Here is a 67,446-nt window from a genome sequence, read left to right on the forward strand (position 1 = left end):
AACTAGTTGTTGGCAATGTTTTCACCGCAAGTAGAGTTGTAGGACTCGGATTGAAGTGCTTTAAAAGCACACTTGTAGAGGATGGTAAGGGGCTGGTTTGAAGCCTCTTGCATCATTGAATGAGTGCAAGGATGATGAGTAAGGGCTTCTGCAAAAAACGCAAGCAAAAATTCTGCATGCAGGCAGTCTGCGAAGAATAACTCAAAAACGGTGAAGAATTTGCGAAAACTTTCTTCTGCAAAGTTGTAGACCACGATGATTCCAATAGGGCTCAAGAGCACAATCCTAAAAAACGCAACCCTTTAGCAGATAATCAAGAATGAAAAAATGCAATTGAAAGCGGGTTGTTGAAGAGGACTAGAGGTAGAGAGGAAGAAGGATAAGGAGGCTCTATGTGCACCACCACCTTGCTCTGATACCATGTGAGAAAGAAGAGATGAGAGAAGAGACAATGTACTTAAGAACTCATCAATGAACCACTAGACAACTTGATTAGAAATGAGCTACAATGCCTCATATATATAGGAAAGTTCCTCCACCCTTTCCTCCACCCAAAAATGTGTGTAAATAGGAAAAAATAAAAATGAATGCTATAAATCCCAAAAATGCTTAGAGGCTAAAGAGTGTGCCACTAGCGTGACACCATCTGGAGATGACACCTATCCAACACCAAGTTCCTATTCCTATATTTCTTTAACCATGTAAGCATAATGATGGGTTGTATATCCATCATATCTCAACCTGTATACGGTATCTAACCCTCATAGACCTGTATATACTTGGATCACTACTAAGTGTCCTTAAAACATTCTTGGTTCTCCTTACAGTAGGAGTAACCCCACTGATAGAATTCTAAGCTCCTCATTAAGGCTCTGCTCGGAGCCACTAGAGTCACCATCCACATATGAGCAACCTTGTGGCAGATCAAGAACAAAAGTTTAATCTACCTTTTCCTTCTTTTTACATCCTTTGCATGATACATGTGTACCTAAGTCTATCTCAACTTACTTGACCATAGAGTAGCATTCGATCTAATACTACTCTCTAGGTCCACCAAGAACCTCTAATACTTTATATGTGGCACAACATCATTACTTCTTACATTCACATCTTCCGTTTCCTTCTCTAGTGCATACCAGGTGCTCATCTCATTAAAGATAGTATCTCTACTTACTCACATCTCATGAGTGGTAGGGTTTTAACATATATAACTTTTGTACTCTAAATCATAACAAATAAAGATGTATTTATATGCCTTTGGATCCAACTTTGTTCTCACTTCATTGGGAATATGCACATATGTGCAATATATCCAAACACTTTCAAGTGAGACATCTAGTTTCATTCCTATAAATTTTTGTTCAAGAATCATACCATGAATAGCTGTAGTGGGGGTCAAGTTCATAATGTAGCAAGCTTGCTACTCCTTTTTCCTAAAAATAATTTGGTATATTATTTTTAGACATCAAGGCACGTGTCACTTCTACAATGTGCCTATTTTACCTTTCTACAACACCATTATATTACAGAGTGTATTTGCATGTAAACTATCTGTTAATTCCCTACTTTCTCAAGAAATCACTAACTCATTAGAAAAATACTCTCTCCCACCATTTGATCTAAGGCATTTTATTTGTATCACCTTTTTCCTTCTTGACCAAGATTAAATCTCTGAAAGTGAGCAAACGCCTTACTTTTCTCCTTTATAAAATAATTCCACACTTTCTTAGTGTGATCATTAATGAATGTAACATAATATTGATAACTTATAATTATTGCAATCTTGGTCGATTCCCATATATCCAAATGTATAACATCCAGTGTCCTTGCACTTACATGCTTTTTATGTAGAAAAGCATATTTGGCCTACTTACCAAGGTTGCATGCTTCACATACTTTATACATACCATTAATCTTAAACTTAGGCAACCTATAATAATATTTTGGGCCTGCATAGACTTCAACCACCGTCGCTATATATTCACATGACCAATGCACTTGTGCTATATGTTAATATTTGCTATGACACTTATTCCATGCACATAAATATGGCTGCCTTCACCTCAGGCATGTTAACATTTAAAGTAAACATCCTACCATTTTTTGTTACCCTTTATAACCGAGACACTCATTTTTAAAGTCTCACTTTGTAGACTCTGCTCAACCATCTGTCTAACAAAAACCAGGTTCTTTGTAATATTTAAAACATGAAGTAAATCTGCTAAGTACTTTATTTTACCATCCTACATAGATAATGACACTTTACCAACATGCACAAATGGATGTGGAGCATCATTACCTCTTTCCATATATCTTGGTTTAAAAAAAAGACATATCTCTAAATAACTCACCATCATCGGTCATGTGGTTAGAGGTGCTAGACTACACATACCAAATATCTCTTGATCCTTACATGTTTCTTATCATGGAAGTGAGCATGTGCTATATCGCAAATAACTGCTCACTTATATCATCACCTTGTTTACTTTGATGGATGTGCATAGTTGCCTTACTGCAACTTTTCACTTTTGATATCATTTTGCCTTACTGTAACTTTTCACTTTTGATATCATTTTGCTTTTTATAGTAGTCCTTTGCCATGTGCCTTGGTTTGCCATAATAATACCACTCTTCTATGCTATTTGTGTTTTGATTTCTTTTCCAACCACCTCTGCCACTTTGCTCCCTACCTCTAGAGAGTGGCAACTTCTACTTGTTTGTACATTAGATTCCGTTGTTATTTTGCTAACTATGATGTATGTTTCCAAAACAGCCTCCACCTTGGCCTCTACATAATGATCGACCTCTAACTCTATCCATATTTGTGTAGAAGGCCTGCTCATGTGAATTTCTAGAGGATGAACCTCTTCTAATATTCATCTTCTCATTCACATCATCTCTCTCTCTCTCTCTCTCTCTCTCTCTCTCTCTCTCTCTCACACACACACACACACACACACACACACACACACACAATCACCTATCTCTCTATTACTCCTCTCTGTCACTCTCTTCGAACCATCTACACTCGTGGGTGAGAATTTGGTGATGGTCGACTGGAGAAGAAAGCACGGTGGTGGGTGGTAGATAGAGAGGAAAACTCCACAGTGAGGATGGAAGGGGTGGTAGATGGAAGGGGTGGTAGATGGCAGCAAGGATAGAAAGCAAGGATGGAAGGGGTGGTCAGTGGCAAGTATAGCACCTATGTAGTGAAGATGGAAGGGGTGGTCCATATGTTAGAATAAGAGAAGAGAAGCTAGCTATAGCGGCTCATGGCTATGGTGTTGGAGCGGAGAGTGATAGACAAAGAAAGAGAGAGAGGTAGAGAGAGAGTGAGAAGTATACAACTCAAGAATGATGTAATAGTTGCTTGACTAATTTTTCATGAAGTACATTCACCTTTTATAAGTACAAAGGTTCTCATCTAGATATCACAATTAGGGGATCTCAAGGGTAGATTACACATAGGATCAGATCATAGACTCACAAAAAACAACACATAGTGTTACACATAAATTGGACTTTAAAAAGCCCTTGAACAGACACACAAAAATTTGTCATACACATGATAACACACATTGATGCTCTGTGGCACCACATTTATTATTACCAACCCTTGATACCAAATTGGCCTACTCATTTGGTGGCTCATAGGTTGAATCATTACATAAAATAGAACTTTCATCTTATGCTATGAAAGAATTAGGATTTTTTTGTAAATTAAGGCTTTTTTAAAAATAGGTTTTGAAAAAAATCTAATGCTATTAGAGATTGTAGCAACTCTTCTCAACACTTGATATACACCCTCAGTTTTGAAAAATGCTAGGGGATTTGAGATTAATGCTTTGATTAAGTAGGATTTTCATAAAAAGACAAAAGGCCCAAATTGATATTTATGTACCTTTCTTGAGTGATTCTCTACATAAGCACTTTGTTTTATTGATTTTTATACTTTCAAAGATGATTTTATTCAAGATATGCACTACTGTAGATGATGTGGTCACTTGCACTAGTCGAGCTATGGATGTGTGCAGTTTGGTGACTATCATCATTGCTATGTGTTGTTGCTTGAGTGTAGCATTGGGCAAGCAACAAATATGTTAGAACTTGAGGATCCAAGCTATGTTTGCTATGGATGTGTGCAGTTTGGTGACTATCATCGTTGCTATGTGTTGTTGCTTGAGTGTAGCACTGGGCAAGCAACAAATATGTTAGAACTTGAGGATCCAAGCTATGTTTGCTATGGATGTGTGCAGTTTGGTGACTATCATCGTTGCTATGTGTTGTTGTGCGAGTGTAGCACTGGGCAAGCAACAAATATGTTAGAACTTGAGGATCCAAGCTCCCATGGAGATGTGATGGTGAGAGTGAATTAATCCTATACAAATTACATATGGTTAGTGCTAAGTTAAGCTAGGGTGGATGATACCTAAGAATAATCATGATGAATAGACTAGACTAATTAAGCTTTAGACTCAAGAATAATTAAGTGTCAAGATTAAGATGTACTTATAAAGAGGCTTGAGAGCTTGCTTGTTTCCATTGATTTAAAGTAACCACTTTTATATAAGGGAGTACAAAAAGGCTTTGATAGCTCATGTGGGGGATGACTTTGACTAGGTGACTTGGTACTCTAGCATCACTCATTTCAACACCCTCGTTTGATGCTAGATTGGGTATAATTTTTAGGCTTTCACTGTTCCTCTCTTTCCCCTTGTGCTAGGCTACTTTTTTCCTTGTGGTACTTTGGCTAAAAAATTGAACTTGAGTGCATCATATGGCCATAGAGGCTGATTACATCACACTTTTTGTAGAGGCAAGAGAGGTGAAGAGTACAATGGTTCTTTCTCTAGAAGAGTGTATCTTTTGCTGGAGCATCTTTAACCTCGATGTAGTTTTGCTACTTCTTTTTGTTAGCAATCTTCATCTAGGTGACCAATTTTTCCACAGTAGTCACAAACAAGCTTTGGTTATCTTTAATGCGACATTCACTCTTTGTGTGGCCAAGTTTTCCATAGTGATAACATCTTGAAAGTTGAGGTGTTGATTGACTTTCCCTTTAAAATATCCCGCCCTTTGTATAGAGTACTTGCTCACATAAATGTGTTTTGAATGGTTCTTTATACTTGAATTTTGATTCATGTTCAAGTAAAGATGATTCTATATCTTGAATTTTAGTGCTGGGCACATTTTTAAGTGTAGTAACAAGTGACTTATATGGTTCTTTGTTAACACTCTTTAACAACACAGTAATAGATTCATCTTCTTGAATAAGTTTCTTCAAAGCACTAAGTTGTTTCTTGATACCTTTTAACTTGTTGATGTGTTATGCCATGGTCTCGGTGTTCTTTTTATCAAGCTTGTAAAACTACATGAGAAGGTTGATCTTTGAGCTCTTTGAGTCGGTGCCGACAATCTTGTTAAGCTCTTGCCATACAAAATTTGGCATCCTTGATGCCAGCAATGTGACTGATCTCATTTTATCACCAAGGTTTTGAGAAATAAGGCACAGTGCTTTGTTGTTTTGAAGTGGCTCAACCTTCACTTGTTCATTCTCAATTAGGTGCCAAAGCCCCTCATACATAAGCAAGTATATGGTCTTGCTTTGCCGTGTGTAAAATCCATCACCATTAAATCTTGAGACAACTTTTACATGCTTCATGGATGAGAAGGGGGTCTTACCGTGAGCCTTGATTGTAATGATCAGGCAGTGTCTATCCCTTTTACAAATGCAATGATGAATTTAATCTTAGTTCAAATAAACCATTAATTTTTTCACTAATCTTTCTCTCTTTTTTAGACTAATCAAGGGACTCCAATTAACCACTAATCACTAATTAATTCATACCATTGAGCACATCATTGGATAGAGCATGAAATTGTTAAGATATTGTTGAAATATACAAGTGAATAGGGTGTGTGCGGGAACAAGTCCTTGGTTAGAGGCTATGAAAGAGAATGAGTAAATGTGAAAGAACCTGTGAAAAGGTGAGAAGAATTTACTAAGAGAGAATAAAGGGTAGCATGAGAAGATTTAGGAAGTGTGGAGATATTCTGGGAAAAGTGAGGAGGTGGAGAGAATCAGGGAAAAGAGGTGGAGTGAATCATGGAGAAATCAGTGGGATTTGATGCTTGGATGTAAACTCTATAAATTGAGACATTGCCCTAATGAGAATTTGTTGGTTTTTGATTATCCATGCCTACATTAAGTTATTTGCTAATTACTTACTAATTACATCTTAATTATTTGCTAATCACTTTGTTAATGATGTTGATTCTAGTGTTTGATCCACCATAGCTCATCACATTGCTTTAATTTCAACATGGTATCAGAGCCATGCCTAGAATCCATCAGGTTTATGAGCCCATTATCTAGTTAATCAAGATTAGTAGATAATTAGAAAATAATCAAATTTTTAGTTATTTTTCAACTAGCCTCTATACCCCCAGCCAGTGGGGAGGAGCTCCCTCTCCTTGCACACATAAAATTAGCCCAAACCCTTCTAGCCATAGATAACCAACTCATTGCTCCTCAAGCCAGTCAAATCAGAAGCGCAAACTGCCAACCGAATGAAGAGAAATCACGTTTTTATCAAGCTTCGTTTTTCAGCAAATCAGTAATTTCCACTTCATCAAATCAAATTGCTCTAATTCCTCTTAGCCCCGGGGGTTTTCAAGCATGCTCTACAAGCTGGTGAAGAAAGAATTCAATTTCATCAAGTCTACAGTGAGCTCCCTCTCCTTGCACACATAAAATTAGCCCAAACCCTTCTAGCCATAGATAGCCAACTCATTGCTCCTCCAGCCAGGCAAATCAGAAGCGCAAACCGCCAACCGGATGAAGAGAAATCACGTTTTTATCAAGCTTCGTTTTTCAGCAAATCAGTAATTTCCACTTCATCAAATCAAATTGCTCTAATTCCTCTTAGCCCCGGGGGTTTTCAAGCATGCTCTACAAGCTGGTGAAGAAAGAATTCAATTTCATCAAGTCTACAGTGAGATCCAAGCTCTTCATCAAATTTGCAAGTGACTTTGGTAAAACAGAGATTAAGCTTTCAATATTTGGTCAAATCTTGTGTTTCTTGGCTTAATCCTCTACTAGACTCATTTCTATTGATGGCTTTGAAAGCATTTGAGCTCATTTGAAGTCTAAGGCACCAGATCTGGACTCCCCGCATACTCTATTTTTTGCACACAAAACAGTGGATTAATTTGCTAATCAATGATTAATCAGTGCTAATCACTATATTTTGGTGCAATTGAGGGTTCAAATTATAGGTATTTGATACAGATCCCTATAACTTTAGATTGCAATTCGGAGTTGGTTTGATACTCCAACCATTCCGTACAAATTGGTTACCCTTGATTTAATGTAATTTTTGATAAAATTGTGCTGATAAAATTGTGATAATCATCATTTTGCATTTAACCCTTGGTTAATGCCTATAAATCTCACTCAAATTCAAGATTATTCACAACCAAAGTTGCATTTGGGAATGTGCATAAGAATGAGTGCTATACGCATTATGTATTGGGCATATTGCATCAGTGTAAATATGGGATCAGACACTGCCCTTGTCTAGAATAAGGCAAGAGGTAAGACCTCCCACATAAATTTGGGTTCACATTGCATAATGACACAAGATAAACATCAAAAACCCAAAGGAACTGTCAGCAAAACATTTAAACATGCTGCTCACATGGAGCAAAAAGACCTGACGGACAAGCTCATGGCCCCAGCCATGGAAGAAGAAGAATATCTCTTTCCAAGAAGAGGATCCACACCGCGAAGAAGATCTAAAGGAAGAATTGAAGGAAGACATGGACACAAGAAGAGAAGCTGCCACAAGAAGAGAAGCTGCCCCAAGAAGACTGAAAGAAGAGAAGCTGTCCCAAGAAGACTGAAAGAAGAGAAAGACATGGACGTGTGGAGAGAAGCTGCCACGACAAGAAGACTGAAGAAAAGAGAAGATGTGAGGCTCCAAAGAGTGAGGAGCCATGTGAAAATCTTTGAGAGAGAGAGAGAGAGAGAGAGAGACCCCACAACCCAATGTAACCTGCCCCAACAAAGTAAAACTACCTCTGAGCCACCGATGATGTAGGCCACGTGGTAGATGTATGTAGGCCACGTGGTAGATGATGTAGGACACATGGTAGATGTATGTGTGAGCACTTTAGTCAAGGTCGCGGGCACTTATAGTAGCCTTGGACACATAGAAAGAGAGAGTGTCAAGGACTATGGAGTTTAGGGACTTGAGGCACTGGTCGCAGGCTATCAAGTAAGAGAGAAACTTGGTATAGGGTCCAGGTGTGCTAAGATAACTTGAGGGAAGGTGTGCTAGACACTAGTCGTCGGAGACTATCAAGTAAGGAGGGAAACTTGGTATAGGGTCTAGGTGTTCTAGGAGTATTCACTTGAGGGGAGGTGTTGAAATATACAAGTGAATAGGGTGTGTGCGGGAACAAGCCCTTGGTTAGAGGCTGTAAAAGAGAATGAGTAAATGTGAAAGAACCTGTGAAAAGGTGAGAAGAATCTACTGGGAGAGAATAAAGAGTAGCATGAGAAGATTTAGGAAGTGTGGAGATATTCTGGGAAAAGTGAGGAGGTGGAGAGAATCAGGGAAAAGAGGTGGAGTGAATCATGGAGAAATTAGTGGGATTTGATGCTTGGATGTAAACTCTATAAATTGAGGCATTGCCCTAATGAGAATTTGCTGGTTTTTTATTATCCATGCCTATATTAAGCTATTTGCTAATTACTCACTAATTACTCACTAATTACATCTTAATTATTTATTGGTTTTTGATTATCCATGCCTATATTAAGCTATTTGCTAATTACTCACTAATTACTCACTAATTATTTACTAATCACTTTGTTAATGATGTTGATTCTAGTGTTTGATCCACCATAGCTTATCACATTGCTCTAATTTTAACAGATATGTGCATCAACTAATGTGTAAATTAATGGATATTAATTAAACTCTTAATTTTAGTCTCTTCTCTTTATGCAAAATTAAGTAAAAGTGAGGGAAACTCATCCAATTGATGAAGAAATTGATGTAATTAGGTGTTTTGATGCTATTAGATGCTCTCAAAACACTCAAAAACACTAATTTTGACCTCTTACATGATCAATTTCAATCCCAAAAAAACACATTTTCTAATCTTTTTGCCTCTTGAACTAGATTAATCACCCCTTAATGACAAAAACCAATCAATTAAGAAAGATTAGTCAATTTCAAGAGTTTTTTAATGATTTTAAGAAATTTTTTAAAGGATTAAGCTACTCCTAATGATTACTAACACTCTAATGCATAAATTCAAACAAAAAACACACAAATGAAGCAAAAATTAATAATTCTAGTTCTATGTTTAACTCTAAAGAGAGCTAAAAATCACAAAAAATTGTATTCCATTGCATTGTTTGATGCAATGGATACAAACTAAACCTAACACACACTATGTGTACACTTAACAAACACTAAAAACTAAATTTAAACTAATAAAACAACACATTTAAGCTAAAAAATCATTATTTCAAAAAACAAAAAAGAGAGTTATTTCTCACTAAATCACACACAAATCTCCATCAAAACCACATCTTTTTCATGGAAAACCACTAATCAAGATAATGGGCAATGGGTAACACACACTATGTGTACACTTATAACAAACACTAAAAACTAAATTTAAACTAACAAAACAACACATTTAAGCTCAAAAAAATCATTCTTCCAAAAAACAAAAAAGAGAGCTATTTCTCACCAAATCACACACAAATCTCCATCAAAACCACATCTTTTCCATGGGAAACCACTAATCAAGACAATGGGAAATGGTTAACACACTAAAAACTAAATTTAAACTAACAAAACAACACATTTAAGCTAAATCTTTCAAAAAACAAAAAAGAGAGCTATTTCTCACCAAATCACACACAAATCCCCATCAAAACCACATCTTTTTCATGGGAAACCACTAATCAAGACAAGGGACAGAGGGTAATGTATAGATTAGAGAAAAATAATGGAAAAAGTCAAGGAATGATTCCTCGGTAGCGGTGCTAAAAATGTTATGGCTCACCCTAACCCCCCTTGAAACACATTTAACAAGAGATTACCTGATGAACCACAACTCTCGTGAGGATCTTTCCAATGACCAAGCTTGTAACCCTTGAGGTCTCCAAGCTCTACAACTCCTTGAGAAGCAATTTCATCGCGTCTCCTACTATGAGCGTATTCACACCACCGTTGCACTATGTATACTTGTCCCTCCTCTCACCTCACTTCACTCACACACACTCCACTAGAATGCATTAGAGAGAGAGATTAGCAAAAGGATTAGCAAGACTCTATTGCATGATGGGAGAGTCCTTTGTATTAGGAGAGATATTCACTTATATACATAGCCATAAGTGTTCACACTCCCTTAAACTGTGGCCGGTCGGGTACTTTAGGCTCATAAGAGACCTAATGCTATTATACAATGACTTATCACATAATATATCCATGACTTACGTCACTTGGGACTTCATCCTAACTTACTACCACATGCTCTTAAAGTGGAAATCACCATAAGTATTCTATAGGACCATTATGGGTGCTCGTCCAAGTTGTAGATTTGGACACCATTGCTTCATATCTTGAATGTATGACCTTTTGGTGTATCTACCTTGACTCCTGGATATAAGATAATGGTAGTAGCTCTTGTTAACCCAAGGAATGGGTTAATGAAAGCTTCTTCAATGGCAAGAAGGTAACACCAAACAGCTTACAAGAGGCAAAAGTCACTATGTTGAAATGAAGAAGAAAGCTCCAATGATAGCCTATGGATAAAGAGAGAAAGAAGGCGCTCATAGAAGTATTTTTATGACTTGAGCTTGGAGGACAGGCAACAGAAAATCTTGAGGAGAAGAAAGCCCCAACAGGTGGCCAACCTCAATAAATAGAAGCTCAAATCGACAAGACCACCAAGGGGGAACCAAGCACAGTTGTAATTCCATTCGCAAACTGCCTTCAGCAAAGTTGTAGCATGATGCAGTAAGCTAGGTAGACAGACAGAGCAACAGATAGTGAAGCAAGAAGCAAAAATTTTCTTGAGTTGGGCCGAGGAAATCTCGACTCTTACAGACATACAATAAGATTGTGAGAGTAGCCCATGAAAGAGTGCTCATAGGAGGCCACACTTTAGTCCAACAATAATAATGTGAGCGACAACTTGTGTGCAACAAGCAAAGGGAGCATAGAGGTCATGATGGTAGCCCAGGAAGGCAAAGTCAGTGGGGGGTATCTTGCTCACAAAAAAAAGGCACAAGAGAACGACTCGGCGTTCACACCATGAAGGAGACATCAGGCAAAGTAGGTGCAGGGGCTTGAACACCAACTTCTGCCCCCACCCCGATGCACAAGAGAGAGACAGATAGCTAGAGAGAAGAAACAAGTGGGTGGATAAGGGCCACCCACCATGGCCCATTATTGGCAGCCATAGTAGCTGCAAGAGCAGCTTATGCTCGTCGATGCACGTCTCATTTTTTTGTGGCTCAAAGTAACCCTAAGGGTTATCCTTAGAGGTGGTGTAAAGCGTCCTTCACAAGGGGTACTCACATGCAAGCTAACGATAGTGATAGATGAGTAAATGGTATTGTGTTTTCGGTTGGTAGATAGGGCTTGCAATTTGGGCAAACATGTTTATACACATGTTCTTTTATTAATTTTGTTTTGGAAAATCTCTCCTATGTAACCTTGAAAAATCAAGCAAATATCAGCTTAAGGAAAATAAGCCGATGTGAAGATGGGTCCCTGCCCTTGTGCTGGCATAAAACGGTTGTGTTTTCTCTCACCCAAATTTTTTGAGGGTCCCCTACCCAAGCCCACGGGTGCTCGAAATGGTTTATAATGTGGTGTGCATTGAGTTGTGCATGTATAGGCGTTGCACTTCATGGGTTGGTTCCCACCTAAAAATTTATGTTCAAATTGGACTCAGTGGTTCCACTATGAGAAATTTATGTTCAAATTGGACTCAGTGGTTCCACTATGAGAAAGTGGGCTCAAAAAGGACTTCGTGTCTAGGTTGGCTAGATACATGCACACACACTTGTTGAACACTCCAGTTTTCATTGAGTGGGAGTGTTGAGATTGGCAATGCCAAATTGTTGGGGGTGAGAGATGAGTTGATCAAATTGATTAGAGACATTGTATGCATGCACCCAAGTTTACATTGAGGAGGGGTGTTGAAATGTGCAATGTAAAATGTGTGAGAGTGAATCTTGGGCTTGAGTATGTTAATGCACCCTAGAGGTGTAAGATATTGTGGTAAGATAAGAATGCAACATATTGTATTGTATGGTGTGTGAGTGTTGAGACCATGGAAAAGGGTGTACCACATGGATGCACACCTGTAAAGTAAGATGAGGGCTATCTATATTAGTAGCCTCATTGTATAGTTCATTAAGATATGAAATAGAGAGCTATTATTGAGTATGAAATCTCTCTCTCTCTCTCTCTCTCTCTCTAGTCATGGAGTTTCTTGTGTGGTTTAATCTACCTTAATATTATGCTTAATCTTATGTCCACCACCATGATCAATCCCATATTAGGATTCTTAACAAAGAAGATGCTGACTCAGATGATGATGAAGGTAACGCGCAATCCGATGCACCGAGTCGAATGCCCACCCCACTCCGCTTCGTCGCTCAAAGTGCCCTGACCGTTCCGACCCATCCGCCGCCCCCAAAAGCATCAACCTCCATCGCCCATGATGACTCCCTCACCAAGATGGACGATCTGGAACAAGAGCTCGCCCGATGTAAAGCGCAGAACACCAAACTCTTGGGCAAGAAGCCGATCTAGGACCTAGCAGAGCCAAACCCAGAGGCACCAATCAACATGGAGAACTTGCGAATGGCCATGGTGCCCTACTTTGGGGGAGCCACATCCAAAGAAGATTCAGCCATGGCCCTCCTAAAGGATCATGCCATGGCCCCTTGAGAAGAACTACGACAAGCTGCATGATTGGATGGTCGCCATGATGTCCTACAAAGATCAGCACCAGTGACACAAGAGTGACAAGGATGAGATGCTCGCTCACATCAAGGAACTCAAAGGCAAGGTCACAAGCTGCATGATTGGATGGTCGCCATGATGTCCTACAAAGATCAGCACCAGTGACACACGAGTGACAAGGATGAGATGCTCGCTCACATCAAGGAACTCAAAGGCAAGGTCACTGAGAAGAGGTCGGTCACTCGGAGGCGGAAGAACCAGGCATGCACGAAGACCTTTGGCTCTTGCCACATAAACCACACTTTACCTCTTAATGTGCTTGATTCTTTAGTCAATGGGAGAGACCCCAAACCAATCAATTGGTTTGGTATGTTGATGAAGACTCCAAGGAAGGTTGAAGAGAGAGAGAAGCTCCAATCTCTTCAATTTGTAGAGGATTCTTAGAGGATAATAGAAAATATCATTATTTCAGTATAATATTGGCATGGTATAAGTCTCATATTTTTTTGCAAAGGGCTAAGGGTCTATTTATAGGTGAGGGAGGCCTCTAACCAAGTCCAACTAGTTTCTAGAATTTTCCACGTTCAGTTTTGACAAGATTTGGACTAGTTTGGCTCCCTTTTTGATTTGGTTTGATCTAGGAGAGAGGAGAGATAAAAATATCTTATTATTTTTGAGTTTAAAACTCCTCCACACATGTGAAGTAGGTGCCTCCTTGAAGAGCCCCCTTCTCCTTACCAAGGTGTCAAAAATGTATCATTATACCCAAAATATCTCTTTTTTTTTTAGTAATATTCATAGTTTTTTACTAATAAACCTTGTACTCAGTCAACTCTTCATCTTATGTGGGCATTTACTCATTTTTGGATATTTTTCTTTTATAAATTGGATTTATCTCCTCCCCACACTTGGATTGATCCTATTGGTCCATAGGAACCTTAATTGGACCATAATCCAAAAATTTCTAAAAATCTAGACCCTTAGGCTAAGGTCCTTTATACTTATTTTCAATTAATTCCAATTGCACATTGGAAAGTTCTTTTTGAATTTCTGTTTCAGGGAAAACTATTTTAAATACTAGGAGGATTTCTATATCCAAAAATATCTCAATTTTGGATTACCTTCCTCTAGACATTTTCTCTCTCTAGATCAAAACAGGGTAAAACAGGATCTTTTTTTTATTTCAGAGAGGGGAATAATTATAAGATTAGAAGGGGAGGTTCTTACACCTTCACACCTCAAAAGCTGGAGGGAGAAATATTACATCCTACCCCTCTTAAAAAACACAAGATGTCCTCATCTCGTAAACTAGAGGACAACTCTTTCCCTTAAGATCCAACTAATTCTGGGGTTCCTTATAGTCTAGTCAACCCAATAGAATCCTGGCATAAAGATCCCTTATATAGAACTCATCATGAGATAACAATTTATTCAGATCATATCATTCATATCTTTAACACAATAATGGTCCATTAGACCGAAATTTCTATCTGATGGGAATTTCAATTATACAGATTTTTAATTTGTCATCCCTTAACTTGATCCACTGGGTCAAGTGTTAACAGTAGCAATCTTCTGTCAGCACAATCCACTAATCTCATAGTGATTTGCTGAAGTCATTATCATCATTCCAGTTACGAACATCATCACAGGGACTCGTCCCATTCATCCTCATTGTGGTTTTGCTCAGCTTATCGCTTTTCAACCAAAATTCAAGAATCATCATTTTTCAATCAGAATCCAAATCAACTCATCAGTTCTCAACCAGAATTTTAAAATCATATCAACCACATTTGAATTCATCATCTGAATAGCATTTTTGCTTATAATTTCAAGGTCTTAGATTTACTCGTATATACTGCCAGTAAAGAGCTACAGTTATACCCTCGGTATATACGGGTAGTCACGGTCCTTGGAATTATAAGGTAAATACCATTATGTCTAGGCCTCAAGCAAGTCAGGGATTCCATATAATTACGGTATTTCCATGTGAAGACCCAATTACCAATTTATGAATTTCAGTATGAATATCAATTTGTATGAATTTCATCACACAATTCCAACCTTTTTACTAATGCTTCATAAAATTTTGACATTTTTGGCTTCTCAGTTAATCCACTTTAGTCCATTCGCTCTGATACCAGCTGAAAGATCCTTGCCCCCTCCGCGCAACGGATTCGAGGCTGCTAGCAGTGGAAGTAGCACTCCTTGCACGGTGTAGGTTCCTCTCACTTGGGGCCTCACCCCACGGATATCCAGACAAGAGACTAATCCCTCGGTTCTTCCAAAATCAAACCCGAAAAAAACTTCCCTTGCCCCAGAAAGCACGGGCAATTCCTCCAGGATATTTTTACTCTAACACAGTCAAGGATATCACTAACGAAAGTGATTCGACCAAACTTGTAAAGACACTCGGTTAGATCAAGGAAGAAACTTGCACTTGGATCATAGAGACCAACGCTTTTTTCCTCATTGAGAGGCACAGTCGTTGATTCTTTTCCATAGAACAATTACTATCCGGGATTTACTTCATCTATCGTACTATAACAGAAGTTTCATTTTATGGATCCATCACTCTAGCCAGTCCCATGGGTTAGCCAACCGCCCAACTGCCCAAACACTGTAGTGATGGGATCCAATTAGGAATTTGGTTAGGTTTTGTCTCGGGTACCAGGGAAAAGAGTTCCCAAGCCCCCTAGTTGGCGGATATTCATGCAACTTAAAGCTAGTCACACCACTTACACACCCAATATAAAATTGCCTTTTTCACAGATTCAGCTGTCTTTAAAATAATCATTTAATGAAATCATAGTGTCACTAATCATAATCCTCCAAAATATCTGGTTGAATCCTAATTTCCACTCATTCCTTCATCGGTGTACCTATGGCATCATTGGTAACCAGAACGCTCACCACCTGTCCACTTAGGGGCCTTTTCGATAGTTCCTAGCTCATAGTACCCAGCAACATATTCACTTATAAAAATTAAGATGGAATCTCCGTTAAAGATTAGCAAGATCAATCAACAGATCCATATAAAAGAGCCATGGACTCATCCGTTGAGGACTAGCAAGGTCAATCAACTAGCTCCATGCCCGGTTTCAGAAAACAACTCTTACTCCTTGCTCCAATATCTTCCCCGATGCACGTGTGGGTATCTTCGGCGACCCAGAGCCCGAGCACCATATGGTCAGCACCCTCTAGGATCCTTCGCAGGTCACCTAGCGCTTCACTCATAGGCCGCTTCCTTAGTCCCTCATCCACCATACCAAAAGCTCACCATTTAAATCGAGTCGGCGAGGGGAGGCTGGTTAAGATCTCGGTCGACCTTGCTATGTGAGACATCCTCCGTTGACTCTCCATCAATTGTTGCAACTTTATCAGTTACGTCTCCACAACCTCGTTTCACAAGACGGTCAAAATGCTTCCCCAGTATTTTTGACATAAAACAGTCATTTAAAAATAGGTCATAAATACAGTTTCTATAACGAACTCTCGTATTTCCACATTGTTCCACATCAATCCACATTATTTAATCCACATCCATTTCATATGTATTTCCATACTCATCCAATCACATCATTTTCCATGTCATCACATCTTTCCTCATTTAACCTCATCAGATCTCATCCACTCGCATCTACCCATATCCACATCTCATCACCTCACATTCATTCACATCTCATCCATTCACATCACATCTCATTCATTCACATCACATCTCATTCATTCACATCTATCCCGTTTCACATCACATCACATCACATTCATTCATATCACATATCATCCATTCACATCTGTCACATCTCATCACATCCATTTCACATCACATCTCATTCATTCACATCCCGATTCACATCACATCACATCTCATTCATTCACACCTGATTCACAGCACATCGCATTCACTCACATCTATCTATTTCACATCACATCATCTCCATCCATTCACATCCATCACATCACATTCATTCATATCCATCACATTCATTCTCATCACCATCCCATCACATACATTCTATCCACATTACATCACATCTATCCACATCATATCTCATTCATCCACATCCATCCAATTGTTCACATGTACGACTACCCACATCTATCCATACATTCATATCTATTACTTCATATCCACATATATTCATGTCACATCACATCTCTTTACATCACATCACATTCTTTCACATACACATCCACATCCATTCTTTCACATACATCCACACCCATTCTTTCACATGCACATCCACATCCATTCTTTCACATACATCCACATCCATTATTCACATACACATTCACATCCATTGTTCACATATACATCCACATCCATTCTTTCACATACACATCCACATCCATTCTTCACATACACATCCACATCCATTCTTTGACATACTTCCACATCAATTCTTTCACATACACATCCGCATCCATTCTTCACATACATATCCACATTCATTCTTTCACATCCACATCCACATACATTCTTCACATACACATCTACATCCATTCTTTCACATACATCCACATCCATTCTTCACATACACATCTACATCCATTCTTTCACATACATCCACATCCATTCTTTCACATACACATCCACATCCATTCTTCACATACACATTCACATCCATTTTCATCACATACACATCCACATCCATTTACTTCCCATCTCACCCTTTCACATATCCTCTCTTCTCATTCTCATCTCATCATTCACATCCACATCCATTTACTTCACATCTCATCCACATTCATTTTCATTACACCACATCCTATCACATCCCATTTACATCTTATCACCTCTCATTTACATCTTATCATATCCATTCACATCCTATCGCTTATATCTTATCACATCCATTCCACATCCTATTCCCATTTAGTAGCTTTTTCTACTTTGATACTAATAATGGGACTTTTTCTAAATTTCTGTCAATTGCTTGGCTTAGATAAAGATTCTTTTTCTCGACGACTATTTTCATATTCCTTCTCAATACCTCAATTGAATTATATTCAATATTCCTCTTTTGAATAAAAGAATTCATGGGATTTATAGATATCAATTCTACCCATATTTTCACTTTTGATAAATAATCATAAATTGAATTATACTAAAATTTCCTCTTCTTCCCATTTAATTTTAACGATATCAAAATGTGGGTGAAGAAGCAGCTACTTGTAGCCCAAGGCTACTACAAAGGAACCAATCCAATTTGGGTGCCTTGATCTCATCAAAGCCACTTCCTTAACGCAACACTCAAAGGCCAAGGAAGAATAAAAGTACTCCACAACACCGTCCACAAAAGCCTATGTGAGTTCATCAAAGAATGCCGACAACTCAACAAGCATGGATACCAAAAAAATTACTGCAAACATAAGGGTACTACCAAGGTAAGACCAAAGCTTGGCTTCCCAAGCGCAGCAAGAAGTCACCCATGCCTACACAAAAAAAGAAACCGAAGCATCAAAGGCATCAACCATTAACTCCTAATGTTCATCTAAGATGGGTGCCCGTGAACGTGCTTTAACAACAAGGGTAATATGATGGTAATACCTCCATATGCCAAAATCAAACAAAGTGAAGATAGCCTCACCACCGACTTCAACCCTAACAGATTCACCTAAAGTTCGACAAGAGTGGAGACCCATGCAAAACCAAGTAAGCCACTCAACCCCTCTTGTGCATATAATATATACACAAGAGCTTGTGTGTTTAGTTAACCCCAATAGTGGTAACAAACCAAAAGTTGTACCTATCGCCTAGACAACAATGGAGCCCCAAATTCAAGAATCAATTCCCATGTTTGCAAATAGAGACTTATGAGTGTATCAAGGATAAACTAACAATGCTCTTTTGACCCCTCTAGATGAGAAGCATGAGTGCAAAAGCTACACGGTAGATATAAGAACCTATTCTCTCAAAAAGGAGAGTAGACATAAGAACTTGTTGCTCGCAAGGTGGTAACAAAAAAGAAAAAAGAAAAAAAGTGAAAAAAGGGAGTCATAGTATTGCCTACCTTAAAATGGTAAAATATCACAAGAAAATCTCTTCACTAGCCAATACATTTTTGTTAAGCTTATAGCTTACTATTCTTTTGGCTAAGTTAATGTAGCAGCTTCTCCATGAGTGCATATCCATACTCACGCACTAGAGGACATATGCACCAGAGTCTCATCATCGGCAACCTTCCAAGTACATCTCTGGATAGGGGGGCCATGGTGGGCGAAAGCCTGGTCAATGGTACAACCTATCGCCTAAAACTTTCCTTCAAATTACAAACCTCTCCAAACACAAGTCTTCACAACACATGGATCTCTAATCTTTAGTGAAGATATCTATATTAGCTTTGCAAGTCGACGTAATTCTTTCAAGCCTTGCCAACAAGTGGCTACTTCAACAAGAGCAGCTCAATAAGAGTCTATGTGACTCAATTATTGTACTTCATGTATATTCGCTTCATAAGAGCCCTTAAATAATAATAAAAAGCACATGGAAAGAAGCATGCAGGAATAGGTCATACTCAACAAGATCTTATAAGAATCCTGTCATCACAAAAAAGGACTTCATTGAAGGCCAAATTCTTCAAATGATGAATGTCGCTTCAATGAATCAAATGAGGAACTGAGAATCACAATCTCGTTCTGATGACTTTGTTTACGTTTCTCCGGATCCTTCCTTCTCTCCTCCCCCATTATTAACATCTCTTAGTTTCCCCACTAACACAAATCACATGTAACTCTGCTTATGATTGCCAAAAAACAAAGTGAGCAAAAAATATTAACAGAAAAAGGCTCACAAAAATATAAAAATGCAATCTTTCGCAAATACCCCCACCCCCATGGTGCTGGAGGCTACCATGGAGTGTGCCGGGGCAACTCGGACAGGTGGAGGTTTCTTCTTGGGTGGTAGAGTAGAGGGCAGCTCTAGTAGGACACGCTACTTCTTTTCTTTGGAGGTGTTTATGGCGTACACACACACACCCATATTCATGAATAAATACACAGAGAGAAAGGGAGAGGGATAGACATGGCGAGAGAGAGAAATGTAACCGTTTTTTCATTCCTATTGCTCTCTTCCAAGATGAATACAAAGGTTTGTTTTTAAAGCTCTTGGGGTATGTTCACATGAACAACTAACACCCCTAGACATCTCAAGAACTCGTGCACATTTGTGACTCTTCTCATCTCCTAGACCTTAGGGGAATGCACCATTTGATAAAGCATTAAATGTTTATAAGGTTCAAGCTATGCCTAGGGAAGTGTGCATACTAGGGATAATGTGACCTCTGGGTACACCGTCAACACCTGGCACAGCTCGGTGGTTGGATTTTGAAAAAATCCAACTTGAAATCCACAATCCCTTGATTTAGAAGTCAAGTGCCTTATCCATTAGGCAAAGATTTGGGTTAGTAGCTACCTCACTAGTTGCAAACTGAACTGCCTAGAACTCAATCCAAGGTTCAGAACATACAACTAGCTTGATAATTACTTTTCCCCCTGATTCTTCAAAAAGATGTAACTTAAAGGCATTACAAGTGCATACCCATTGTGCATCCCTCATGAGTATGTGAATACATGTGAACCACTTTAAGGCAACATGCCAAGGTTGGGAACCTTTCATATCGATCAACATCCAATGTACATCATACAAAATGAATTTATGAAACCAAAATTCAATGAGTATGTCCCTTCCCCAAGATAATGGAGTAGACATGAGTAGAATCAATCTTTGGAACCTCTGCAAAATCAAAGTCTGGTTCTGAAAATCAGATTTCTGCAATTCAGGCATCAAGACCTGAAAATCTGATTTTGGAATATCCACCTCCATGTGAAAATCAACTTGATTCCATAAAATATCTGCATATTCAGTCTCAAAACACCTTTGCAAATGAGAATAATGCTCCCAACGAATAAAGAAAACTTGCTTCAAATGAACAACAATCATCTCCTCTTCAAAATCAAGCATTTTGGGCATTGGTGACCCAAAACAACACCTTCCTTGAGATTGAATCATCCCACTCATCAAACTCTGCAATTTAAGTAAGAACAACATCCAAAACATAACATCTCTATCAAATCCACAAGGTTTTTGCAAAATCATGCATAAAACCCTCTTTGCATGATCATCAATCTGTAAAATCTTATTCAAACCATATAAAACATGGACAAATGAATCATCAAACTCATCAACTTGCATCTGCAAAAACTGATCAACTTTTGAAATCAAAAATTCAGAAATTTGCTCTTCAGGCATAGAAATTTGATCCTTAAACCTTCCAAAATTGGAAATATTTGCAACTTTTGCAATTTTAGGCTTAGCAAACATGCTCATACAGCCCAAAAACATCTCCAAAGTGATCTTCAACCACTAATTAGTAGCAAATAACACTTCAGACAAATCAGATTTCACTTCAAAGTGACATAAGAAAGGTTCAATGTTGAAAAACACTTTTGCAACCATCAAAGTTTGCTTCTTCAACATCTGCAACATCTGTAAATGTGAATCCATCACTTCAGAACCTGATTTAGGCTCCAAAAGCCTCTGTTCTTGATTTTTTCTATTCATGAAATTGCCAATCCGATCTATTTCAGACCCAATCTGATTTGATTCAGGGCTATAAATCGGTGTATTAGCCTCTTCTTCACACACTTTTGGCAAAACAAAATCAGTTTGCTCATGTTTCACCTCATAATCATCATAAAAATCTGAATTTGAGACAAAATCAAGTAGATTAGTGAGTTCTTCTTCAATGTAAGCATTTTTTTAACCACTTTCAGCCTTCTCTAACTGAATTTGAACTCTAGACAATTCTGAATTAACACCTACCACATCAGGTTGCTCTATTTTACATTCAGGCAAAGATGCTCGATCTTCAATTTGAGAGAAATTGGCTTCAAAATCAGCAAATTCAGCTTCATCTAACTTCTTCCTATCACCTTGCATTGCAATGTGAAGAAAACTTCCAAAAAGAATTGTTTTTGGATGTGAAAGTGCTCATTTTCAGCTTCCTGATTTTCAAAGTAGTCATTTTGACCCTCCTGAACTTGATTCTAAATTGACTTACTTGTAGAAAAATCAGATATTTGGTTTTCCAATGTTAAAATGCAACTTTCCCATGCATTCCCCTCATCATCCATGTTATTGAGGTCATGGAGTTGAAGACATTCCCCTTTTTGGTTAGTGCCTGATGTTGTTTTAGGGTTTCCTAGGGGTTGTTGTTGGCTACTTTGGCCCACACCTGAATGCATTCCCTTCACTCCAATCACCGGCACTCCCATTGGGTAACTCCACTCCTCTTCCTCATCACTACTCTCATCACTCTCAAACTTCTCTTTCAAATTCTCACATGCTTTATGCAACATTCTCACACCCTTCTTGCTAGAACAAGATCTGATTCGTCTACCCTCATGGTCATCAAGATAAACCCATGCATCTTCAAGTTCCCTCTCAAATGCATCTAACTTCTCTACCACTCTCTCCATTTTGCTAAATGATGATGTATAATGAAACTTTTTGATAATGCTATGAAGTTTCTCACACAATTCAACCATGCAAAAGTACTTGCAATCATCTCCCTTTGAACATGGTACACAAAGATATGGGCACTCATGTGTTTGATGCTTATGTTTCATGCAAACCTCACATTTCTTCTTCTTGTTTTTGCCCATTTCCAACTTGGGAAGTTAAATGATCATGCTTAAGCCCCCGCAAATGATGCACCACACCAAAGCGAGACCAAGAGTGCATAAGAAACAAAGAGCTCAGTGCTGTACCGAGATTCGAGCCTTACACAACCCAAGGCTGCTTAAATAAGTCATAAATGCTTCCATTTTTAGGATACTTATTTGATTTATGGGTATTTTAGCAAGAAAAATCCACCTTAATGTGGTTTTGAAATGAACATTGTCTTACCTGTCCAAAAAAAAAAACCAGGCTTTGATTGAAATTCTTCGCCTAATGATGGATTTTCCACTGAGTGCTTCTTCACCGTCATTCAAATTACACCCTTTCTTAAAAATAGACAAACTGATTCTTCTTCAATCTTCTGCATAGCATGATTATGTCTGAATCACATTTTGCCTCCTAAATCTGATTTCGAAATAGCACCTGAATCTGCAGAGCAGCAGCGCCGCATGAATCTGCAGCAGCAGTGCCTAAATCTTCTCACTTGCTTTGCATGCTCCTATTGTAGGCTCCATCCTAATCAACCATTGTGGTTGAAACCTGGCCCATGTTCATGTGCGTGTTTCTCTTCTGAAGGTGGTTGGCTTCTTTTTGCAGTTTGGTGAGGGAGAGGGTTTCCCAATTGATGTCTTCTCCCTTCTCCATTTTGTAGATCTAGCCCATGGCTGCTGTTTGAGATATGCTGCATCTTGTTCTGCAACCAGATGGTTGCCAAGAACATTGTGTAACACAGAATAGAGGTGGGGTTCTTGTGATTGCCGACACCGCTCACGTGGTCGCGCCCGAAGTGTCTCACCATGTAATCATTCTTGGCTAGCGACTTCTATGAGGCCAATGAGGGGAAGCTTTAGGCGTGTAGCCACTATTAAAACTGTGGACCTAAGGTAGCTCATAGCAAGTGGCCTTCATGGTTGAGTTATTAAGTTAATGAAGAGATTAATTACACTACACACAAATCTCATCACATTAGCTTGATCCAAATACATCTTTTTATAGCTCTCATGGAGCTCCCAAATCACAAGATGTGTGCACCCTAGTGCTAACCATGTGTCCATAAATGCTCACATGTTATTGGCCCCCTTGTGCTTGCCATGTCCTACCTTTTTGACCTTTGACTTCACCTTTTACAAATCACTATACAATTCAACCTTTGACATTAGACCCTTAGTCTATTCCTTTTTCTAATGTGCATGCTTCTTCTCTTGAACATGTGACCCACTCCTCCCTACCTTCCTTGTGCTCTATGGCACCACATCTCTCAATACCCCCCTTGGTGCCATATTTTTAGGCTACTGCAAGGTGGTCAGATGTGAGGTTTACAACATATCACCACCCCCCTCACTTCTAACTTGGATGGGCAACTCTTGGTTACTCTCTAGCTCAGAGGTTACTTTTAGAGATGGTTGGGTTGATTTTCACTCCCCTAGGGTGCTACTTTAGCTACTCTTTAGTGGTTGAGTGTTACAACATTTCAAATGATTTTTAGCCTATTTATTTGGTGGCATTTACAATGTTGGCTTGGGTGGTGAGGTTTGTTGATGTAGCTTTGCTTGGTCTTGTTCTTTGCCTTGGACTCAGAGGCTTTATCAGTGGGTGACTCAGTGGCCTTTGCCCACCAAAGCTTTCTACTTAAGAGCATTATTTTGACTCATACACATTTGGCTACATACATCCATTTTTTACTCATGATCAAGGCAGGGTACCCACACACTTGGAGAGACATACTCCTCATTGGTCATAGGAGTCACACATGCATGCTCATGTTGGCGGCTTACATGGGTTATTTTGTGGATAATGATTTTGATGTTGATGATAAAGTTTTTCTTGGGAAACTGTTTGAGCCATGGGTTATGTTTTGATTGAGATGCAACAACTTTAATCACACATTGGGAAGTGCCTTTTATACTACAAGGCATTACAAGTGAGGGCATAGAAACTGTCCCTTAGGAAGGACTCTTTACACCAACTTTAAGCTAAGGTCATATAAACCCTTATCCTTAGAGTTATAGCCACAACCACAAACGTAGGCAATTGTTAACCCATTATTAGGGTTAAGAAGAGCTAATACCATTATCTTATATCAAGGAGTCAAGGTAGATACACCAAAAGGTCATACATACAAGATATGAAGCAATGGTGTCCAAATCTACAACTTGGACGGGGCCGTAATTGTCCTATAGAATACCTATGGTAATTTCTACTTCAAGAGTGTGTGGTAGTAAGTTAGGATGAAGTCTCAAGTGATGTACTTCATGGATATATTATGAGAATAGTCATTGTGATAGCATTAGGCCTCTTACGAGCCTAAAGTGCCTGGCCGGTCACATAGTTTAAGTGAGTGTGAACACTTATGGCCATCTATATAAGTGAACACTTATGGCCATGTATATAAGTGAGTGTGAACACTTATGGCCATGTATATAAGTGAATATCTCTCATAATACAAGGAATTTTCCATTGTGCAATAGAGTCTTGCTCTTGCTAATCCTCTTGCTAATCTCTCTCTCTCTAATGCATGCTAGTGAGTGTGTGTGAGTGATGTGAGGTGAGAGGAGGGGCGATTACACGTAATGCAATGTGGTGGTGTGACAACGCTTGTGGGGGAGACATGGTGGAATTGCTTCTCAAGGAGTTGTAGAGCTTGGAGACCTCGAGGGTTATGAGCTCAGCCATTGGAAAGATCCTCACGACAGCTGCGGTTCACCAGGCAATCTCTTGTTTTGGATGTGTTTGAAGGAGGATTAGAATAGCTCTTTTTTTGTTTGTTTTATAAAGAATATTTTTGGCTTAATTTTTAGCTTAAATCGTTGTTTTTGTTGTTGTTAATGTGGTTTTTAATGTTCTCAGGGCTTGCACATAAAGTGTATTAGGCTTTGTTTGCATCCATTGCATAAAACAATGCTATGGAATGCAATTTCTAGTGATTTTTAGCTCTCTTTAGAGTTAAACATAGAACTAGAATCTTTATTTTTTGGTTGATTTGTATGTTTTTTTTTAATTTGTGTGCATTAGAGTGTTAGCAAGAATTAGGAGTAGCTTAATCCTTTAAAAAATTTCACAAAACCACCAACAAACCCTTGAAATTAACTAATCTACCTTAATTGACTAGTTTTGTCATTAAGGGTCCAATTCAATAGGCAAAAAGATTAGAAAATGTGTTTTTTGGGGTCAGATTTGATCATATAAGAGGTCAAGGAGGTCCGTTAGGAAAAAAAAGCCCTTTTTGAAGGCTCGTATCTCCTAAATCGTGAACCTGATGAACGCTCTCTAGTGCTCGTCGAGAAGCGAGCATCGAGCTCGTTGAAATTGGTCTTTAGTGTCCGAGGGCAAAATCCATCATTTTGGCCTCCGACCAGCGGCCTCAAAATTCAACCTAGAAATCGAGGCAAAAAATGGTCCTTAAAGCACTAAAAATTGCCCAAAATAGCGCAAAAAGGATTGCAAACCATGTTCAGGCTACTTTTTTAGGGTCTAAATGACAAAATCATGAAAAACTTAGAGAGATTGTACTCCAAAAATACTACAACTCTCTCATACAGAGTTTTTCCAAATTCCTTTTGGAACAGTTTCAAAACGGGCTACAAAACAGGGAAAATTTTTCTGAAAAATTATTTCATCTTCAGATAGTGATGGAAAATAGGTTTTGAGACCTTCTCTCTTCCATCTCCGATGCTCCTAGCATGTACTTTTTTCAAAAAATATCTCTAAGGTCGTTTATGTGCGTGTAACGCCTAAGCTAATTAGGGTAAACGGACACTCATTTGACCCAATGAAGGGTACGCCAAGCCTCGTGAGGCTGTAAACGGACTCTAAGGAAACCTAAACCAAAAAGGAAATAAATGTGCTTGTTCAGTAAAGGAGCAATTAGCACAGTCAAGACATGGCAACAATAGAGGGACTACGTGAGCCGGCACCCTCACTGAGCCCAATGCCTGATATCTTTGAGCCATTGAGATGCATGCCTCAAAAAACTGCAACTCCCAATACCAATTGCCATGCCAACAACAACAAGCGTGTCATCGAGATTTACACCCACCATTGTCACTTTAATCCCATTCGGGCTTTGGTCCTTTGCCTAATGTTCCCACAAATCCTATAGGTACCAATCCTCTTCAACCCCTAGATGCTTATACCTTGGATATATTGACTAATCTAAGAAGGGGGGTTGCCCAAGGACTGAGTGAGTCCGTACCCACATTAACAATCACATGCGGCCTCAATGACTCATACAAAAATACAGCTGCATAGATTTCCAAAATCATGGGCAAATACGATGAAACGACTGATCCTGCGTGAAAGTTTTTTTTATATTTAAGTCTAGTGGGGAATTTGAATTTCCTTGTTTGGGGGGAATATTTTTTGAATTTTAAATTGGAAAGATATGGGCATTTTCCAAAAAAGGCAAGTGGGAATTAAAAAAGTCAACCCTTTTATGACACCCCCTTACATCCTTCATAAATGACCCCCACAATAGATAATTTGACAACTCATTGGCATCTTTTCATTCAATGCTCATTAGCCTTAATGAGTTATGTAAAAAAGTGATTAGGAATTAATCAAAGATTAATTCTCCCACTAATCTTTCTCTCTTTTAGACTCATCAAGGGCTCTAATTAACCACTAATCACTAATTAATTCACACCATTGAGCACATCATTGGATAGAGCATGGAATTGCTAAGCTATGTGCATCAACTAATGTGTAGATAATGTATAATTAGAGATTAATTAAACTCTTAATTTTAGTCTCTTCTCTTTATGCAAAATTAAGCAAAAGAGAGCCAATTCCTTAAATTGATGCAATTAAATGTTTTGATGCATCTAGATGCTCCCAAAACACCCAAAAACACTAATTGTGTGCATTCGTCTCCTTTGGTGAGGTAGGTCGATGAAGAGGCATTGGCTCTAGAGCTTTTCCCTTAAGTTCCTTGTTAGATAGTTGCACTTGGGGAACTTCTTCTTCAGGAATAGATGTGGATTGTGAGGTTGTGGCATTGGAATTTGTTGGTGAGGAGGGAGTTGAGGGAATAGATGTTTTATCAGAGTCGATCATTGATGTAGATGGTAGGTCATTGTGTAGAGGCTTGTAACTTTTTGCGTTTAGCATCATAAAAATCCATTAGGGTTGGATCCTCTTCCGTGCAATATGGTATTCTCAACTTTGTGTCATTGACCATCATGATGATTCTATCATTAGCAAAGCACAAGGGTCCTTGCACAGCCATAGTCCATTTATGCCCTAGTATCAAATCTGCTTCCAACACATACTCAACCACAAAAAACTTACAAGGGGGTTAGTTTCAATATACATTGTATGTTCAAAGTACCCCAAACATGGCATGTTCAAATCTTGTGTAAATGGAATTCTTTCAGGAGGATGAGCCATAAGTGTTGGTTGACCTAACAAATCCCATAACTCCAAGGTCATCAGATTCTGCTCTCATGTTGGATAAAGTTGTGCTTAAATTGTGGTGAGTTTAGTGGAAAGTTCTAATCCAATCATAATTCTTGGGATATTCTCAATAAGATATGTTGGAAGTTCTAGCTCCTCCAAGGTCTCTTCCTCATGTAATAGCAATTGCACATTGCCTGTTGTTTAAGGTGACTATTTGCATGGATTCATCAATTGCATACGAGTCACTTACCCAAGTTCCACCCAGGATGACATCATACTCAAGAGGATCTAGGGTACCATGGAATCTAAATTCCTCATTTCAACAGATTGTTTGAGTAGCATAGCTAAAGTAACCTGGAACTTTAATGTTTTGTCCATTGGCATCCCTTGCAAAACCATTGTCTTTAGGGATGTGTTTCGGTTGTCCCAATGACACCCAAGTGTCTATTGTTATGATGTTATGACTAGCTCAAGGGCTAATCAACATGCATTTGTGCTTAACATCATTGCCTATAGGGACATCCAACTATACCATGATAGAATCTTTAAGTGAAACCACCGGGATGTTTCAATTTTTGTTTTAGCTTCAGATCCTATTTTGGTCTTATATTCCCATTCACTTTTATCCTCTTTTTGGCTTTGAGCTTTTTCAAGAGTACCCAATGTGTACAATGGCACACTTGGTCCTCTGACAATTCTAACTGAGGTCTGTTTGGAGACTTGTGAATCCTCGTAGTCTTGTTCTATGTAGCTCTTGATGTCTTGGTATAACTCATGTTTAGCCTTTAAAGGTGCAAGTGATGATGCTATATTGGCTTCGCCCCATGAGAGAAGAGCACTCCTCCAAATGAGGATTTGAGAGATTACTTTAATTTCGTAAGGGATTCATCGAATTCCTCACATGCTTTTTCAACCGCATAATTCGTGCAATCTGTCTCTACTGACTCTTCTGTACACAGAGTATGTCTTCCTCTTGAAAGGGAAAGCGGTACTCCTCCGGGTTTTGTATTTTGGTTGCTTTTTTAGGATTGGCACTATGAGGTTCAATCACAACTTGTGATCCTATATGACACTCAACAATGCTAAGCATGCTCCCTTGAGCTTGCTTTTTGCATTCCACATATGTCATGTGATCATGATTTTCAATTTAGGGTGGTTGGGCGGGTTCTAGTTTCTTGATTGGTCTATTTGGTGTACTGAGTGATGAATCAGAACTTGTTTCATCCTCACTTAGCGATGTACTAGAATTTTTTTCATCTTCTGACTTTCTTTGGTGCCATGGATCCATGCACCACCATTTTGTCTTCTCCACCTATCAATCTTAGCCTCTCGCATGCCCTTGTTGTTGGCACTGAAGGTCACCATAGATTCAGCAAACTCAACCCAATTAACTTTCTTCCACTCCATGCTACCTAAGCTTGTTTTGTTAGAGTCTATCTCTTTGACGGAGTTAGCTTCATGGCTGGGGGATTCTTATTAAGGGACTAAGGTTATGTAGAAGGGGAAGAGAAGGGTGTGAGTGTGAATAGACTTAAGGTCCACTAGCTCACCTATTTAAAGGTGGAGCTATGAGGCATTTTGTATTGAGCAAGGCCTAGTTGTATTCATAAACTACTTAATAAGCAAGATATTGTTCTTATATTTTGTGAGTTCTTTTCCTCCACACACTTGATCTAGCATGAGCACCACGTTTTCTCAACATGGTATCAGAGCCTAGGTTGATTAGGACTCTTGTGGTGTAGATTAGGTCATTTTTTTCTCATTTTTCTCTTATCTTCTACTTGTGGAGCTCAACCCCCTGGCAGTGGAGGAGCTCTACCAGCTTGTAGAGGCCTCATCTTGAGGAGATTTCAACTAAGGAAGTGAAGTAGACTTGTGGGCAAATCTGGTTGTACAGCCAATTGCAAGTTTTGGTGCTTCATCGCGGCGGCATTCCCTCTGGTTCAGCCCGGCGCCTGTTTTTCTACTGCAGTCATGGCCGTACAGGAACTTGTCGTGCATAGGCGATTAAAGCCAACATTAGGGCTTTGGTAGCCCACTCTCTGGGGACTCCACAGCTCAAGTTTGAGCTTCAACCATGATCTGATGCGTCGGCTAGAACAAAAAAACCAGTCACCTCTTCTCCTTCTCCATGAAGCTTTCCATTAAAGCTTCATAAGTGATTTTCTCTTGCTCTAATCACCTCCTCCCTTGCCTTAATCACCCAAGTGAGTTTGTGAATGAGTGTTGCTGATTCTTCTCTTGAGTTTGAAGTGGTGTCCAACCACATGAGGTATCCATAAGCCTCATTTTCATCAAGCTCCATCATCAACATCAACTTTCAAGCTTTCAAAGCTTTCAAAATGTGCTTATGAGCACTAATAGTGTTGTTTAACACTAATGAAGCTGTTAATCCAGCAAAGGGAAGTTATTATAAAGTGTTTTTAAACACTAAGAGTGTTATTAAACACTAATGGTGAACTAATCACCAAAATAAGTGTCATTTGATACTAAAATATGTTTTTAAGCACTAATTATGTTTTCTAAACACTAATGGTGATCTTAATCACCAACCAAAGTGTTCTTTAACACTAATGAAGCTAATCCCCATCAAAATTAGTAATTGGACACAAACCCTAAGTGCTAAACCATAAAAATTACTATTTTAATCTCCTATTTATGCAACATTCTTGACTTGATTAGGGTTGTTGCACTCTCATAAGCCTCTCTCTTTCTAATTAAGCCTAAATATCATAAATTTTTGGTTTTTTCTTCTTCATAAATCAGCCCATTACTCTCTCATAACCTCTTTCAATAACCAATGTCAAAGGACAACACTCAAATCAAGAAGTTCTCAGGAGAGGGCTTCCACACTTGGCAAGTCCTTGTCAAATACAAGATGATGTCCAAAGGTTTTTGGCCATTCATCTCTGGCACTAAGGTCATTGATCGAACAAAGACTGAAGATATTGAAGATGATGAGAGGGCACAAGCCATCATCATGCTTCATCTTGATGAGGCTCTCATTCACCATGTGGACCAGCTTCCGACTGCAAAGGAGAAATGGAATGAGCTTGATAAGCTCTATGGAGCTCGTGGTAAGAATTCCAAGATCTCACTTAAAATTGAATTTTTTAGCCTGGAACTCAAAGAGGGAGATGGCATTGGAGCCTTCATCTCTCACTTGAAGGGCCTTATGGCTCAACTTGCATCAGTGAATGCGAGAATGGATGAAGATGATGCAGTGGCTATTTTGCTCAAAGCAGTCAAGAAGGTGTATCCCACCTTAGTCACCACCCTGAAGACCCACATCATGTCTTGATGAAGAAAAGAGGCCAAAGGGAGCAGCTGAATCTTCAAATGCAACCACTTCATCGACTATCGAACAAGCTTTGTCACATCATCAAGTGGTCAAAGTAAGATGTGCCCATATTGCAAAAAGGTGGGTCATTTGGCAAATAATTACTGGATCAAATATACCAACAAAATGAAATGTAATAAGTGTAAACAAACGGGACATATCACTTCTAAATGTCCTAACAAAGAGTCAGAGGCCAACTTTGTATCAGCCTCTACCACCTCTGCTGAGAAATTGTTTTAATTCTCAATGTAATCACACCTATATTCCAAACCTTGTATGCCTAGTGTTATAAAGGCATCCTATGTCCAATACCACCTATTCCATCCTTTCATAGTTAGTATTGAGGGGGGGTATTAAGGGACTAAGGTTATGTAGAAGGGGAAGAGAAGGGTGTGTGTGAATGGACTTAAGGTCCACTAGCTCACCTATTTAAAGGTGGAGCTATGAGGCATTTTGTATTGAGCAAGGCCTAGTTGTATTCATAAACAACTTAATAAGCAAGATATTGTTCTTGTATTTTGTGAGTTCTTTTTCTCCACACACTTGATCTAGCATGAGCACCACGTTTTCTCAACAATTCTCAAGCATAAAACCATGTGCAAATACCACTGATGTCTCATTATTTGTAGGTGGCTCTTGGTAGACCTAGTTGTGTAACAGAATGAATGGCTTGTAGAACTCCTCTTTTGAACCTTTTGAAAACTATCACCCACATCCAATTAGGGACATCTTTTATTATCGAGGGCATGTAGATTTTCACCCTTGAGGTGCAGCCCATACTCCCCATGTTCTTCTTTTGTGTGACAAAACCGCTTTTGTTGAGGAAGCTCCACCTTAGGGGTTCTTCACCAAGGGGTGCCTGCTATTAAAAATCCCAATTGTATTTTTGTGAGAGTGCATTTATACATAATATCAATGCAGAGAGAATCCATGCATGAATTTGACATTGCTTTCTACAAACCAAATCTTTTATCTACAGTATGAGGGGATACTCTCTCTCTCTCTCTCTCTCTCTCTCTCTCTCTCTCTCTCCCCTAATGGTTCTGTGTGTGAGTGTGTGTGTGTGTGTGTGTGTGTGTGTGTGTGTGTGTGTGTGTGTGTGTGAGAGAGAGAGAGAGAGAGAGAGAGAGAGAGAGAGAGTAGTACATGCTCCCATTGGAGAGACAAAGAGAGAGAAAGAGTACATACATTAAGAGATCACTTACATGTAATAGAAAATGTGAGCAAAAGACCTGTGTCTGACCTCTCTCACTCATGGCTACAATAACAGAGAGAGAAAAAGGGTACGCCCATTAGAAGATCATTTACATGCATTAGAAGATGAGAGGAGAAACCATGCTCTCTCTCTCTCTCTCTCTCTCTCTCTCTCTCTATCTATCTGGCTACAATATGAGAGAGAGAGAGGGGGGGAGGGAGAGAGAGAGAGAGAGAGAGAGAGAGAGAGAGAGAGGCCTACCTGATTGCCTTGAGTGCTTCCCCATTTGACCACCTCTCCAGATCTGTCATCGGTCTACTATGCTTTAATAGTTACAAAATAGGTCTTCTATGCTACAAGCAAGGCTTCAATAGTTACACAGTAGGTCTTTAGAGCTTTTGATACACAACAACATGGATGTGATAGTTACACATAAAGTATTTAGAGCTTCTAGTACACAATAACAGATGTGTACATGAGAGAGGGGAGGAGAGAGATTCTGCTACATAACAACAAACGTGTACATGAGAGAGAGGAGGAGAGAGATTCTGCTACATAACAACAAACGTGTACATGAGAGAGAGGGGAGAGAGACAGAGAGGGGGGAAGAGAGAGAGAGAGAGAGAGAGAGAGAGAGAGAGAGAGAGAGAGAGAGAGAGAGAGTGGAATGTCAGTCCAACACGTGTGTGGATGGAAGAGGAGTGGGGGGGAAATGCTTGAATTTTTATTATTTAAATTTTATGATTTCAAAGGCTTGAAAGCACTCAAATTTCAATGCTTTTTTAATTAAGGGTGCTTTTTAGCCTAAAAAATGTTCCACCTTACCATGCTTCACTTTAGGGATTTGTAGCCATATATATGGTAGTGATGTGTGGATGTTGGCTAATAATGGAGCAAAGCACTTTTCCCCTTCTTGGAAGGTTTTTTCCCCTAAGCGTGTGTATGAGTGTGTGCAAGTGACATTATCATGTCACTTCACTTGTACTTTACTCATTCTCATCAATCTACTTTGAGTGTTGTGCTTCTCTCTATCTCTGCTTGCTTGTTGTATCTTTGTGTGCATTGCTATCTTTGTATCCACCCTCATAAAGAATTACCACTATGGAAAACACATGCTTAGAATAAACCTAGATAGAATCAGATAAAGGAGTACCCTTTTGGTATCTAACAAATTCAAAAAGAAAAGTGTTTTTAAATAATCTTCATCAACTATAAGATTTACCAAGGGTGTTCCTGTGTGTATTCTTTGATGGTTATGAAGAAAGCTTGTTATTTTATCTACTCTTTTTAAATAAATGTGATTATTAAAGGAGATTTTGGTACAAAAAAAGAATAATAGGGGCATTCCTAAGCCCAAACTAAAATGCCAACCGTTCATATTGTAAACTATATTCAAACATTTTGAGAGGCAATTAAGGAAAAAGCTCTCAATATGTCCCAAGATAGTTTTTTTTTTCACAATATGTTGTTTTATGTCAAATGATAAAGTAATAAAAGTGATGCTAGATATGACGTTCTTGTGACGTGTTTGAAATGATAGTGTTAACATCACATGTCACCTTGAATTTTTTAAGTAGCTTATGATGTTATAATTAATGTCTAATATCTCGTTTTCATAATTAGATTTCTTTTATATCCCCATTACATATTATGGTGGTTGTAATTTTGGCTTCTCTTTTACTTTATATGGTTATTTGCATGTGTGCATACTCTCTTTTCTTGGCTAATTAGTTTTTGGACTTGAATCCATTATTCATTAAATGCGTTTTAAATCTTTTGAATGGTGGCTTGTTATGTGATCTGTTGGACTCTTATGAGACCCTTTGGATGTGTAGTAGTGCATATTTATTTGAATTAGTATGAAGGCATATGTAAGTTTATGACATTTTCTTATTTGTATGAAAATGCAGATTTGAAAGGTATGATGACTATGTTGGTGCATGCATGGGATGTTGGGACATTTGGTGTGAAGGTGTTGGAGGAGGCGCGCAATCATCATCCTCGTGCTTTCTCTCAACTTCCTTGGCATTTGTTGCATGCATGGACGGTTTGGACGGGGCGGCGGGCTAGGAGAGGAAGGGGAGACTATGGCGGCATCCCCCCATCCTCCTGCGGCAGCTTCACCTGCTGTTTCTACCCCTGCAACTGCAGCAAGGAACGCCATTCATCCACGTCGCCCTCCAATCAAGCACCAACACCCTCATCATCATCATCAGCAGCAGCAGCAGCAGCAGCGGAAGGCAGCCAGACGGCAGCGGAGTTTCGATCCGCACCACCAGCAGCTCTACTTCGGGCGCGCGGGCTCCAACGTGACCCACCACCTCCGGCAGGTCGTGCCCTCCCACTCCTTCCATCCGGCGCTGCTGCCCCAGCCGCCACCCTCCTTCCACCGCAAGGCCAGCTCCATCACCAGCCATGTCGAGAGCGAGGTGCGTCCGCCGCCGCGCCCCAGACGTCCTTTCACGGCCCCCGACGCGTACTATGGCCGCCGCGCCTCCAACGTCACTGACCACCTGCGCTACATCCCCCCCGCCCACCTCGGCCTTGACGCCGACTCCAAGCCCCTGCCCTATTTCGGCCGCCTCGCCACCAATGTCACCGACCCTTCGAAGTACGACGACACCGACGGCAGCGCCGGCTCCATCACATGCCACTGGTCCCGCAGCCGGCCAGGCAGCGCCCGCTTGCCGATACCGCCCCAGCAAGTCAGCAGGGAGGTCCTCTTCCAAGCCCTCTCCGCCCGCGGGGAGCACCCGAGTGGCCGGCGCCCGACAAGCATCGGCTCCTTACTGAAGCATCAGTTCGTCCACCTGCTGGGCCAAGATAATGATGATCAAACAGAAGCACCCATGCCAAGTGCACGGGTGGAATCACCCACGAAGGAATTTCCGACAGCAGCGATGGGGGATAAAATAATGCAGAGCAGAAGCCCTAGAATAATCAAAGATGATCATGAAGGCGAGGAGAAACCAAGAAACGGCATTACTGCTTTGAGTACACCAAGGAAACAAGGGAAATTATGCTCAGTCGAAGAAAACACTGAAAGATCGAGCAATGGGACGCATGGTGCAGCAGGAGGTGACCGATCAGGACGTGCAGCAGCAAGACCAGGCACCGCACCAGCAGGCACATCCAGCAACAAGAGGCTTCCAACCCAGCTTCTCGGTTCTCCAAGGAAGCTGGACCTGGCTGCTAGCCCGAGGCCGCCATTGCAGCTGTCAGCAAGGAGCTCTATGTCCGGCGAAAGATCTAATCGGACGGCACCCAAACTGCATCAACCGTCACCACCAACTAGCAAACTGAATTTCCCTTCAACAAAGAGGAGTACACCCACCCAGAGCGCCGCCCAAAACAACACAGTCGATGATGCGGCCGCATACCATGACCAAGCTTCAAAAGCAGATCAGAGATCATCAATTATAATGAATGACCACGCCTCCACTTCCACAACAACCGCCCTTACTGTGAAGGAGCTGAATGACCTCGGGGAGTCCATGGCGCATTCCACCCTGTGTGACGACAATTCTTCCGAGGTCTCCCAAGACCTTGGCTCCGAGAAGCTTGAATTTGTAACTAAGTGGGTGGAGCAGCGCCCCCTCCACGATTGGACAGGCGAGTACAAAGACCAAGAAAGACACAAAGGCTGGCCTAAGGTCGCTGACAAAGTTGTAGATCACTCGCGTCGCTCCACCTCCATCACCAAATTCAGCATATGGTAAAAGAGATTGATGTATTTACATGTGAGAGAACTCAATTGCTGTGCAAGGTGGAAGAAGGAGGCGCATTCACTTTAAAAAAAAACCAAACGTTGTTTTCTCTCCTTATAGTAAAGAAAATCCCACTTCTTCCTAGTTACTAGAGTTGAGTTCTTTAAAAAATTTAGAGATTTGTGTTGCAAAATCAATTCTCTTTAAGTACATTATTCCAAAGAAATTTCTACTAGAGATATACTCTCAACACTAGATATTAGACAAATGCTAAAAGAGGTTCAAAATCATAGCTTTCCATGGCCATCATTTAGACACTTTTTATAAAAATTTTAATTTTATTTTAAAATTACTTTTGAATTTTTTTCCAGCACACCACTAGAAATGCAACAAACTTTTTATACATTGGTATGTATACATTCCCTATTCCATAAGGATCTCATTTGCTATATCATTGCCTCTCATGCTTGTCTAGATCATGCATGTGTTCCAAATAGACAAATTCAAAGTTCTCTCAATGTTCTTGAGCATACTAATGCTCATTCCACCCTTTGTATGGAGTGTAAAAGGGGGATAGGCTTCCATTCCACCCTCTGTATGGATTACGAAAGTGTACAAGGGGGATAAGCTTCCATTCTACAAGACCATTTTGTCTAGACTAAGAGTGGCTTGCATACAAACTCATGAGGTGTTCACACTAGTCTTGTAATTGAACCATAGAAGTGGCTTAAGTTTGACTTATAAATTTTGAAGAGATGAAAAGGAAAATCCACTTAGAAGTCCATGAAACTTCTTGATAATGTTTGGTTAGGTTTGTTATCACGTATCTAACTATGGAAAGTTTTGAAAAAAAAAGCATGTATATATATTGTAACAGTAGTCTTATCTTCAAAGATGTGTATAAAATAGTGCATCTAAATCATTGTTACAAAGTAAATGCCAATGGATTAAATACATATATATAAAAAGGTTTTTTGCATCTGAACAATTGTTACAAAGTATTATATGACAATTATACTACAATAGGGAATGTGGTTATAGGACAATGCTTTTTATACAATATGGAGGCTTATATTGCCTATAGTAAGACAAAGCTTTTTATACAATATGGAGGCTTATATTGCCTACGGTCCGTTCAATATTAACACGGCCATAACCCTATTTATCAAATTTGGCATCAGATTCATGGTGTGATGTTAGGCTAATCTTCAAACCATCCCACCAGGAATGTAATGAAAACCAGCCCACTGTCCAAGGCATTCACCACACTGTGATTGGACCAACATTGTATGTACAATACTCCCTAGCCCGATATTCAAGTGAAATTTTAAAGGCCATAATTCTAATAATAAATGATTTGGCAATTATAGAGGTGTGTTCAATCAAATATATATTATGAGCAATCATTGTGACTAGCCTAATGGCAATCAAAACTAGCTTCATATCCAAGTCATTCATCACACTAATTGGACTAGGATAATCAACGGTTCTAGGACCATAATTAATTATCAATTTGGAAATATATTCAAGCCACAACATTAGCTAACCTTCAAACAATCTTGCTAGAAACATAATTACAATCACTACAACAGAATGAGGGTTTAGTAGCGAAAATAGCAGCGCTTTTATAACTAGAAGGGTGTGGAGATGTGAGGCCTATATCGCTGCTAAACACACTACTATTTTTGATGCTGAGTAACGAATGCACTCCATAATAAAAAAAAGCTGGGGCAGACTGGGAAGTCTGCGTAGGAATGGGGCAGATTCCCCAGTCAGCCCAAGCTTGTTTTTTTCTAATGTAGACACAGTAAAACTAACATAACTTCACATCATCATAGGAATGGGGCAGATTCCCCAATCAGTCCCAGCTTGTTTTTTTCTAATGTAGACACAGTAAAACTAACATAACTTCACATCATCATGGACAAGTGTAATGTAAAACTTACAAAGACAAAAAAGAAAAGACATTTGCAAACCATGGTTTTAGGAATGTCAAAATTCAATTACAATACTTAGCGGATCACATAAGTGTATGTTTCCAAAAAACTCATATATAAGATAAAGCATAATAAAAACCTATGGAGCTAGGGGCTATCTAGATCTCATGTTGTGCGATTGGTATTGTTCCTTACGGCTCTAGCTCTTTTGCTTCTCACATTTCCATTGCTATCGGCATGGACATTTGCACCATCGTTTCGAGTTATATGATCATAAAACACAATAAAACTAACACAAGTGAGAATCAGTTTTGCAAAAACAAAGAGGTTTAGGGTTTAGGAACGTACTTACTTGCCATGCTTGCCAAGCATCTCCTCCAGTAATAATAATCCATCCTTCATCTTGCACGTAACCCCCCTTGAGGAAGAATCCCAAATTCATAGAAAAGGAATTTTTGAAGCACCCCTTGAACATATATGATATATAAGTAAACCCCTGGTGTTGGAAACATAGATCGTGCCTTAGGAACCTCTCCCTTCTCAAATACCAAATCCCTTGATTCTTCCTTATCCTTGTGAATCAATCCTCATTCATAAAATGTTGCTTGGTCTAAAACCACACACAAAGAAAAGTTTGGAGCCTATCCTGGACCCTAGCCCTCTCCTCTTCTCAATCCCCCTGGCATTCCAGACTTACAACTATGACTATATGGAATTTCTTCTCTTCTAGCTTAAGGAGAGGATTGTGGACTGATCCACTTTCACACAGTACTAGGGATGTTGCTTCGGTTACAATCTTGAATTGTCCTAGATTAACTTTATGGAGAATGATCATCAACTATCGCCACCTTAGCTGATGAGCCAGTAGGCTTTGTCTACCTTCCTACTCACACCTAAGCGAATCTCGATTGTATTAAAATTTGGAAAGTACAATAATTACAATAGTAACAAATGAAAATTGAACCTTGTTGGGTATTTGGGGCTTCATGTGTGCATGCTTGCCTTGTGTGTAAACCCCAATTTGCATGTCCATATATATGTGCATGTGAACAGTATCTTATAAGTGTGAGTGTATGTGTGTGTGAACAACCTTTTAAAGGGTGTGAACTCCCACCTACGTGTGTATGCCAAAGTGTGTGTGAAACCACTCTTACTTATCAGTGGATAGGATAAGTGTGCCATGTGTGTGTGATTTGTTTGAGTCAAAAGATAAGGCCTATACCTACAAAAATATGTACTTGGTGTAAGTTTTAACACATCATTAATAAAATCATCATTTGAGTCGTGTAATTCAGTTTCTCTCTCTCTCTCTCTCTCTCTCTCTGCACATAGACACACCATTAACATCTTTCCATGTCCTTAGGGTTATTTTTTGTATGAGCTTCTAAATTAGTATAATTTGAGGCTATATTAGCTTTGATTAAAGTTTTTTAAACATCAATTAGTTATCAATTAGTGTCTTAAACCAAAACTCATGACAATGATGAGACCTACGATAGGTATGATGATCATGTGGGCATGATAATAATGATGTACAATATTGGATTCTTCCCAAGGATGATGCCCATGTATGCTAGTCATCATGGGTTACACAATGTTGTGTAAAGCTTATGTATGTGTAGAGATTGTTAAGGACACAATGCTAGAGAAAAATAAACCTCCACTCTAAACAAGGTTAGAGTAGAATACTAGAGTCTTTTACAACACAAGGAAATACAAACAAAGAACATATAAATATTGACACACATGACAAAAATTTACTGCAAATCTTTTTTGAGGGACGACCCAGGCAGAGGACCCATGACTTACACATAGAAAGCACATAATTTTGGAAGTTTTAAAACTTCCATATGTTGAAGTGTCAGTGAAGATGCTGTTCACAATGGCATCACCAAAGAGCTAATACTTATGCCATGCAGATAAAGAAGCACATGATGTAATGTGTGCTCTTAATGGCCAGAATGTTACAAAGGTTGCATAATATTTGGTGCAAATATTTTGTTGAATTTGATGCCAATGAAAATCTGGTTGGTGAAGGGGATGGTCACCAAGTGAGCTCTGTGGAGGGAGCTTTTCTTGTCTACCCTCTCTCTCTACTTTGAACACACTCTCTCTAACTCTTCCCACCACCATCTGCGCACCCACCACCTCACAGCCCAGCCCAGCTCCCTCCACCAGTAACCTTGCTCCTCCCTTTCTCTCTATATCTATTACCATCTCTCTCTGTCTCTCTCTCTCTCTCTCTCTCTCTCTCTCTCTCTCTCTCTCTCCTACCATATCTTACCATCTCTCTGTCTCTCTCTGTCTCTCTCCTACCATATATTTCCATCTCTCTTCTAGATGTTTCCCTTCTCTCTCTTCTCTCTCTCCAACTGTCTCACATCTCTCCATTTCTTCCCTCTCTCTCTTCTAGCACAATCTCTTCTCTCCCTCTCCTCTCTCTTCCCAACTATCTCACATCACTCTCTTCTCTTCCTCTCCTCTCTCTCTCTCCAACCATCAGACATCTCTCTGTTGCTTCTCTCTCTCCCTTCATTTTTTTCTCTCTCCATCTCTCTCCTACCATGTGTTTCTCTTGCCCTCTCCCACCCTCATATCTCTCTACTACGATCTCACATCGCTCTCTTCTCTTTCTCTCCTCTCTCTCTCCAACCATCTCACATCTCTCCGATGCTTCTCTCTCTCCCTTCATTTTTTCTCTCTCTCCATCTCTCTCCTACCATGTGTTTCTCTTGCCCTCTCCCACCCTCATATCTCTCTACTACGATCTCACATCACTCTCTTCTCTTTCTCTCCTCTCTCTCTCCAACCATCTCACATCTCTCCGATGCTTCTCTCTCTCTCTCTCTCTCCCTTGTCTCTCCTCTCTCTTGTCTCACTCTCCCCTCTCTCTCTTTTCTCTGATCTCTCTATATCCTTCTCTGTTCTCTCTCTCTCTCTCTCTCTCTCTCTCTCTCTCTCTCTCTCTCTCTCTCTCTCTCTCTCTCTCTCTCTCTCTATATATATATATATATATATATATATATATATATATATATATATATATATATATATATCCTTCTCTTTGCTCACTCTCTCTTTCCTCCCTCCTCCTTATCTTTGTGACTCTTAACCCTCTTTCCTTGTCTATTTTATTAGTAGTCTATCATTGTCTCTCTCTTCCCAACTCATTTTTTCTAATCCTTCTTATTATTTATTTCTTAACACAATACACCTAACTCTTTTTTTGCAAATAGATCCTTTGAGTCTACAACTACAAACTTAACACTACCTTATTCATCCACACAATACAAATAATGTCAATTATTTATTACTTTGTATGACATGTTGAGGACAAACATTGTTGAAACTGTCAATCATATCTTATTGCAAAACCCAACATGCATTTTTCTCGCCCTCTTTGAACAATTGTTAAACCCAATCACTTGAATATTCATAAACAAATATGTTCATTGCACTACAATAAATACACCCTCCACAATGTCCTCTTCGGGATCAATACAAAAAATATTCATGCCTAATTTTCACACTACCATAGCACAATCTCCACATCTTCTTACATAAAGCTCTATTATCACTTGACCTTCGTTTGCATATTGCTTCAAGAGGCTATCCCATAAGTCATATCCACATTGACATCCACCTGCAAAAAGAAAACATTTCTCCAAATTCCACATAATATGGGATACCCATAATTTGGAGTACTTATACCACACCTCACCATGCTATCTCATCTAGATGCCTTCCCTAGTGCATCATGGTGCAAGGATCAATGACATAATTAGGTGGGAAAGGTTGTGCATGGTTTATTCCAACTATGCTCTTCATGAAGATAGTAGTGAACGAAGGTATATGTCTATGCAAGAGTATGAGATGATTTATTGTAACATAAATTGATGTTCAATGGTAACCTTTTATGAGAATCATAAGCACCTCTATGGTTGGCGAGGCACACTTTGTCCACAAGAGATGACGAAACATAGCCCACTTCATTGATCCCATGGCAAACAAATTATGAGTTATGAAGAAACATAAAAAATGTTGTACTTGGACCATCCTAAGTCAAAGAGATTTAAGTTGTATATTCTCGTAATGTGTACGTTTCCTTACTTATTTAAGTGAGCTATGACTGTGAGGACCTCCCCCTCACTATCCTCATTAAATTCGATAAGGACAGTGTCAACACATGGATGTATTGATATAACATTCTTGAATGCTACATTCAGTGTGAACCTATTCAATAAGATAGTGTCAACACATGGATGTCTTGATACAACATTCTCGAATGCTACATTGAGTGTGAGGACCTCCCTCTCACTATCCTCATTAAATTCAATAAGGATAGTGTCAACATATGGATGTCTTGATACAACATTCTTGAATGCTACATTTAGTGTGAACCTATTTAGTCCATTGCTATTTTAAAAAACTTAACACCGCGTTCAAAAAATTAGCAATTTGAGACGACTCACATTTACTAATCTCTCCTCCATCCATGCCACACCGCAATGATTACCATCCCACACATAAAACATCTTCTTGGACAAGAATTCCCACTCCGTGTCTTTAATCACATTCTTACCATTCGCTATATGTCATCCCATCTACTAACATCATCCTGCGATACTTCTCTAAATAGGATTGTGGGATGAGGAGATAGAGAAAATGAACCTGCATCGATCAACAACATAGCCATTTGTGTAGAATTCCCTTGCCTTCTTCTTGTACCTAAACTTCACTCTTCTTATAGTAGAGGGGTTAGACACAAGTCTACACAAGGGAATAGGTGGCAAAGGAGTGGACCTCTTTACCTGAAATGTACACATAGAGGTTGTGCTTTTGCCACTCATAAAAAGACATTATGAAACATTACTTAAAAAGTGGATAACAATTTCCTTTACTCTATTTAGACTATCCTCTAGGAGTTCTAAGGCGTAGAGGAGTTGCATGTGTGACCATGTTGTGGTCTTCATTCTCACCTTCTTTTTCAGTTCCCTCTTCCATATCTTCTACTTCCCTTAGTTCTTTCATGGATTTCAAAGAAGCACCTTTTTTTGTAGACTTAGAAGATCGACTTGGATTTCTTCATGGAGGTACCCAATTGTCATCTTCTTCTTCTTGCATTGTTTTCCTCTTCTTCTTCGTGCTTGTTACTTCTTGTTGGCTTGCTTGTCTGGTAGCAATTCTCTTTAAGCGTTGTGCACGCTTTGGAAATTCAATTACATGTTGGGTTTCAATTGAGTGTGTGTCAATCTAGATATAAAGGTATATACAAGATAAACTAATTTAAGTAAAAAAACATAATTACCAAGATAAAAAATAGATATAAAAATACTTACACAATCTCTTGCTGGCCATACAATGATGTAGCCTTTGCTTAATGTGGGGACATTACCATCTTCAAGAGAAAAGGGAAGCGATATGTTTCCTACTTCGACATCTTCAATAGACATGCCAACACACCTAGATGGCAAAGTAACTCCATGCACGGTATTGCCAGTGGAGTTTACATGCAACATGGTGATAGTAGCTACTTTCATACAGTTCAACGTCAAAAACACCCATGTCTCTTTTTTGAGTTGAGAAGGCACCATATCTGAGAGAAAAGAAAGATAAAAAAGTAAGAAGAGAAACAAGAGAGAGAAAAGTATGAGATTGATAAATAAAATGGAAAAGAAGGAGATTGGAAAAGAAAAGAAAGAGGACAAGCAAACAAAGTGAACAATAATAGAGAGATCCACAAAAGAGAGAGAAGATAAGAAAAAAACAAAGAAAGAGATATAAATAGAGAAGCGAGATAAAGTTTTAGGGTTTTTGAAAAAAAAAACAAAAGAGAAAGAGATAAGAAAAGAAAAGAAAGAACTTGAAAGAGATAAGAAATAGAAAAGACAAGAGAAAAAAGGCGGGAGAGAGAAGAGAAACAAGAAAGAGAGGAGAAAGAGAGGGCAAAGAAGGGATGCGAGGGGGGGAGAGAGAGAGAGAGAGAGAGAGAGAGAGAGAGAGAGAGAGAGAGAGGTGGCGAAGGAGAGAGGGAGAGGTGGCGAAGGAGAGAGAGAGAGAGAGAGAGAGAGAGAGAGAGTGGAGAGAGAGAGAGAGAGAGAGAGAGAGAGGGGGGGGAGAGAGAGAGGGGGGGGAGGGAGGGAGAGATAACTTAAGGGCGACCGCCCTTAGTGAGAAGTTCAATCGAGTGCCCTTAGTGAGGGGACCCCCCTCACTAAGGGCGACCTAGGTCACCCCCCTCACTAAGGGGGGCCCACCCCCCCTCATTAAGAGTTACATCGCCATTAGTGAGGGGGGTGGGGCACCGCCCCCCTCACAGTAAGGGCAACTCGGGGGTGGTGACCCACTCCCCCCTTAGGTTGGTGACCCACTCCCCCCTCTCTAAGGATGATCGATCCACGTGTCGGGGAAATTCTTAGTGAGGGGGGCGACCCCCCTCACTAAGGGCGATCGATCCACGTGTTGGGGTGACCCTTAGCTACCCCCTTGCTAAGGGCGACCAATCCACGTGTTGGGGAAACACTATCCTATGTTGAAGATGGCATTATCGTGAACACTAAAGCGCTTATTATTCGAATAGCCTTGGAAGTGGATGGCCGATTTGGAACTATCTCTCTTTGACTTCCCCTATTCTGAGGCGAAGGTATTGCATTGCTTTGGATTGAGACCGCGGGTTGGTTAGAGGGTCTACCTCTGGGATTTCCTTGATTTTGGTGGAAAGAAACCTGATTACTCTGGAAGGAGAGAGCTGGAATCTTGATCCAACCCTGATTTCCCTGCCCCAAAAACCTTGATCCAAAAGGAGTTGGGCAATCCATACTGTGATGTCCAAATCCTTGACAGTTATAGCATTTCACTCCCTTGTTCAAGGGTGGAACTTCTGAAGCTGAATTCCAGGGGATTGAGTTTTGGGAAAAGGACATTTCTTCCATTCTGGAACTTCCCATATCCTGGCTTGACCCTGATATCTTTTAGGCGGCGGAAGGTTGGAATCACCTTCTGGAATTAAAAACCTTTTGAAAGGTGATGGTGCTGGCTTCGGCGCGGGACTTTGACATCAAAGGCCTTGGTGAAATCCTTCGCCATCTGCACTGCTTCAGCCATGGAAACTGGCTTGGCATTCTTCACCAGGATATTCAAAGGTTCGTTCAGTCCCCGAATGAACCTGGCCATCAGCTATTCTTCATCCACCCAACGGTGGTAAGTATTTGAGGAGGAGAGCAAACGCTTGGTGATATAATTCAATAGTTTTGCTCCCCTAGGTTAACTCTAAGAATTCGTTCATCTTTGTCTCCAAAAAGGCAGGAGGACAGAACCTCATCCTTAGATAAATTTTGAGATCATTCCATGTCTGGGTATTCTGATCCAGACGGTTTGTCTCGCAGTGGTTTCTCCATGCCACTCTAGCTGTTTCTACTATCTTCAGCCTTGCAAGAGCCATTTTGCTCTTCTCATTGTACCCGATGACATCGAAGTACTCGTCCATTGCTTCGATCCACTTTTCCACAGCCTCACCCAAGTTTTCCCCTTCACCCTTGAAGGGTCTAGGCTGCGATCTATGAAGAGTTTCACGAACATCGAAGTCGAGCTCTTACTCATCGAGTTGGGAGTTATTATTTCTACCATGACGACCTTGATCCATGCTCCTATCAATACGAAAATTCTTGTTAAGTCCCTTTATTTATGATTCAAATCCAATTTTAGATTCAACTGATTCTGGGGTTCTTTAGATTGGTCAGTTCCTCACAGAATCATGGGATAAAGATATTCATATAGAACTCATTATCAAATAACAATTCATTCAGAACATATCATTCATATCTTTAACACAATAATGGTCCATTAGACTAAAATTTCCATCTGAATTGTCCTCCATTGGAATTTCAATTATACAGATTTTTAATTTGTCATCCCTTAACTTGATCCACTGGGTCAAGTGTTAACAGTAGCAATTTGTTAGCACAATCCACTAATCTCATAGTGATTTATTAAAGTCATTATCGTCATTTCAGTTACGAACATCATCACACAGGGACTCATTCCATTCATCCTCATTGTTGTGGTTTTGCTCAGCTTACCGCTTTTCAACCAGAATTCAGAAATCATCATTTTTCAATCAGAATCCAAATCAACCCATCAGTTCTCAACCAGAATTTTAAAATCAACCACCTTCAAATTCATCATCTGGATAGCATTTTTTCTTATAATTTCAAGATCTTAGATTTACTTGTATATACTGCCAGTAAAGAGCTGCAGTTATACCCTCGGTATATACGGGTAGTCACGGTCCCTGGAACTATAAGGTAAATACCATCATGTCTAGGCCTCAAGCAAGTCAGGGATTCCATATAATTGCAGTACTTCCATCTAAAGACCCAATTACTAATTTATGAATTTGAGCCTGAATATCAATTTGTATGAATTTCATCACACATTTCTAACTTTTTATTTTTACGTCATAAATTTTTGACATTTTTGGCTTCTCAATTGATCCAATTTAGCCAATTCGCTCTGATATCAGCTGAAAGATCCATGTCCCCACCGTGCAACGAATTCAGGGGTGCTAGCAGTGGAAGTAGCACTTCTTGCGCGGGGCAGGGTCCCTCACTCGGGGCCTCGCCCACAGATATCCGGACAAGAGACTACTCCATCGGTTCTTCCAAAACAGAACCCAAAAAAACTTCCCTTGCCTGGAAAGCACGGGCGATTCATCCAGGATAATTTTTCTCTAACGTAGTCAAAAGCCATAACTAACTGAACTGATCTTACCGAACCCGTAAGTCCCATAGTCAGATCAAGGAAAAGATTGCACTTGGATCATAGAGACCAACAATTTTTTCCTCATTGAGAGGCACAGCTGTTGATTCTTTTCCATAGAACAATTTTTGTCCGAGATTTACTTTATCTATCGTACCATAACAAAATTGAGTCTCAATTTAGGGATCCATCAGTCTAGACCCCATCCAGTCCCATGGGTTAGCCAACCGCCCAACCACTGTAGTGATGGGATCCAATCAGGAATTTAGTTAGGTTTTGACCCGGGTACTAGGGAAAAGAGTTCCCAGGCCCCCTAGCCGGATATTCATGCAAACTTAAAACTAGTCACACCACTTACACACCCAATATGAAATTGCCTTTTTCACAGATTTAGCTGTCTTTAAACAATCATTTAATGAAATCATAGTGTCACTGATCATGATCCTCCAAAATCTCTGGTTGAATCCTAATTTCCAATCATTCCTTCATCGGTGTACCTATGGCATCATTGGCAACCAAAACGCTCACCACCTGTCCACTTATTAGGGGCATTTTCGATGGTTCCTAGCTCATAGTACTCGGTAATATATTCACATATCAAAGTGGATTCTCTGTTGAAGATCAGCAAGATCAACCAACAGATCCATATAAAAGAACCATGGACTCATCCGTTGAGGACTTGCAAGGTCAATCAACCAAATCCATGCCCGAATTCAGAAAACAACTCTTTCTCCTTGTTCCAATATCTTCCACGATGCACGTGTGGGTACTTTGGCGACCCAAAGCCCGAGCACCGTATGGTCAGCACCCTCTAGGATCCTTCGCAGGTGACCTAGCACTTCACTCATAGGCCTCTTCCTTGGTCCCTCATCCACCGTACCGGAAGCTCACCATTTTAATCGAACCGAGGCTGGTCAAGACCTCGGCCGACCTTGCTACGCGACACGTCCTCCATTGACTCTCCGTCTCAGCAGAGCTGTTGCAACTTTATCACATTAGGTCTCCATGACCTCATTCACAAGACAATCAAAATGCTTCCCCAGAATTCTTAACATAAAACAGTCATTTTAAAAACAGGTCATAAAATAGTCATAAAACAATCATTTTAAAAACAGGTCATAAATACAGTTTCTATAGCGAACTCTCGTCTTTCCACATGGTTCCACATCAATCCTCATTTATTTCATCTGTATTTCCATTCTCATCACATCACATATCACATCTATCCTAATCTACATCACATCTCATTCATCCACATCCTGATTCACATGACATCACATCAATTCACGTCCATCACATCCACTTACACCTATCACATCACATTCATTCATATCCATCACATTCGTTCATTCATACCCACCACATACGTTCTCAAAACCATCCCATCACATACATTCTATCCACATTATATCACATCACTTCTATCCACATTGAATATCTCATACACATCCATCCAATCGTTCACCTGTACGACTACCCACATCAATTCATACATTCATATCTATCACTTCACATCCACATATATTCATGTCACATCACATCTCTTTTCATCACATCACATTCTTTCGCATACATATCCACATCACATTCTTTTACATACATTCACATCCATTCTTTCACATACATCCTCCACTCACATCCCATATCATTTATTTACATCCTGATTCACATGACATCACATCAATTCACGTCCATCACATTCATTTACATCACATCCATTTACACCCATCACATCACATTCATTCATATCCATCACATTCGTTCATTCTTCATACCCACCACATACATTCTCATAACCATCCCATCACACACATTCTATCCACATCATATCACAGCACTTCTATCCACATCATATCTCAATCATACACATCCATCCAATCATTCACCTATACGACCACCCACATCTATTCATACATTCATATCTACCACTTCACATCCACATATATTCATGTCACATCCCATCTCTTTTCATCACATCAAATTCTTTCGCATAGACATCCACATCACATTCTTTTACATACATTCACATCCATTCTTTCACATACATCCACTCACATCCCATATCATTCATTTACATCCTGATTCACATGACATGACATCTCATCTATTCATTCACATTTATTTGATTCACATCACATCTCATCACATCTATTCACCTCACATCTCTTCACCCATATTCACATCACATCCATCCATTCATGCACATCTATCTGATTCACATCACACATCTCATTACATCTATTCACCTCACATCTCATCACCTCTATTCACATCACATCTATCCATCCCTTCATTCACATCTATCTGATTCACATCACACATCTCATCACATCTATTTACCTCACATCTCATCACCTCTATTCACATCACATCTATTCATCCCTTCATTCACATCACACATCTCATTACATCTATTTACCTCACAACTCATCACCTCTATTCACATCTCATCACCTCTATTCACATCACATCTATTCATCCCTTCATTCACATCCATCTGATTCACATCACACATCTCATCACATCTATTTACCTCACATCTCATCACCTCTATTCACATCTATCTGATTCACATCACACATCTCATCACGTCTATTTACCTCACATCTCATCACCTCTATTCACATCATATCTATTCATCCCTTCATTCACATCTATTTGATTCACATCACACATCTCATCACATCTATTTACCTCACATCTCATCACCTCTACTCACATCACATCTATTCATCCCTTCATTCACATCTATCTGATTCACATCACACATCTCATCACATCTACATAGAATTTAAGAGAATTCTAATTTTGATATAAAAATTCTTTATGCATCTATTTATACATAAAAATCAACTTTAATGAGAATAACACTTTTGAAATAAAAATAAATCCTTTATGCATCTTTCTAAGCATAAAAGCAATTTTAATGAGAATAACACTTTTGAAATAAAAATAAATCATTTATGCATCTTTCTATGCATAAAATCGATTTTAATGAGAATAACACTTTTGAAATAAAAATAAATCCTTTATGCATCTTTTTATGCATAAAAAATAAATTCAATGAAAATAACACTTTTATAATAAAAATACTTCCATTATGCATCTTTCCATGCATAGAAATTAAATTCAATGAAAATAACACTTTTATAATAAAAATATTTTCATTATGCATCTTTCTATGCATAGAAATTAAATTCAATGAAAACAACACTTTTATAATAAAAATTTTCATTATGCATCTTTCTATGCATAGAAATTAAATTCAATGAAAACAACACTTTTATAATAAAAATTCCATTATGCATCTTTCTATGCATAGAAATTAAATTCAATCAAAACAACACTTTTATAATAAAAATATTTCCATTATGCATCTTTCTATGTATAGAAATTAAATTTAATGAAAACAACACTTTTATAATAAAAATATTTTCATTATGCATCTTTCTATGCATAGAAATTAAATTTAATAATTTAATATCAGTGATATCCATGCATATTCATAGGTGAATATGTACATGGAGTAAATTAGAATATTTCTTTTAGAATGCACAAACGATGGGAATTACTCTTTTAGAATAACATAAAAATAAACTTTCTTTTCCACCAAATTCAAGAAAATTTTACCATAACCTCCTTTGTATGGCTGACCATTTCTCAATTTTTAACATTCTATTTTCAATTTAAATTAACCCCAGTTAGATATAAAGGACTCTAATCTACATAATTTTTAATTTTTAAGAGAGTAAACAATAAGAAAAGTTTAATCAGTCTATTTGTTAATCATTCTAGGATAAAGAAAGGCTGAATTGTAAAGAAGAGAAGGGGATGGCCTTTTCATCAAGGCGTAGCATCAGAATTTACTTTAATCAACTATAAAAAACAAGAAAATCATAAAACCATAGATTTGAAATTAAAAAGTAAAAATTTTTAGCTTACATGAAGTTGTAAGTTTTCCTTTGGCTTGAGGGATTGAGGATTCTACTCTTGTTTGAAGCAAGAGTGGCCACCAATTACTTTGGAGAGGATTAAGTCAAAAACAATTGAATTATCAAGAAAATTGAATGTAATTGGCTCTGGGTATGTAGGAGTAGAGTTACAGTGCATAAACACTATTAACCTTTTACAAAGGGGGAGGCTTCTATTTATAGGAAAAAGTGAGCCTCTAACCAAGCAAACTGATTCTAGAATTTTCCAGATCAGTTTGGTCAATTTTTGACCATTTTTTGGTGAGTTTAGCTTACTTTTTGGATCTAGTTGAAACAGGAAAGAGGAGAGATAAAAATATCTCATTATTCTTTAGTTTAAAACTCCTCCATAATGTGAAATAGGCACCTCCTTCATGAGCGAAGATCCCCACACTGAGGTGTCAAAAATGCATCATTTTCTCTGAATATCTCTTCTTTTTTAACTAATAAACCTTGTCCTTAGTCAACTCTTCATCTTATGTGAGCATTTACTTATTTTTGAGTGATTTTCTTTTATTTTTCAATTTATCTCCTCCCCACATTTGGATTAATCTTATTGGTCTATAGGAACCTTAATTGGAGCATAATTCAAAAATTCTTGAAAATCTAGACCCTTAGGCTAACGTCCTTTATACCTATTTTTAATTAATTCCAATTGCACATTGGAAAGTTCTTTTTGAATTTCTGTTTCAAGGGAAATCATTTTAGACAGTAGGAGGATTTTTATATCCAAAAATATCTCAATTTTGAATTACCTCCCTCTATATATTTTCTCTCTCCAAGCCAAAATAGATAGAAACAAGATCTGTTATTATTCTAAAAAGGGGATTGATTACAAGGGGAGAAACTGGACATCTTGAGAGGCTAGGGAGAAATCTTACAAGACATTAATGACCCGAGTAAGTGACAATTCCCCACTTATTCCACTGGCATGGTTAGTGAGATTATGATTGATATGCCGCACGATGACACGCTGTGTGACAACCACCTTGGAGTACTAGATTTATGGCATAGTTATAGCACTAGCTCATATAGTCGGGTTCACACTATAGACCGACCATTTTGTATGTTGTTGTAGGAGAACACTTTCCCTTTATGTATATACTCTTATCTTTTAGTTATATGGTTGTAGAGAGAAGAGAAGAAGATAGAAGAAAATTTAGCCATCCATCTCTCTCTTGTGTCTTGCACTCTCTTGTGTGTGTGTGTGTGTATGTTTGCTTGCAAGGAACTCAAGCTCTCTCTCTTCCCCACATTCTCTTTATGGTATCAAAGCTCTGGTTCATGTGAGAGCTAAGGAGGCAACCAAGAGAGGCAAGAACAAGCAAGCAAGGAAGCCATACATGGGTAAGAGCATCATTATCTCCTTCCCTTCTTGGTTTAGGTACAACATTCCTTGGTAGCTCTAGGAGCTACACATCTCCGATTGAGGAGTCGTCTTTGCAAGCTTGGAGGTGCCTATGTGGTACGCGTTTTGGACAGAACTTTGTACTGAACTTTTGCGGCAAGAATCGCATTTCGGACACATCTGGGTCTCCGTTCTATCATTGCAAGGTATTTTTGACAGTTCCAAGAAGTTTCGGTTGAGAATTGTCTCTGGTCAAAATCTAGTTATTGCAGTGCAGCAGTGCATTTTGGGAGCGCAAACAGTGTTTGCACATGTATTGTTGACATTGGGTGTATGTACTTATACTTTGGTCCGATCTGGTGACCTATAGGTTATGCTGCTAAAGTACAACTGCAGTAGTCACAGAAGATACTATGTTACAGGTTGCATACATAAATTGTCTGTTGTAGTTTTTTTATTGTTGTAGGAAAACATGTATGACGGAATCAATAAAATTATTAGTAAGAATCTGGACAAGAACAACTTCCATGCCTAGAAGTTCATAATGACCAATTTTCTTATGGGTAAAGGATTTTGGGACTATGTCGAAGGAGAGACAATGAGGAGTCTCTTGAGTTGTCTGAAGAGAATGCCACTTGAGCAAACATAAAGGCATTCAAGGATTGGAACCAGGGTGCAAAGAAAGTCATGCATTGGCTTTCAATTAGTGTCATAGACATGATGATAGGAGACATACATGATGCCAACACTCCAGTAGTTGCGTGGCAGAACCTAGTGTAGATGTTCCCAGATCAACACAAAGACAAGAAAATTGCAGCTAGAATAAGAGTTGCATACTGTGGAAAATAAAAGCATGTCTATCCAATGAGCATGCTTTAAAGATTAAGGGCATTGTTGAATTCCTTGGGGGGTCTATACATGATGTAGCCAACACCAGGTTATGAGAGTGATGCACACCCAGATTTTGTGTGCAGGTTACGCAAAGCCTTATATGGCTTGAAGTAGGCACCTAGAGCATGGTTAAACAAGATCGGGGAGTATCTTGCTACCATTGGATTTTAGATATCCAATGCAAATTTTTCACTTTATGTGAAAAAGACAGATAGAGGGATCATGCTATTAGCAATCTATATGGATGACTTGATTATCACTGGTGATAGTGATGTTGACATACATGATGTCAGGAGGCTTTTGAAGCAAAAGTTTGAGATGAATGATTTGGGTGAGCTACAGTATTTCTTGGGCATAGAGGTGGTGAGATCACCACATGGCATTTTGTTATTGAAAAGACAATATGGCTTGGACATGTTGTCCAAGTATGGTATGACAGACTATAACTTGCAGGGATTTAATATTCACGTGATCACAAGATTTTTTATGTTAATAACACATGTAAACAAGTTATTCACATGTTCTCATGTTACCGTTCACAAAATAACAGGTCACTTGCCATTTGGGAACCCCTTAAAAGCTTGGCTACACATGGGAATAAGCTATTCACATGTTCTCATGTTACCATCTTCACATCATAGCAGGTCAGTGGCCACCTAAGAAGATTTTTTATGCCCGACAAAGATAATTTTTTTAGGCCCTTGTGAAAGCTTTGTGAATATAACATGTGATCACAAGATTTTTTGTGTTATTAACATATGTTAGTAACATGTTCACATGTTCTCGTTTACGTCAGTGAAATCCCTAACTATAAGCCTATTTCAATGCCATTGGAGCATAACACAAAGCTTTCCGTAGATACAGTGGAGGACCCCACTACATGTAGGCTCATAGTAGGTAGCTTGATCTACATAACCATTACTAGGCTAGACTTGAGTTATTTTGTTGGACTTGTGAGTCAGTTTATGTAAGCCCCTAAGAAGCCACACTTGGATGTGACTAGACGGATTCTTAGGTACATAAAGTCCACAGTTGATTATTGACTTTTCTATGAGGCTGGTATAGAGATACATGTACATGGGTACACAGATGCTGATTGGGCTAGTAGTGTTGCAGATAGGAGATCTACCAGTGGTTTTATGTTCACATTTGGGAGTGTTGCCATGAGTTGGAGAAGTAAGAAGTAGCCAGCAGTTGCCTTGTCATACAGAGGCAGACTACAGGGGTGCTGCTGTGGCAGCTTATGAGGTAGCTTGGTTTTATAAGCTACTTGGTGATATGGGTGAGCTCGTGGATAAGGCAGTTGTCATTTATTGTGACAACATAGTAGCATACATTTGGCTAGTAACCCAATATACCATGCTATAATGAAGCACATTGAGGTGCACTATCACTTTATGGTATATGTCAGCACAGAGGATCAGGTGGCTGACATCTTCACGAAGGCATTGGGCATAGAGAAGCTCTACAAGTTTAAGAGCTTACTTGGAGTGCAGTGTGTGGAGTTGAGCTCAGGAGGAGTGTTGAGATATTGATCTCAACTAGTGCTACGACAGACATTGATGACCCGCCTGGGTGATAACATCTACACTTATGCCACTGGTATGGTTGGTGAGATTATGGTTGATATGCTGCCAGTGATGAGTGACACGCTGTGTGACAGCCACCTTGGAGTACTAGATTTATGGCATAGTTAAAGTGCTAGCTATATAGTCAAGTTCACACTATAGACCAACCTTTTTGTATGTTGTTGTAGGAGAGTACTTTCCCTTTATGTATATACTCTTATCTTTTAGTTATATGGTTGTAGAGAAGAGAAGAAGATAGAAGAAAATTCAGACATCCATCTCTCTCTTGTGTCTTGTACTCTCTTGTGTGTGTGTGTGTGTTTGCTTGCAAGGAAGTCAAGCTCTCTCTCTCTCTCCCCCACATTCTCTTTAGAAATTGCCGAATCTATTCTCTTGGCCGCCGCCATATCTGATATGCCACTTTTGTACTTTGTTGATTGATGGGCTACATCATTTGCTTCTTGGTGTAGTCCTTTTTGCAACTGTGCGCTTTTGTCGCACAGGTCGTAGCTGGGGACTTGCCAAACACCGTATGCCAGGAAAGCAAGCTCAAACAAAATGCAAAAGGTGTGTCACTCACCGCTCAGCCATCACCTTGAAGGATTCCCGCGTCGCAGTGAAGAAGGAGCCGCCGTCGCCGCTCTACCGCCTCTCCGCCGCGTGGTGCTCGATCGCTCTCTCATTCCCTCTCTCTCTCCCTCTCTCTCTCACACACACGCAGGAGAAGGAAAAACCAAGGAGATAAGGCAAGAGCACTCTTGTATTCACACAACACATGAGAATGAGGATTTTAGGGTTACATTTAACTCTTATAGGTGACTTGGCCGTTCACACTTGGGCGCCTATACATGGCCGGCCGACCCTAACCCTTATCCTATTGATATTCAAGGTGCGCCTCTCATCGGCGATCACCCAATCCCTTCATCCTTAACATATGGTGCCGACAAGCCCGGCCCATGACTCAGAATATTTAAATTAATGACGTAAAACATAGTACGTCTCAATGTCCGTCATAGGTTAACATGCCCCCCTTCCTGATGTAGATTCCGTCCTCGGAAGCTATGGTATGGTAAGCTCGATAAGATTGTTGTGGTAGGCCGTCTGCAAAATAGGGAAGTAGAGTGAAAGTATGCTAGAATTCAAAAGATATAAAGTGTCTAAATTCAAGCATGGTTGACCACAATGGATATTGCTTAGTTTAAGGGGTCACATGAATGAGCTAGTGTAGCAAATTAACAGGAGTTTAATAATTATTGAAAGTAAATCAAGAGTTAGCAAGGTGTCAAAGGTTAATCAAGGTTTATAACTGTCCTAAGTCAAGGAAAATAACCAAGCTTAATAAATAAACAGATGACCACACTGTGTCTACTCTAAGAATAAGTTAATACCACGAGTCTAGGGACACAAGAAACATTAGAGTATAGGAGCCTTTTGCCTTTATTTTTTTTTATACACGTGACAATTCTTACACACAATGGCGACCTTCCTAAGGCAAAACTAACATCGATCCTGGTACCATGTTTAACACAAGGCATTATCCAGGAATCTATTAGTTCACCTTAGGCAAGGCTATCCCCTACCAACCAAGGCATCGGTCTAGAGTAGAATACTCCTCGCCTACAGTATCAATAAGGCAATAGGCCAACATTAAAGCACATCATAGACTTATATTGCCATTTATTGTAGGCTTTTTTTTTAAATTTATTTCTTTTGATCTTCGCTCCTGAACTATCATTTGTCTTGCATCCTTTTGACAAAGGGGTAAAAGCTATGTCCTAGAGGTCAACACACACATGGCCAGGTGTCAAACATTAAGATGGTTTGACCCTAGACCTAAGACAATCGTATTCCAAGGTTAACTAAAGACTGCATGCATTCTCAAGAATATATCCAATAAGGTTAAACTTATTAATGATTCACACTAGCACGTCAGGCAACTTCAAAAACTAAGTAGTACATTGACAATTTCCATGTGGTCATGCATTATAGTTCATGCAATTAATTGAACAGTAAAAACGGAAGAGAGTGGGTATGGAAGAATTACACCTGTATTTTGGAGATCTCCTTGATTCGATGAGAAAAATGCCTGTAATTTGATGAGATATTTATGTATGAGCGTTGCGGCTATCTCAGGACTTGAAAGCGAACCCACCTCAAACTTTTCCACCTGTACAACCAACTAACCAACACTATACCTCGAGAGGCACATCAGTGTGAAAAATTAAAGACTCGTTTAAGGAATCCAAACTAGAAAAAACTTGAAAACACTAACCTACCTACCAGTCACCACACTACTACTGAGGATACGGTAAGAGGATGTTGTAGAGTCCTGGCTCTAGGGCTAAGCCTCTATCCGCATCATCCAAATAAATAAAGTCAACCTCAGTAGTGCCATGAGTTTCATCCATCCATTCATCATTGTCAGATATTTCCTTTTCATTTTTCCATCCACATAAACTCATCAAGAATGTAACCATGCGAGGATAGTCATCTTGTGGAAAAGGAAAGCATTGGGCCAATGGGGATATGTCCTCTACGGAGTAGGGGTCAGTCATGGTCAATAGGTGAATTAGCCATTCTAATTCCTCAACATTTTTCTCTCTGGCTAGTACATCTATATGATCCCATTCAGTTTCAATTACAGGATGGCACATGTGGAATATCTGAGAAAGGTACAGATGATACCTCTCACCAAAGGTGGATGAAGTGTGCGATGCTCTTGCATTTGCCATATCTGCAAACAGAGATATAGCATCAGTAGGTTTATGACAGGTCAATCTAGTTCCTGATTGTTTACGGATAATTCTCCTCTTTTTGTGCTCTTGCTCTTTTTACTATTTTTTGTTTTTCTCTTTTCTTTTCTATGTATGAAGCTATATATATACATCCCCTTGAATTTGGCAATTACATGGTCAGGGGAGAAGGTTAGGGAGGAAGCAATAGAATGTCGAGCGTGAGTACATGCTCCCCCTTTCGTTGGGTAGATCATATTATTTGCAATGATGTTGCAGTCTCTTGGAACCAATTTGTCCAGCGGGTCATAGGTTGTGATGTGGGCAGATAGCTTTTTATGACCCTTGTGGCCACATCCAATTACAGAGATGGTAGTGTACACTCCCATTGATGAATGGAGGAAATGGTTTTCGACGATACTATTACAAGGGGAGACGTAGACTCATCGGTTTTTTGTTGGGTGTTGACAAGAGTAGGTGTAGAGCATGTAGAAACTTCTATATGAGTGTGTGCCTGGCATGAGGAGCTAGAAGCTTCATGTGGCTCCCCCCTTCCTGAGCTAGGTGGTAATGATTGATATCGTTTGGGAATCCAAACTAACTCTGGAAGAAGTGGTGTGGAGCACTCTGTTACCTTTCCCTTACCACAGTCTTGAATTGTCATTGGGGTGGCAACAATTGGTTTGCATGGTTTTCCAGGTGATGTAGAGGGATTCAGCTTATGCTTAGGGACCCAAATTTTGTCATTCCCTTCGTAATACCCTTAGGTTACTAATAATTTTTTAGGGATCCATCGTGATGTTACATTGCCCTTTCTCGGGTGGGTAGCTGCTTTCCTTCTACGAGGCTTCTTATCTGAACGAGATTGAGCAGGGGAAGAAGCTGTTAACGAAGCTTTTGGGACCCATTTGTATATACTCTTTGGCATAGAAAGCGGAGCTTTAGAGACCACCTTGCATGTTTCCACTCTTGGCGTTGAAGCGTTAGAGGGGTGGCAAACAATCAAAGAGGGTTTTGCCACTGGGCTTTGTGATTTTTCGTTATCCAGCATTTTGTCTAAAGTCGACGGCTTAGGAGCGGGACTTTGAGCGGTCAGACTGAGTGTTGGTTCTTGCGTTGTGACTCGTCTAGTTGCCCAATCGATATTGCACTTGGTGGCCATCATCCATTTGCGCCCTAAGTTTATAGTCCCTTCCATGATACCCACAGGCATAACCAAAAAACTTTGAATTACGGTCCCCTTGTCATAGGCAACCGGAGTGTGCAGAACTCCTGAGACAGGGGTTTTTTTCTTGTTGATTCCTTGAACTTGGATAGCGCTCTTGGATAAAGGTGGTTTTCCAAGTTGACACCACACGCCATATGATAGCAAATTGTGTTGAGCTCCTGTATCCAATAATGCATTATACAGCACCTCCCCGTAAGGACTCTGTAACTGAATTGGGTATCTTAGAGGCGGGTCAGATTCCAGTGCATCCTCCTCTACTTCCTCGAAAAATACTTGCGTAATTCCCAAGTTGGCTTCTCGTTGTCGCCTAGCACGCTGTTGACGTTCTTTGGCTTTAACTCTCACTTATATCTTTTTAAGCTCAGCTTGTTCTTTAGCTGCCTTCTTTTGATGGATTGCATGTAACTCCTCTTGGCTCAGGGGTTCATAGTATCTTTTGAATTTACTCCCATTAAGGAATCCAATGGTTTCAACTCCATCGAGAGTCTCCACTCGGATGGTACCTTGCGGGGTAATTTCACATACTCTGTACGGTCCCTTACCAGCGTATTTGAGCTTCTTCTTTTCGTTACGCACTCCATACATCAGGACTTTATCCCCAACCTTGATGTCCTTGTCCTTCAGGTGGCGATCAAACCATTTTTTCCTTCTATCCTTCTCCACAAGGGCATTGTATACAACCAATTGTCTTTCTTCATTTAGCCGCTCAAGGATATATAGACGCTCTACTAAGGGATTACCATCCCAACCCTCTTGAGTAGCAACACGAAGACTAGAAATGACAAATTCCCACGGCATGACTGCTTCTTGGCCATATACCATTTTGAATGGTGTGCAATTAATAGCCACTTTGTACGCAGTACGATAGGTCCATAAAGCTGTTGTAAGCTTTAGATCCCAATCCGTGCGATGAGCTTCAACTGTCTTTGTCAAAACAAAGATTAAGGTCTTGTTGGTACTCTCAGCTTGGCCATTCACTTGCGGATAGTAAGGAGTAGATTTATGATGGGATATCATGAAATTTGTTGTGAGCTCCTTAATCACTTCATTTATAAAATGCGTACCATTGTCGCTCACAAGTTCAAAAGGACAACCGAAGCGTGTGATTATATTTTCAAAGAGGAACTTGGCTGTTGTCCTTGCATCTGCCTTACGTGTCGCCTTCGCTTCAGCCCATTTGGTCATATAGTCAGTGGCCACAATAATATAGCGAGATTGTGTGTTTCGGGCCGCTGGGCTAATTGGACCTACAAAGTCTAAACCCCACTTTTCAAATGGTTGGTTTACTTTGATCGGATGTAGGGGCATCTGATCTTTCCGCTGGGGTTTCTTGTATCGTTGGCATTCATCGCATCCCTTCACAAAGAGTGATGCATCTTGGAACATAGTGGGCCACCAATACCCTGATTGTAAGATCTTTCATGCAGTTAAGTCTCCTGAGAAGTGACCACCGGCTACACCCATATGTGCCTCTTGCAAAATGTATAGATACTCATCCTCTCGGGCACAACGCCTAAGAACGTCATCCTTTCCTCTTTTATAAAGAGTCCCGGCTATCAGGCAATAGGGTTCGCATTCTTTGATCAGCTTCCGAGCTAGATCTTTACGAAGCTCCTTGGGTGGAAAGCCATTAACCAAAAAGTTAACAATCTTCTCACTCCATTCAGGCATTGTCTCCACCATGAACAGGGAAGTGTCAGGTAAGTCATCATCAACCCTCGTAGGAGCCTCACCATTAGGTATGCGAGACAAATGATCAGCCATAACATGTTTTTTGCCAGGTCTCACAACAACAGTGAAATCAAACTCAAGAAGAATCAATAGCCATCGTGCGATTCTTCCTGTGGAGCATGGTTTGTTTACCAGATACAACAATGCTTGATGATCCACATAGAAAACAAACTTGGTGGCAAGGAGGTAATAACGAAATTTCCTTACTGCATATATCATTGCCAACCCTTCTCGCTCCGTAGTGGTGTAGTTCATCTCAGCATCGTTCAACTGGCGACTGGCAAAGCTAATGGGGTAGTCTAGCTTGTGTTCTCCAGGTTGAGTTAACACACACCCAATAGCAAAGTTTGATGCATCAATATGCACATGGAAGAGTAAATCCCAGTTAGGCATTCTCAAGATTGGAGCACTCGCCAAGGCCTTCTTTAATAGCTCATAGGCACGGTCACATTCTTCGGTCCAAATAAACTCGATGAGAAGTTTATACAATGGTCGAGCTATCTCGGCGAAGAATAGAATAAATCTTCGATAATAACCAACGTGGCCCATAAAGCGTTGGACTCTCTTATAGTTGGTGGGTGGGGGTAATTCCAGAATGACCTTGATTTTACTCTCGTCAGTGGAAATCCCATTTTTGGACACTATATGCCCTAAGATAACTCTGTGTTTAACCCAGAATTGGCATTTGAAAGGATTCAATGAGATGCGATATAATCTACACCTTTCAAATATTTTTCGTAAACACATCAAGTGCTCGTCCCAAGAGGAATGAACACAAAGATCATCTAAGAAAGCTTCACAGAAGTCCCTTAGATATTCCTTAAAGGCCGTGTTTATCAATCGTTGGAATGTTGCAGGTGCATTGGTCAAGCCAAAAGCCATGACGCGAAAGGCAACAAACACTCCAAACTCCGTGATAAATGCTGTTTTAGCTTGGTCCTCGACTGCAATTGTGATCTGATTGTAACCCGAGTACCCATCTAAAAAGCTATGTGCCTCCTTGCCTGCCACTCTTTCAAGCACATGTTCAGAATATGGCAAGGGGTAATGATCCCTTCTGGTGGCTGCATTAACCTTTTTGAGATCAACGCACACTCTGAGTTTCCCATTCTTCTTTGGTATGATGACTATCGGAGAAACCCATTCTGAGTGCTCAATAGGGTATATGAATCCACATTTTACAAGCTTTTCAATTTCCTCTTGTACAATCTTTGCGTACTTAGGATTCATTGGGTAGGGACGTTGCTGGACTGGTTTAGTAGTGCTAATCATTGGAATCATGTGTTGCACCCACAGAGGGTGGAACACCCTTCATATCATGATATGTCCAAGCAAATATGTCCTTGAATTCCTTAAGAAGCTTCGTAAGTGCAGCTTCTTCCGCCTTGGTGAGGTCTTGAGCAATAAAAACTGGTTTAGACTCCTCACCCGGATCTGCTAAGTCTATCTCCTTGACTACCGCCGGGCCATCGTAGACACCGCTACTCCCATTGGTAGGCGTTCGTTGGGCTTTTGTGTAGACCACGTTACTGTGGTAAATGATTTGAAATGCTCGGGTGCGGGGTGTAAGTCTACTAGTTCTTGTTGTGCCAGGCTTTTTTCTTTCAATTCCGCTTCCTTTTGTTGCTGAGCCAACTCTTGGTTTTGCCGCCTTCTTGCAGTACGACTTAGTTTCGGCTTCTCTTTGATTTCTAATTGGGCGACGTCATGAGGTTGCGAAATACACCACATGACACTTTGGAGGTATTGTCCCTAATTATCTGCTAACTTCCGCCGATGAGCATCAATGGCTCCTACATAACTAAGCCATTCTGCAGTGGATCTTTCCTTGTTTATTGCAGTGCGTACATTAGCTCGATAGCGTTGGCGCTTATGTCTCGTTTTCTTCTTACCAAGTTTTTGATTTTTGTTTCTATCAGATTCGGTCTCACTTGGTTGATCTTCACTTGTGTCCCCCTCACTTTCGGATGAACTGCAGGAGGTCACCGTCCTAGGCCTTGAGCACATTGCTTCCACATTTGGGTGAATATTTAATTCATCCCCCCCATCAAGCTCAGGGTCAGTTTCTTCTTGAGATTCATACTCAGAGTTGCATTGGTCAGAGTCCTCGCTGCTTTTAAGAGTCAAGTGTATAACACCTATCATGTTTATTGGCACTAACGGTGGCATATCTTGCCCCTTAGGTGTTACCCAACGTGTGCCTCTATTTCACCATGTGTCTATGGTTGCCTCTAGGTGTACCCAATCCACGTTATCCGACTCAGTCATACCCGGTAGGACATCCATATAAGGAGAATCTTTCCCATCATCAGTCTCTTTTTTGCATGTATAGCAATACCTTAATGGGACGGAGTGAATAGTGGTATCCGATCGATTATCAATGATAACCTTGCTTCCTAAAGGATGTGCACGACCATTCTCAAGATCAACTCGAATGACAGAGTCTTGGAATTGTAGGTAGACATGGTTTTTCGACCACTCATGCACCATTTGTGCTTCCCTCATGAAAGGACGTCCTAAGATCATTTGATATGACATAGGATGCTTGGAGAAATCCATTACAATGAAGGTATGTTTTACCTTGTATCCCAGAACCTTGATCTTAAGGTCCCTTAACATTCCAATAGGTTTAGCAATAGTTCCGTTTGCCATCTTAACCACTATGTTTGTGACTTCGAGGTGAGGTCTTCCCATGGATTCCCAACAGTTTTTAGTCACAATGCTCACTCCAGCACCACCATCAAGGATTCCCTTTAGAGTTAATCCCTTGGTAGTAATGGGGAGGGTGGCATTAGATTCGTCACCTTCAAAGTACTGTCCCAACTTGTTAACAGGTATTTCCACGACCGGGTTTTCATCTAGGTTGGATTGTAGATCCTAATGTTCCCCTTCATCTTGAAGCGTGTCGGGTCTATCCATATTTGCAAATTGTGGTAGCCCCGCCTTTAGTTCTCCATTGATGAGAAATGCCCGAAGAGCTAAGAATAGCTCACGATCTCCATATAATTTGGATATGATCGTGGTTCTGATCTCAGAGGACATGAAATCCATCAGCTTGGACACATTCAACGGTACTTTTTGAGACATTGCCCCTTGACTAGGGACTGGTGAAGATGGAATCACTTCCTCTTCGATGGGGTCAAGCATTCCCTCACTAAACATTCTTTCAAGCAAAAAGGGTGTTTGCCCACTTCTTGATGTCCTATCCTCACTTTCTTCCCAAATGATACTAGGTATCGCTAACGGTTTATGGTTCCTGTGAGGCTGAACTTGTGTAGGAAACACTGTGTCTGGAATTTTGATTTTTCTCGGGTTTGGCTCCAGCTCTCTTTGTGTTTCTTCCACCAAACCCCTTAAGTGTTGCACTTGTTCAATCTCCTCAACTGGGTTCGGGTAAGTTCCAATCTTTTTCTTGAGGGTTTTTGGCCCACGTGGCTTGTCTTGGGGAGTCTCAGTCAATTTGGGTGGTCGAGAGGGCATTAACTGACTTGGTTGTGGGGCCGAGGAAGTTTCCTTCTGTTTCCCCTTATTTATGTACTCACTTGATTCTCCTTCGTTGAGCTCCCGAGTGGGATCCTCCCTTAAGGTAGTGGCTTTGGTCCCCATGGTTTCGATTGAATCGGAATCATCTTCGGGATCATTCATATACACGGGGTCATCTCCTGTCCCTATGTTAGTCTTTGAACTAGGCTTGGAGCTCGTGGCATTAAGCGATCTCTTCCGCCACGTTTTCTTTTTCTTTGCTTGAGCAATTGATGCAGTATCCCTCTCTTCGAGAATGTAGTTTTGATTTTGAAGCATTGACCGTGTAACTACATTCGCGGGTACAACGGGTGTGGTTCCTCGTGCCTGGTTAGTGACCTCAACCAAATTCAATGGCGTAATCTTGGGTGCATTAGGATTATGTGGACATTGAGCAATCAAATGATCTATGCCACAACGATTACATGTAAGTACCGGCATTCCCGATGTGCTCCCTTGATTTGGTTGCATCTGAGTAGCGATCTTCTGTAGCCTATTAGGGCACTCCGCTACACGATGCGGTCCACCACACTCGTAGCATTGAAGAGGTGGTCTCCTTGCCAAGGTATTAAGGTTTTGCCCTCTTGTGGTGAGAGCAGCTGCTTGATATACAGGCTTGACTTGCCCGAAATGATCCTCCATGTAGTACTGGGGAATCATTTCAAACATATCAATCCCATATGAAACAGTGGGGTCTATCTCCTCTTCATAATCCCCACATGCACTATGTGACTCACAACCCATCTGGTTTACAGGGGTAATCCTTAGATGTGGAGGGAATGTGATGGATATAAATGAATGTGATGTGATGGGTGTAAATGGATGTGATATAAATGAATGTGATAGACATGAATTGATGTGACATCATGTGAATCGGGTTGTAAATGAATGATATGGGATGTGAGTGGATGTATGTGAAAGAATGGATGTGAATGTATGTAAAAGAATGTGATGTGGATGTGTATGCAAAAGAATATGAATGTATGTAAAAGAATGTGATGTGGATGTGTATGCAAAAGAATGTGATGTGATGAAAAGAGATGTGATGTGACATGAATATATGTGGATGTGAAGTGATAGTTATGAATGTATGAATAGATGTGGGTAGTCGTACAGGTGAACAATTGGATGGATGTGTATGAATGAGATATGATGTGGATAGAAGTGATGTGATATAATGTGGATAGAAAGTATGTGATGGGATGGTTATGAGAATGTATGTGGTGGGTATATGAATGAGCGAATGTGATGGATATGAATGAATGTGATGTGATGGGTGTAAATGGATGTGATGTAAATGAGATGTGATGTAAATGAATGTGATGGACGTGAATTGATGTGATATGTGAATCGGGATGTGAATGAATGAGATGTGATGTAAATTGGGATAGATGTGATATGTGATGTGATGAGAATGGGAATACAGATGAAATAAATGAGGATTGATGTGGAACAATGTGGAAAGACGAGAGTTCGCTATAGAAACTGTATTTATGACTTGTTTTTAAAATGACTGTTTTATGTGAAGAATGCTGGGGAAGCATTTTGACCGTCTTGTGAATGTGGTCGTGGAGACCTAATCTGATAAAGTTGCAATAGCTGACGGAGAGTCAATGGAGGACGTCTCGCGTAGCAAGGTCGACCGAGGTCTTGACTAGCCTCGGTTCGATTAAAATGGTGAGCTTCCGGTACGATGGCTGAGGGACCAAGGAAGCGGCCTATGAGTGAAGCGCTAGGCCACCTGCAAAGGATCCTAGAGGGTGCTGACCATGCGGTGCTCGAGCTTTGGGCACCGAAGATACCCACACGTGCATCGTGGAAGATATTGAAACAAGGAGTAAGAGTTGTTTTCTGAATTCGGGCATGGATCTGGTTGATTGACCTTGCTGGTCCTCAACGGATGAGTCCATGGTTCTTTTTAATGGATTTGTTGGTTGATCTTGCTGATCTTCAATGGAGATTCCATTTTGATATGTGAATATATTGCCAAGTACTATGAGCTAGGAACCATCAAAAAGGCCCCTAAGTGGACAGGTGGTGAGCGTTCTAGTTGCCAATGATGCCATAGGTACACCGATGAAGGAATGATTGAAAATTAGGATTCAACCAAAGATTTTGGAGGATTATGATTAGTGACACTATGATTTCATTAAATGATTGTTTTAAAGATAACTGAATCTGTAAAAAAGGCAATTTCATATTGGGTGTGTAAGTGGTGTGACTAGTTTTAAGTTTGCATGAATATCTAGCTAGGGGGCCTGGGAACTCTTTTCCTTGGTACCCGGGACAAAACCTAACCAAATTCCTAATTGGATCCCATCACTACAGTGGTTGGGCGGTTGGCTAACCCATGGGACTGGATGGGGTTAGGCTGGACTGATGGATCCCTAAATTGAGACTCAATTCTGTTATGGTACGATAGATGAAGTAAATCTCGGACAAAAATTGTTCTATGGAAAAGAATCAATGGCTGTGCCTCTCAATGAGGAAAAAAGCGTTGGTCTCTATGATCCAAGTGCAATCTTTTCCCTGATCTGACTATGGGACTTACGGGTTCTGTGAGATCAGTTTAGTTAGTTAAGGCTTTTGACTACACTAGAGAAAAATTATCCTGGATGAATCGCCTGTGCTTTCCGAGCAAGGGAAGTTTTTTCGGGTTCGATTTTGGAAGAAACGATGGATTAGTCTTTTGTCCTTCAGATATCCGTGGGTGAGGCCCCGAGTGAGGGACCCTGCCCTGCGCAAGAAGTGCTACTTCCACTGCTAGCACCCCTAAATACGTTGTTGCGCGGTGGGGACAGAGATCTTTCAGCTGGTATTAGAGCGAATTGGCTAAAGTGGATCAACTGAGAAGCCAAAAATGTTAAAAATTTATGAAGTAACAGTAAAAAATTAGAAATGTGTGATGAAACTCATACAAATTGATATTCAGACTGAAATTCATAAATTAGTAATTAGGTCTTGAAATGGAAGTACCACAATTATATGGAATCCCTGACTTGCTTGAGGCCTAGACATGATGGTATTTACCTTATAGTTCTAAGGACCGTTGACTACCCGTATATACCGAGGGTATAACTGTAGCTCTTTACTGGCAGTATATACGAGTAAATCTAAGATCGTGAAATTATAAGCAAAAATGGTATCCAGATGATGAATTCGAATGTGGTTGATATGATTTTAAAATTCTGGTTGAGATTTGATGAGTTGATTTGGATTCTGATTGAAAAATGATGATTCTTAAATTTTGGTTGAAAATCAATGAGCTGAGCAAAACCACAATGAGGATGAATGGGATGAGTCCCTGTGATGATGTTCATAACTGGAACGACGATAATGACTTCAACAAATCACTATGAGATTAGTGGATTGTGCTGACAAATTGCTACTGTTAACACTTGACCCAGTGGATCAAGTTAAGGGATGACAAATT

The 67,446-nt window shown here is 39.8% G+C and overlaps 1 protein-coding gene across 1 annotated transcript; it reads left to right on the forward strand.

The window, feature by feature from the left end:
• The first annotated feature begins 34,708 nt into the window (after positions 1-34,708).
• Positions 34,709-36,533, forward strand: LOC147612303 (uncharacterized). The gene has a single exon (XM_086782880.1). It carries the CDS (start codon positions 34,709-34,711, stop codon positions 36,338-36,340), a length of 1,632 nt encoding a protein of 543 aa, XP_086639006.1. The 3' UTR covers positions 36,341-36,533.
• Positions 36,534-67,446: the final 30,913 nt, after the last annotated feature.

Source organism: Cibotium barometz, chromosome 45 (assembly GCF_041138505.1).
Source record: "Cibotium barometz isolate CiBa-2024 chromosome 45, ASM4113850v1, whole genome shotgun sequence".
Taxonomy (NCBI): Eukaryota; Viridiplantae; Streptophyta; class Polypodiopsida; order Cyatheales; family Cibotiaceae; genus Cibotium; species Cibotium barometz.

What these genes read in the sequence shown, in the direction of transcription:
- LOC147612303 (XM_086782880.1), top strand. Translation starts at nt 34,709, where the DNA reads ATGGCGGCATCCCCCCATCCTCCTGCGGCAGCTTCACCTGCTGTTTCT.